This window comes from Pelecanus crispus, chromosome 1 (assembly GCF_030463565.1).
Source record: "Pelecanus crispus isolate bPelCri1 chromosome 1, bPelCri1.pri, whole genome shotgun sequence".
In the NCBI taxonomy this organism is placed as follows: Eukaryota; Metazoa; Chordata; class Aves; order Pelecaniformes; family Pelecanidae; genus Pelecanus; species Pelecanus crispus.
In genome coordinates this window covers 105729982-105802070 of record NC_134643.1, presented here as the reverse complement: position 1 = coordinate 105802070, position 72089 = coordinate 105729982, and positions in this window count along the sequence as shown.

Here is a 72089-nt window from a genome sequence, read left to right as displayed (position 1 = left end):
TTTTTAATTGGTTTTCTGCTAAAAGTACTTTGGGTGGTGGTTAGTTACATGTGTTACTACATTATATTCACTGGCCTCCTTGGAGAACATCAGACTAATTAGAAACCCCGAGCTCTCACTTGTAATTTATAATCTGGCAACAGAATAAAAGAAATTAAAAAGGTACTAAGAGCAGACCTCTGTGACACAAGCCAAGGCAGTACTTCTTTACAGAAAGGTCAATATCATTGAGAGGCTGAGATATTATAGGTCTACCTAACTTGACACTCAAGCATCAGTAACAGTAATGAGTTTCTTAGTCTGCACTCGAGAGAGTCTAAAATTAACCTCATATCATCTTCAAACTTGACCTCAATCACAGCAATTAATTAACAGGCACTGAAAGAACTTTAACAAAGGAAATGAGTGAAAGGACTCTGAAGGGAACAAGAGACACTTTTATTTTACATTTCAGCGCATTCTTTCTTTTTCCCAGTACTGTTTGGAAATGATATTTTCAGTGAAATCCTGCAAGACTACATTATTAAGACTGAATCTTTGACTTAATATAGACTTAAGACCTGGACATTAGTGTGTAACCATGTAACTCAATTATGTGCTTTTTGAAGTCAATTTTCTTTTTTGCAGAAAAAGATTATGTCTGTATTTGTAGAGTCTAGGAGGTATCTGCTGAAACACAAAAATTTGAAGGCAATCAACAGTGGCATCAGCTTTGTTGTTACACTTCGCCAAACTACGCCCATTTAACAACAAAATCTTTCCTGAATAAGCATTCTATGATTCTATGGATAAAACTGTTGCTTATCTACAAGGCTCATTCACTATCTGGTGTCTTTCATGAGAGACTGCCAGGCAACTTGCTTGTTAATTCTGATTGTGATGGCAGTATTTCTGATTGTCACCCTGCCATGAACACAGCCGAGACCTGCAAATTCATCACATGAGGACCAGAGACTAGTCAGTGCAAAAAAACCCTAGGTTTTGCTTGGTACTTCTTCTTGGCCAAGGTACAGACCTCACAAAACAGAAGGGAATTTTTTGACAAAATTGACAAAAATTCCACTTTCTAACAAAAAAAATGTGGTTTGCTGTTGGAATACATTTTGACAGGTTTCCTCATACATCCATTAAGCATGAGGAAACTCAGATCTGTTCTCAAGATGTATTAAATGAGCATTGTCACCAGAGGGGAGGAAATGAGAACTTTTTTTTTCATCTTGCTTGACCCATGTCAAATTCAACACAGGGTTGTGAAAGTCCGCTTTTCTGTAATCATGCTCCAGTTCAGTTATACCAACTGTACAAGCTCGCTTCCCAAATCAAAGCTCGGATGGGTTGCTTCTTGAGAACAGTCAAACTTTTTGTCCATTTGAAGAGCTGCCGCTCAGTGGGAATCAGTAGACAGTCTTACCAGAACTTCACAAAACATGATTTTCTCAAAAACACTTTTCACAGTTTAATTCTTGTTGTTTACTTGGCCAAATTTCAAAGCATGGTGACATTGCCAGTGAGTTTGGAACAATTACTAAATATAAAGACTTAATTTTTCAGTATACGGATTGAGAGCACAATTCTGAAAGTGTTTTGTATTCAACTAAATTTTCCTCACTTCGGATGTTGAAATAGTTGGAAATGTGCATTATTTAAAGTTCAACTTATAGTCAAATATGGTTAAGATCAACATCTTGTGTATACTGTTTTCTCCAAGATGGATCATCTATAAATAATGATTATTTTCACTAGTTTACTCATTTCAAACACTCTGCCTGCTGCAAGAATTAATATAATTAAAAGTATACTATGCGTAAGTAACAGTGTATTTATGGCAGATTCTTGGACTATCTGGACAAACTAGAAAAGGGTGTTAGTTCCCATTAACGTCACAATTTTGTACCAAATTGATTTATTTTAAAAAATGCAATCTTTTGTTCATATTCAGGGGTGGTTTTTCCCTGTTTTTGTTAGCTATGCTTTTAAATTCATGGCTTTTGGCAATACTGGTAATTATTTGAGAAATTGATTAAAACATAGATAAGAAATAGAAATGCTGTACAATACAGTTGAAAGGTACCACACATATATTTATTTGAGTGATTAAAGAAAATATGCCCTCAGAAAAAAAGGACTCCGGAAATTTTTTTGAGGAAACATACTTTATCTCACAAATTTAAAATTCAGTGAACCAATCTACTTGCATTGGAAGTCCTGTATTAATGAAATTGATGCTGTGCTTCATGAAGAATGTCCTCTACCTCTGTAAATATCTAGGACATATATTGAGCTTGAGGGAATGAAAACAAAGCAATTTAGATTCTTCGGTGCTAAGTCATATGCATGCCTTAATGGTGCTTTCTAGACCATGACAGCCTCAAAGTAATGCAATAAAAAAAAGAAAATATTTCATTCTCCTGCTGGGGTTAACATTTCACGAGTTATCTAGAATTCCTTATCAAAAAGAAAGAACCTTGATTACCAGAGGTAGATAATGCAGTATTTTTCAGCCAGTGTGAATGTTACAGAGTGGCCAGGTATGATGAATCAACACATTTGTATAAAAAAAACTATTAAAAAAAACCCAGAGTGGAAGTGCTTCAGGTCCTGGTAAATGGAAAACTCCTGACATTTTTATATTGCATATTCAGTGTTAAAATTAATCAAAACCATATTTTCTGTTCCAAGTAAAATTACATTTTATATATATCGCTATTCTTCTGGTTCATTCTTTTCTCTGTGATACAGCAGTGGCTTTAAGCTACCTTCTTTCCATTGAGCCTTAGACATGACAGGGATCTTATTCATATAACATTGTAACTGTGTTCCTTCATGCCCTCCCATTAAAAAAGTCTTATTGATGCCATTCATGTTATACAGGTGATCTCACAGACAAGTCTCTTATTCTCGTGCTGTTTCTGTTTGTGTGGTTCTGCGAGGGTGGCTGAGACGAGACAGATATTTATTCCTGGGCTAATTGGCTGCTGACAAATTACAGCTTCCTATTAACAGAGAAACTGATAATAGCAGTTTACAGAAGTCGCAAAGCAAATCTAGAAGCCATTTTATTGACACTTCCCAGATTAAAGGCACACTTGTTGCAAACGTGACCCTGGCAGTAGTTCTAGGAAACACGGTAGCTCATACATCAGGGAAATCTCCCTTGGTGTCACTCACATGGCAGTGCTTTTGTTCTCATTTAGGTGAAAAATACCTATGCTACAGAAAATGGTAGTGGTAAGAGCTAGATGCCATTTGCCTGTTTTTTTGTGTTCGTAATTCCAAAAACTGTTCTACTGACTATGGCGTACTACATATGTATTCTGGCAGGGATTTTCTGGAAAATAATAAAACCCCCAACTAATTCTTTCATTAGAGATAAAGTTGACAGCTCTGTAATTAAATCCTTGGCCTTTGTAGGAGGGTTTGAGGCAGTCCAGGTTCAAGGTTTCCCAGTTTCATGGCTCCCTCAGGTGCATGTGCTGGGCAGAAACATCCTCACCTCACACTAACTGTTAAACACACAATTCTAGACAGTTGCTGTGTTTCTCTTGACTCTGACCCCTGTACTCCAATGCATGTATTGTTTTGGCAATGAAGTTAATTTATAACGCAGGACAAAGAAGTCTTTGCTGGGAAGCAATCTTTGAGTTTTGGGGGAAAACAGAATTCCAGCAGAATTTTGTTCATCCACAGCTGTTTGATAAATTGGTTTTAGATAGTGGCAATAGAGCACTTGACCCATCTAGTCTCTTTGGTGATTGCTCCATCAGCAGACAGCAGCACTCTGTGCTCAGATTACCAGACAGGTTTCCCCACAAAATTTGAATAAATAAACAGCTGAGAAACTAAAATACTGTCTTCTGAGTTTCCTATGGTGTGCAGGGACATCAGTGATAATTAAATATGTTTCATTTTACTATGAAACTAATTCTTTACAGGAATTAATAAGTTATGATATTTAAAATATAAAGCCTAGCTTGAAATGAATGTACTTGTGGAATGCATTTCTTTTTGTGATCTCACTAATGAATACTGCCATTTAAAATATTTTTTTATATATAGCTATAGATATGTAAAATAGCTGAGCAGATAGGTTGCACTGTAAAACTAAGCACAAAGAGTGCTAAGTCATTGCTAAATTTGCTCTTTAGTATGGAACTTGAGCAGAGAGTGGACTGAAATGTTACAATGCAATACTTCATTTTTCCTGTAAATTTTGGTACTATGCCTAAATGAAACCTCCCTATCCCAAGCCCTTAGCAGCATGGGAGATTGTAATCTGTCTCAGAGGATAAATAGAGCACCACTGGGAATTAACTTCAGAGGCACTAAGCAGGAATGAAACAAGGCCAAACGACTGATTGAATAATCTGCCTAAATTCTGGGTAAGAGAAAGAGAACCAAAAAAAAAAAGTTGGTCAGGCAGATTTAGAGACTGTTTCTTTAAAACATTAAAATGTGACAGTCATAAAATAAACTGGTGGAAGAATTAGCTGTTTAAATTACACCCTGCTTGGAAAAACAATGCTATAAATATTTTTTCATAGGTTTGTGGTAGAGCTATTGCTTGTGCAGAATTAATTGTTATGTCTTTGTTTAGATTTTCCACTTCTTTTAATGATCTGCATTAGTGTTTTGTGTGGTTGACTACCTCAGAAAATTAGGAGTCCATTAGCGTATAGATCAAGTTATGTAGATTTGAATTGTTGGACGGGCAAGGGAAATTCACATCAGGGAACAGAATTTATTTTCAGATTACAGCTGAATGAAGTGTAGGAAGACAGGTTAAAAGCAAAGTTTCTTTTCCTTTTCCAGGCAATTCAAATTTCGTGGTGACTGTGGTGAAGAGTATGGTTGTTTTTAGACACTTTACTGACTGTTGCACTCAGTGTCATCTTAATTCATGAAGCCTCTAGAGTATTTTCATAACAGCAGATATATTTTTCATGTTAATATTTTAATCTGAGCAAAACTTTGTTAAATAATAGGAAGAAAATATTTTTCTGTTTAGGTGAATATAAAGTTGGACAGATGTTCATCTATCTTGATCATGTCCAAGAACAATGTCACATTTCTGATGAGTTAAGCAGTATGTATTTTCAAGATTTGAGGTGAAATGATAGTAGAGGGTCCTATATGACTGATTCTGGCTTCCCTTTATTTTGCTAGCCACACATCTTGTTTTTAAGTGAAAGTACTTGCAAAGAATGGAACAAAAATGCAGCCAAGGTCAAAGTACTTCCAATCCTTAGAAAATCCTCCATTTTTTCCAATGGGCTTTGGAGACTAGCTTATTGCACATCAAATAAACCTTTTAAGCCTCACTATAATCTAAAGAAGAGTTACTGCTGTCTAATCTAAGTCTTGCTCTGTTGTTGTGTTTAGAATATGTCTTGTAATTCACTGGAGAATGTCTCCAATATACAGAACATGTCTACCTAACAAGATACACTGTCATTGCCACAGAGGACACATATTTCACTGCAGCAGGACAAAAATGAATACGGGAATTATCGCAATAGCTTTCTAAGTGTATCTCACTAAAAGAAATAGAAGTGTTGTGATGATACACTGGCAGTCAAGTACTCATCACTATTGATGGCTTTAATACTTGGAGGAGTTACATGGCCATCAAGGAATAAGTGACTCCGCTGCTAAGTTTTTCTATGTGATACATGTGGATTTAGCTTAAGATCTAGTTGTGCAGTTTGACAAAATGGAAGCTTCTTAATTGAGGCTTCAGATCCTGAAAGCCTCCGATCAGTTGTTGATGAACTCTAAGTCAGTCTCAGTTCATTAGCAGTTCTGTTTGATGTGAGACTTTTCAAAATGGCTACATTTATACATTTTTATGGCTGTAATTGCTTCCATCTGATCAGCTCAACACCTAAATCCTACTTAAGCCCAATGAGGAATCTGATGCTGCATGCTACTTTGCAGGGATCCTTGACAAGTCCTAATGGGCGTGATAACTTCCGAATGAGTTGAATGTGTACAGGCACTACTGTGCGGTTGTGGTTGTTCTGTATGAAAATGCCACAGCAGGAGGAAATAGGAGGTTTGCTATGCTTTATTCTCAAACACAAACTAGAGAAAGAGTCTTGGGAACAGGGACCAGATTCCCAGACTTCCCTTTGTCACACATCTTCAGTTCTTTCCAGCAATATGTCATAGCTTCACTGAGAGGAGCGTAAGTGGCTCTTTCAACTTTGTGCATTGCCTGATGGTAAATATTCTTATAGGAGGCTTAGAGATGTTGATTTAAGCTCCTTCAGGCTGAGAAAGGCATTGGGTCTCAGTCTTCTTGTGCCTGGGCAAATGCTTTTCATTGTGAGGTACTATTTCTGTGGTGATTACTTTCTTTTTTCAGGTTGCGATCAAAAATGGCTTAATTTGGGCTTTGGTTACTGAGTGTGCAGTTGTACCTTTCATGAAGCCCTGTCTCTGTATTTAAGCTGTAGATGAGGGTAGGATTTCAGGAGTACCCCTGTGCTTACCTAGTGTCTCCTTAGCTGTCTAGGAGTTGGAAAGGAATGCCTTTTTGAGTTGCATAGTCCCTTCATATCCTGCTGTCGTGGTTTAACCCCAGCTGGCAACTAAGCACCACACAGCCGCTCTCTCACTCCCCCCCTGGTAGGATGGGAGAGAGAATCAGAAGAGTAACAGTGAGAAAACTCGTGGGTCGAGATAAAGACGTTTTAATAGGTAAAGCAAAAGCTGTGCATGTGAGCAAGGCAAAACAAGGAATTCATTCACTATTTCCCATTGTCAGGCAGGTTTTCAGCCATCTCCAGGAAAGCAGGGCGCCATTACACGTAAAGGTGACTTAGGAAGACAAAACGCCATCACTTCGAATGTCCCCCCCTTCCTTTTTCTTCCCCCAGCTTTATATGCTGAGCATGACATCATATGGTGTGGAATATCCGTTTGGTCAGCTGGGGTCAGCTGTTCCAGCTGTGCCCTCTCCCAGATTCTTGTGCACCCCCAGCCTACTCACTGGTGGGGTGGGTGAGAAGTAGAAAAGGCCTTGACTGTGTAAGCACTACTCAGTAAAAATGAAAACATCCCTGTATTATCAACACTGTTTCCAGCACAAATCCAAAACATAGCCCGATACTAGCTACTATGAAGAAAATTAACTCTCTCCCAGCCAAAACCAGCATACCTACATAGAGAATATCTGCTGCTAACAAACTTTAGGCTGTTCTGTACCTAAACACCAGATGTTAGGGCACCAACATTGTAGGTACCAGAAGTTCTTTATTGGGACAGGTTGTACCTCCATCATTAACTATGGGAACAGAAATAATGTGATCCTGAGGTCTTTGAAGTACTTTCCGAGAGCTTAGCTTTTTATATATCTGATAAGTGTTTTTATTTTTAGCAGAGGGCAAAAAATTGTTGACATTCAAGTACCTCACACAACCTGAGTAGGAAGATGGTTCCTCCATAGTTATTAGTGTTAAATGATCAGGTTTTGCATTCTTGATACTGTCATTAGGCCACACAGCAAATGCATGTTGGTATGAATAGGGAAGTCAACATCTATTTTAAAATGTGGTTTCTGTGCCTGCAGAAAGAGATCTTGAGCAAACAGTGGCACTGATAAAATGGCATCAAATTGTATCATATGGGAGGAATTTGTTTTTTATAACTCCAGTGGCTAAGAAACTTCATCTTAAAATATAAATGCATCAATAATGCTTTAAATTTTAAATCACAAGGAATATTGATGTGTCATTGTTTTTAGTGACCATTTTGTACATGAGATATAAACTCAGGTATAGCTGAATCCCATAATATCCTCATTATTGACTGAATGGTAATTAATTTAAATATTACCCTTTCAATCTCTATGTAATCAATGTAATCTACATAGTGTATTTGGTGTCAATCCTCTGGCTGACAAAGCGTGCAGTGGTGTTGAAACAGAAAGAAGGTATGGCTGTGCTTGCTGGAACTCCAGTCTTCACTGAGGCAGTATTTCTTGTTGAGGCAGATGTGCTCTCTGAAGGTATTGTGTTGAGTTGACCTTGGCTGGCTGCTGGAGGCCACCCCCCACCATGGTCTCGCTCCCCACCTGCTACAGGATGGGCTGAGAAACTAAGATGGAAAAGCTCGTGGGTGGAAATAAGGACAGGGAGATCACTGAGCAAGTACCATCAAAAACAGGCAAACCAGAATTAACTTGAGGAAAATTGGTTTAATTTGTTGCCAATTAAAATAGATTTGGATGGCGACAAACAATGACAAAAACTAAAAAACCTTCCCCCCATTCTCCCTGTTTCCCAGGCTCAACTTCACTCCTTCCTTCCCGACTCCCCTACCTCCTCCCTATGGCCCCAGGTGGTGCAGGGGGATGGGGATGGTGGGTTATGGTCAATCCATAACACTTCATCTCTGCCTCTCCTTCCTCCTCACAGTTTTCCCTGCTCCAGTGTGGGTCCTCCCCATGGGCTGCAGTCCTTCACGAATGGCTCCAGTGTGGGTCCTTCCTGTGGGCTGCAGTCCTTTGGGATAAACCTGCTCCAGTGTGGGTCCTCTGTGGGCTGCAGGGGGATCCCTGGTCGGACACACTGAGCACCTCCTTCCCTCCTCCTGCTCTCCCCTTGGTGTCTTCAGGGCTGTTGCTCACACATTTTCCCCTCACCCCTCACTGCTGGGCAGCATTTTGCCCTTTCTTACACAGGTTTTCCCCGAGGAGCCGCCAGCTGGGCTGCGGGGCTCAGCCGTGCCTGGCGGCAGGTCAGCTGGAGACAGCTGGAACTGGTTGTGTCTGGCACGGGGCAGCCCCAGCTGCTCCTCACAGAGGCCGCCCTGCAGCCCCCCTGCCAGCGCCTGGGCACCCACACCCTGTACAGTTATATATTTTTTAAATCTCACCAGAAGTAGCTAGGATAGATATCCTTTTAAAGTCACTTTTGTGAGAATCCTTGTGAATCATTCCTGATCTTCATTCCTGTTCCCAGCACCCAGGGCAGGTAGCACAGGTGCAGCTGCGTGCAATGCTGAACACTGTGGCTTACCTCATGGTTCATGTTTTTGTACTATAACCTTAGGATGGAGTACAATTTGAGGTTTGAATTTTAAAGGTATTGCTGAGCCGCTTGGGAGAAAGTCACTAGATATGATGTGACCTGTTCCTGAAGAGGTTTCTAAGACTGATATGCAAGAAATATTTTAGTTTCCTGGAGCTATTAAGAGGGAAAACTTGGTGTCTGATGACAAGCACTGAAAGATTGCCATGGCACAAGCTCAAGTAGGAGGTAAATGCAAATTGTGACTAAAATTTATTCATCTGCTTACCATTTTTTCTCAGTTCTTCACTACACTATTATTATTATTATTGTTGTTGTTGTCTTTATTATTATTATTTATTATCTCAAGAGAGTGAATGGCTTGCTGCTGCCTTCTGATGTGTGGCTGTCTTGTGACACTGGTAGCAGTCTGAGGATAACTCTTTTGCTGTAGATGAGCATACATGGGTATACGTGTATGATGATTCGCCATGTAGATATTCAGCTCTTTGCAGCTAGAAGTCTGGAGAAGGAATGTGGTGTTGCTAATGTAGAGAAATACCTGGAAAAGGTAGAAAGGTCTTAAAATATCAAGTTTGTCCTACAGTTATTGCAGTTCATTTTGAAAATAGTTCATTTAGAAAAGATGTGATGATACTTTAGAAACTGCCACAGATTAAAAAATGCAGAAAAATACACAACAATACTGGGCATATTGTAGAAATAATGTGTGAAGCGGATGGGAGGGAATGTAATTTATATGCAGATCACTTGCGGATCACATGTAATAACTTGCATGTGGGATTAGTATTAGTGTCTGTAGGATCCTGACCTTGCTGAACAGAAAGGGAAGGACAAAGATGAGAAAGAGGGTGATTTAAATGAAGAGGGGTGAGAACATGGCACACGAAAAGTGAGACGGGAGAGGATATGAAAACAAATGACACACTAACTGTGTAGGGGACCACGGCAGACAGTGACCTTAAATGGTGAAAGACGGAGGAGGCAGAACATACCTGGAAGGGGGCAGACAGATAATCTTATGACAATACTCTCCTCCACAATTCTTAAAAGTGACCAAATTGTTCTAAGCCTCTGGATACCTGAGGTATTCTAGGCAGCAAAAACTTTATTTCCATAGAATAAATTATGTTCTGCCTTTTGTGACAGGTGTATAAAAAAGATAACAGACTACTTCTGCTACAAGTTATTCAATTAGCAGAAATGGTAGAGAACTGCTCTGGGATCTGAAATTGCCAATTCAGCTAATGAACCGTGTAGGTGTTCAGGTTGGTTCCATGTGACTTGTGTAGGAGAGGGCGTCTTTTTAGCTGTTGCATTTTTTAATTAGAAAATTTCACTAATGAGCACGTTAAAAGGGCATTTAAGTCAAGAATCAAGTTAAGAAATGCCAGCATCAGAGTGTGCCACTGGCATATTTGATGGGGTAGGTCACAGAGTCAGTTTCCACTTTAGCTGGTAGTTGACTCATTAACAGATTTTTCTTGAAGAAAAGTGAGTTTTCACTTGTTTTTTTTTTTTTTTTTTAAAGTGTCATGTGGTCTTTTAGAATGAAGACTATCAAAACTTCAATAAAAATACTACCGTTTTCTGGTTTTGTGACTGCCTCAGTCCTGATGACCTTTCTTACTGCCCTTCTGTTTTCTGCAGAACCTGCAGATCTCCATGGCTTCCCATCACACTGCTGCTCCTTGCCAGGCTCTCCCTTCTCCTTACCACTGCCCATATAATCCTGCCTCCACTTGAATTATAAAAATGAAGATGAAACTCTAATGAGAACTGAACAGGATAAAGAACCGAAAGACTCAACACTGAAATTTTAGGGTAGACAGCGAATAGTTTCATGATCTGGATCGAACTTCTCTGTCTAAATGGAGCATGCTATAACCCAAGGGATCAGTTTGTAGAAGACCTGGAGAAGCTGAGCAAAGACTTTTCTGAGTCCTGTTTCCATGCCTGTCTTATTTCGTGGGATATTTTGTACATTTGCATCAGTTAACTCCGTCAGTTTGTTCTGGCATAAAAGAACCCTCACCCCTGGCATGCAGGGCTCCTCCTTTTACATTCATTTCTCATTTCAGTCACGTCATGATGGAGCCAGCCTGCTGCCTCTTGGTTCCTGCTGCTCTCCACAAAGTAGACTTTATTTTATTTGATGTGTTATCTATATTGCAGAACGTCAAAAACTGAATCACAGTTTTATCTTGGTCTACTTAGTAGTGGCTAACCTACTATACAACTATTTTTTACAGCATTTTTCAAGCGTCTTTTCCAGCACAGACTTCAACTTGGCTACAATGCTCCTGAAGATATATATATAATTTCTTCTTACTATTGATCTGTCCTATAGCCAAAAATGGTTTGGGGTGAGTTGTTTCTTTTTCTGAAACAGAACGGATGAATTCAAATGCAATCAAAATCTTGTCTTCCCATGAGTCAGAGGATATTTTGCACATCAGTATTAAGGCTGGTTTTTACTTTATACCTTATTTCAATGACCTGATCCAAACTTAAGTGTAATAAATTTTATCACAAAATCTGGATCCAGTTCTAGTAATAGTATATTGTCTGCTTTTTAAAGATTATCACCCTGGGCTCCGTTTGTTTGTTTGTTTGTTTTTATTGAGCCATGTATTCTAATGCCCTAGGCAGAAAATAGGTAAGCACATTTGCAAAGGATTTAAAATGCAGGATGTATAAAACAGTATTATCACTGATCCATGCAAAAACAAAGAATGGTTTCCAAATTATACACAAATTATATTTCTTTGATTGTAATCAGAAGAGTCTGTCATTTATGAGGATTCTTTCAGGGAGCATTAGGAAGGCAATAAATACCATCCAAGCATCAGAAAACATCCTTAGCTATCTTTTAGTCATTGCATTTAAGCATTGTATTGGCAGTATTTGTATTGCATGTGACAGACAGCTTCAATGGGCAAAAAGAATGTAATCCACTTTTTCATTATTCAGACCAATAATACAGTGCTGTTCTTTAGAGACACCCTCATAAAACTTTAGTTTCTGACACAAATGGTATTAGAGGGGTGAGCTAGACTTCTAAACTATGGCAATCTGGTGATAAGAATATACAATGTGGCTCAAAAAGAATAATATCTCTAGCACAATGAGAGGGAAGTATATATTTTACAAAAGCAAAAGCCAGCAAGAAAATGAGAAGTGGGCTTTTCATTATCTCCTCAGTTGGAATTGTTGTTATTAGGCACGTCTAAAGGCATGGATCTCCAAAAAAGTGTGAGTACTGTACCCTCTACTCCCATGTGCAATGTTGCATGTATCCCCATTTGATAGAGGATTTAGGAGACACTTTGTGTCTCCGGCCTTGAAAGTGTGCCTTACCTCCTTTTAATTTTCTGCAGGCCCACAGGTAAGCAAGAATAATTGCAGTGAGATCCTGTGACTCTTTTTCTTTACAAAGCCCAGGGAATGTTATACGCATGGTAACTGATGCATTTCTGGCCTCTCCAGGAGCCCCATTCATTCTGATGCCTGTTTCTGCTTCGGTGCATCTCCAGTTTCCTCTGGACCCAGTTCTCTGGGGTGCTCCTGCTCTGCAGGCTCTGGCTTTTCCTGCCCTATCATCTGAGGATTTGAATGATCTGGTAAAGCAGAGAAATAATCCAAAATGTTTGTTTTGCAGAGTACTTAGGTGAGGGTGTTAGTTAAGCTCTGCCTTGAAGAGTTCTCTTCTCTTGGATCACATCCTACCTTCTTCTCAGAGCAAGAACTGGGAGAGGGATAGTGCATCCTTCCTAGTTACAGCTGCATTCTGCCCAGACCTAAAGCCTCTGAGGGCCAATGTGGGATGATATTGAGGCAGCTTTCAAAATGCTACACATACTTATGGTGCAGAAGCTTCAGCAGCATGGCGTGGGAAGGCTGCCTGTGAGAACCCTATCTTGCCTCAGGAGGTCCTCTGGAGCACGACCACCCTCAGAGTATCTCAGGTGACAGCTCTGCTGATGCACGTGGGAGTGTGCATGTGAGCACTTCTCCCTTTCCTTGCAATCTCCCCCAAACAGTTTCAGTACATTGTAATTGTCATATGTGTCACACATTTTACACTTACAATCTGACACCTAGGACTTTTGTGGCAGATCTTTTGTTAGAAGTTTCATCTTCTAGCCAAGCTGTTTCCCTCTGCCTACAAAGCGGGTACAAAAAGCAGTTTTGACTTCTGTTTCCACATGTAGACATTTATATAAGCAGCTGAATGTTGAAGGGTCACAATCACCTTGCAGCTTGCTTTGGCTCCATGTATAGTCCTTCAGTGCTTCTCACTTTGGAAGCAATAGATTTCCTTGTCATGTTAAGGGTCACCTTCAGAGGTCAGTCACTTTGATGAAAAAGAAGGTAACAATCAGAGCTACGTGTAGTGTTTGATTCACCATTCAAAGCAGTTCAAGCCCAATTTCATACTTAATATATTGCACAATTTCACCTTCCCATACAATATTTTTTACGTGACTTTTTTGTTTTTTTTTACTGTTACTAAGGTGGCAGCAAATAGGTCCCTTCTGTTTTTATCTATACAGTTTAATTCCTAGACTTGCAAAGGTTTCAGTCTTTGAATGGTGCCATAGTCTGGAATCGAGTTGTAATGTTTAATGGCACACGTGTGTCATTCTTTGCAGGGTCACAGCCGAGGCCCGATTTCATCACAGCCTGATTGCAGGTAATTTCTTCCAGTTCCATTATTGTCTCTTTACGAGGATGTACCCAGGAATTTATGCAGAAGCCATTTTAAATCATTTGTTCTAGGGAAGCTGTATTTGAAGTAGTTAGAGGATTAGCCACACAGGGATATATTTTTCTAGTTTATGAGTTTAACATGTTGGATACTTAATGTTATATCCTGTTTTATACAGGAATTTTCATCTGGAAGAAGGAAAGGAATCCTAGTACAGTGCTGGGTGCTGCACCCCATGAAGGTATCAGATGCACAGGTAAGGATAATATCCCTTGCATCTGGGAAATGCAGTGTGTCTTTTTCACTGTAATTTGATTGTATCTAAGTGGATAGCAATGCCAGTGGATTTACTGTTGCTCTCATTTTTTTGCTTGGAAAGATTTGTGGAAAAGGCAGTTTTGGCTCAGTGTGACAACAGACATGTGGACCAGCTGTCCTGTACATAAGCACCCACTGATTTGGCTTTGAAAGAAAAATCTTGGGCAAAGAAAGAGGTGAGGCAATGCCAGTTATGGCACCATGCATGCAAGTTGTGGAGAGGTGTGGAAGTTGTGGAAAGGAAGTGTTGCTTGAGAGCACTGAGTCAGTCTGTGAGTACATGACTGGAATGGTAGCTGGAGTTAGTTGGTAGTCCTACAAAGAGATCATTTTAATTTTACACTTGTGGACTGCCTCTGTGCTGTTTGCCTAATGTGTGCTCCCCCCCCCCCAAAAAAAAAAAAGTACCATCCAGCCAGCAGCCACATGCTGGAACCCAAAATAAAGCCACAATAGGCTGCTGCACGTGTTCTGTGTGTTCCTTCCCTGTGTCTGATGTCAAGCCTTCCAGAGGAAGGGAGGTTCAGAAAAACTTTTCATCAGGCAAGGCCTGGACTGAAAACCAGAAAAAGAACAAGTAAGAGCCAAATGCAACAGCAAACAGATGGCTGTAGCCGGAGCCTGTTACCTGGCATCTGAAACTCCATATCCCCTGAGCAGGATAAATCTGTGCAACACACTCGGAAAGCAGGCAGGTCCACTCGGTACGCTAGCTCTTTGCATGCTGCGTTACAAGCGGAGGGAATTTAGCAGAGTGAAGCTTCCACTCCCCAAATATATTCTGCCATCTTCCTCTTAGTGGAGATAATAAGGAGGTTGTGCAAGTTTAAGTGTCATGTCTCTAAAAGTTTTGTACAGGATAAAAGCAATAGACTAGATTTTCTTGTATCAGTATAGATTGCGTCAGTGTAGAGGATCTGTTTTTTCTACCTTTTTTTGCCTAGAGTATTTTCCTTTCAGCTGCAGAATTAAATGTTAAACATTTTGTAGTACAAAAGCTGTAGTTTGACTTACCTCGTGGCTATTTACATTTTCACTAGGGGACAAATGATCAAAAGTCAAGTAAATGCTCTTGTAAGATACTTTTTCTGCTACACATGAAATACTGTAGGTCAATCTTGTGGCAAAACATAGTGAAAATTAACTAATGGTTAATCAACTAAAAAGTTTAATTAACCTATTAATTAATTAACATTCAGCACTTAATTTTCATAAAGGATTTTTGTTTGCCATATCCATATTATGATGAAGCTATTTAATGATACACTGAGGAGTACTACTTCCTTAGAATAAGTGATTAATAAGGCAGTCATACTACTATGGATTTATAAGCCATACTTCATACTGGAACTATATTTATTTCTGCATATATTGCACACAGCTAACTCACAATTTCCCCTTTTCCCCACCCTAAAGGTAGAACAATATCTCACAAAGATACTGTATTTTCAAAACAAAGAAACCTGTTGTATGATTGGCATTTTCTGGAAAAATTAAAAATAAATGGTTCAAATATAGGAGTTAGTTTTTGTCCTACCTTTATAGGTAAGATCTCTTTGGATGTTCATAAATAAGATGCAAATAGAGCTACAGAAAGATATCAAATGCAATCTAAGGTAAATAACTGTACCATATTATTTTGTGTTTAAAAATGAGACTTTTATTTATAACGAGAGGAACAAAACAGCAGATCCTGTAATTTTCAAAGACGTTCTTTGTTCCCAAAAGCTATCTTCCACTCTCTGAATAATCTGCATCTTTTTCCTCTCTCCATGAATTCTCAAAATCTATTCAGACCTTTCAGAGAAAAAAGCAACTTAGATATTTGAATAGGAAACACACAAACACAATGATTTAACACTGTGTCCACATAGTTTTCTGTAAAACTGTCGTCCTAGGGATGCAGTTCAGCTCTGGTTTACATTCTGATTTTTAGATAGGAAATTCATTTATTGAAATGAAAATAAAACATTTCAGTCATACCAAATTGAAAATATAATCATGTATCTCAATCTGTGAAGTGTTACTGGGGCTCTAATCAGAAAGTATTATGTAATAAGCTTAAGTGCATTTCTGCTGATATTTTCCTCATCAGTGCCTCTGATTTAATTTCTGTATTTGATTAAGAAGGGCAATGATGTAGGGACTGGTATCGTTTAGGAAAAAAATAAAAGATTAATATTCTTATGAGGAAAAATACCTTACTTTTAAAACTTGTATTTGCCCTTGCTATTTAAAAGGTTATTCCACATTCTGTCCTATCACTCTGCCTTGTCCTAAATGTACATAATTTCAGATCTGTGTGATTGCATTAAAGAAATAGGAGACACGTACACTTGTTTTGATTTAAGTAGTTGTTGGCCCAGTTCCTACATTGCACTTCTGTGTACAGCTAAAGATGTGCTTGTCTGAGGGAGAACTTCCAACATTAGGCAGATAATTAGGGGCTTGGTTTTCATTGCCTGTCAAAATCAATTGAATGCTTAATTGACCTAATAATCTAAATTTTGTGAATTGAGAATTACAATTTTAGTGAGAAGTCTATGAAAAGTATATTTTTCATACATGTGCGCTTTCCATTACATTACTTACAAACACAGGACTCCCTAGATAGCCGAGAAACCCAGGTAAGATAGCGATTCTAGAAGATACAAGGTGATTATAAATACTACCTGCCAGTAGAAATTCAACTATCATCCAACTCCTGTCTCCTCTTGGGTCCAGACAAGCGGTGCATCTGCCCCACACTCTCCCGTGGTTCACAGCAGGAGCAATGTTAGGCAGAGGGTGGTGCGAGACTGATGGGTATGTATTTGCACAGTGCTGAACTTGACTCCTCACCTTCCTAGATGCGAGGTCCCTGGCAAAAGCAGGGCACTGACTTGGAGAGGCATTCCTGATTTTCGGGCTGTGGTGCAAAGATGCTTAGTCTAGCCATGCGTTGGGCCAGCTTGGCCTGGCAGAGCTGTAGCATTAGGTCTGTGAGATGACGTGATCGTGCTCTTTCCTGAGCTGTGGGCAGCATGATGGGTCACACAGCAGCTGGAAACTCTGTTGGGCCAGAGTTCACTCTGTATTTCAAAGGTGGATAATTTGCAGATGGAGTAATGCAGCTGTGGCTAATTGAGAATTTTAATTGTAGTTGTCATTGCAAACTTTAACAAAGATTGAGACTTTTGACTCATTAAGAAAGGAAAGAAACTTACCACTTGAAACGGTGACCAAGCAAAGAAAATAGCCCTGGAGCTCTTGCGGTAGAGAGGCCTAGAAAGCACTTTGCGCAGAAAAGCTTTATGAACTTTTCTTGCTACTCAGTATAATTTTCAAATACCTGATTTCATCTCAGTCACTGCACTCCCATCTATTTAGTTGACTGCTCTTCACAGGAAATAATGTCTTTTTTCTCCCCCAAATTGCTATTACCTTATTGCTAAGAGATAGCCTGGTATTTCTAATAGCTTCTGATTCTAAGAAATACTGCAAAAAATACATGCATACATACAAACAAACTTTTAAGTTCCGTGTATATAATCTTCTTTCTTGTAAACATAGTTAATTACCTGACCATTGCACCAAGTGGATTACAGACCTGATCAAATATCCACATGCTTTAGTACAAATATCTCCATTGGACTAAGTGGATGAAAAGAATGAAATCCAGAGGGCAGTATGCTAGTACCAGCAGCTCTTAATTATGACATGGGCTGCAAAACCTGTCCTGAAACAAGAACTACTTCTCTGTCTTACACTACCAGCATTCTTTTCAAGAGAATCCAAGAGTTTCAAAGCAATACATCATCCTGTATTAAAGAGGAAAAGATGGTCAAACTAATAACACGTAAAGAGTGATCCCTGATGTGCAAGTTGCTGTGTGTGATATGGTCAAGTGGTGTGCTTTGTGTTGGTTATAGAGTTGTTCATAGTCAGGACCGCAGGTGATTTTTGAAAAACACATATGCGTGTTAAGGAAGAGAGTTCACTAAAAATAAAAAAATCCAAACTGGCTGTTGGTGGCTACTTGGGACCAGAAAATCAGACTCCTTCATGGCACGTGGCGACAACTGAGCTTGAGGCACTGTGGGTTCATCAGTAGCGCATAGCAGTTGCTGAACAAGAATATGCTGGCACTCAAGTATTGTCATTATATCGTGTTGCTGGCAGGCATCTCAAGAAACATTCCCAGCTCAATGTCATTTGTAAGTTTAATAAACTTACTTCCTACTCTATCATCTGGGCCACTGCTGAGAATATTGAATAGCACTAGAGCCAGAAGGATCCCTCTGACACCTTTCTTTGTACATCCTCCTGTGTACATCACATTGCGAAGCACAACTGCTGCTAACAGAGGCCCTTCAACGTTCCTTCTGCTATTTGTGTACCTGTGCAAAATCATCACATCAGTGGCTGACTACTTTTCATTATAAATCTGACTAATTTTTTGTTTCTACTTTCCAAAACCCTTTAGAGATTACAGCCATTTGCATTTAACTGTATTTAAAACTTAAACTGGACGCTAGATGAAAGGAAAACCATGGTTTCAGGTTGTGCCTTTGTTCAATGCATGTTACAGTTGTAAGCACACCTTGAGGGTTCAGAGACAATTCTGATGCTGGGTTGGGTTTAAAGCCTTTATGGTCTTGAGAAAATATATTTGAAGGAATGAAGACATGTAAGTGCATATATGTGTGTGTACTTTTCTTTAGCGAGGTAAGGTGAACCTCAGCTTAAACCTTTTTGCTGTTTTCATTAAGCATCTATGACTTCATCTGTCCAAATAAGGAAAAAATGGCTATACTGGAGGAGGGCCCAATTGTTGTTCAAAGTCCTCTCTAATTTGGAACTGTAATGAGGAAGAAATAGAAGCATCACTGTAAATAAAGTCTGTGACAGTTGTCAGCAGGCTGGAATCTCAGTTGGTGTAATTCAGAATACAGCTCTAGATTGAATTTCTGTCAGTTTACATTGTCAGAGACCTCCCTCAAATACTGAAAAAGACCTGAGAGTACCTGTTTTCTCACCAGGGGAAAATTGTGTTGATTTTATACTTTTGTAAGAGTATACAGATTTCTATTTAAGTCAGAGTTTTACCGTGAATATATCTGGCTATGTCAATCTAAGGTATACATAATAGGTTTAGTATTTGCCAGCATCCATAATGGCAGTATGATTTCATTGCACAGTAAAATAACTGAAATCTCTCAGATACACTAGTTTTCATGGTTATTAAATGGTGACTTTTTAACAGCAACTGTAATTTCAAAATTCACAGCTTTATGAAAAATAAGTCCTAAATATATATTATGTACAGTAAGTTAAATAATTTTACAATACTATGGTGAATATATACAGAGAATAAAGACTACAACAGGAGATGTGCTAAGCAAATATTTAAAAGCACATTATGATGAATAATAATGAATACATTGAGGTATTGAATGTTTCCAAAACTCATGTTACTAGACTTAAGTGAACTCTTTCAAAATCTTCATCTAAAGAATAAGTCTGTATCCTTTTCATTGATTTAATAGTTCATGGAATCTCCTAGCATTTTTATAAGTAAGCCATCATCTCAGTTTTTCTTTCCAGTTTCTTCTCATCAGTATAATTTCACAGCCTGCATGATCTTTAGAAGTAAATTATTATTCTCAGTCCTTGAGCCAATGCACTATGTTTTTTCCTCCTACCTTTATTTTTTTGCCATGCTTATAGATTTATGGCATCTGAATGTGTGCTGCCAGTTTTCACACATTTCTGTAAGACACATACATGCCTGTTTTCCTAAGGGTCTGCTGCATCTAACTTTATTTTTAACTTTGTAATTTTAATCTTCTATTTGTACTTAAATTCTCAAGTTGGGATTGGTACTATGGCAGTAATATTTCTGGCTCCCTTAGAAGCAGTAAAAAAAAAGAAAAGTTCAGAGCTTATTTAGGGATGTGTTTCCAGTGAACGTGTACAGGCTTAAGAACTGGGACAATGCCTGAGCTGCTTTGTGTTACCAGAAACCAGCTGGTTCCTTCAGCTCCAGTGCTTCTTCCTTGACTTCAGACACCTACACTGTCCCTTTCTTGTAGCTGCTTTTCCTTCCCAGGGCTGCAGTGAAGCTTCCAAAGTGCATAGACATTGCCATCTTCAAGTTGTCAGCTTCATTTTTTTCGAGGCATAAATGGCAACAGTTAAAGCTAGAAGCTAAGAGGGAGCGCACAAACTGGTGTACAAGACATGCAAGGTTATCAGACAATTACCAAAAAACAATTCAGAAACATCTGTCTGTTGTATGATAAAAGCAACATTTCTTAGAGCCATCTGTCTGCTTTCGGATTAGCTTTAGATTGTGGAAATAACCTGCCTTTGATTAAGGTGATGGGGTTATTTTTCCTTATTACGCCTGTGACTAAAATTATAGATGGATTTAATATGACAGATAGTGATTCTGAAAGGGAAATATGTTTGTCTTAGACTAGAAGTAATGGAAGAGATTAGGGAGCATTTCAGTGGTGAATCTCTTCTAGGGTTTTTGGGGGTTTTTTTCTTTGTTATTTTGGAACATTTTTACTGCCAGACTTGGGGAATAGTCAAAGCAAATACTATTTCATCAAAATTTGTTTGCTTAGTAGAAATTCAAAATTATCTAGCAGATATTTATTTCCTGCAGGATTTTTTTGGTTTTGTTTCTGGTTCTTTGTCCATGTTCTAGTACTGGTGAATAGGCTTTTTTTTTTGAGAAACTACTTTGTCCTTTTACCATTCTTGCACGTTAGACAAGTGTCTCATTTTATTTCCTCCACTGTTCATTGGAGTTGAAGCTATGCTGGTCTGTCAAGAGGATGAGGAGAAGACATTTTTAAACAGAAGCAGCCAACAAGAATGAAAAGTGACAACAAGTTTGAGACTGTTGTCTCCCTGATGCAATGGGAGCAGCAGGTATGTTTTGTTTCAATTGTGAGAAGAGTCACTGCTGCTAACTGTCCTTGAGAGAAGCCCATAATGTACAAAAATGCTCTCAGCCCCATCGAGGAGGGCTTCTCTCGTACCTACAGTCGACCAAAACAAAGCAGTAGTTGGTTCCTTTGAGAGTTTTCCCTGGCCTTTTGAAATTATGCTACTTCAGTAATCGTTTTTGGTTTGCCCCATTGTTCTTAAATGGAGGGGAAGAGAAGAGGTCACAGATAAGGTCAGGATTTTCCTTTATGAGAATTTGGTATGAGTGTATTGTTCTGAGTAAACAAAGGAGTGTTGTAAGAAGTAATACTTTGATTTTCTGATTCCTTTCTTAAATTTCTTTTTCTTACCATCCAAATGGCCAAAATCTGCTATGGCTATATTACTTTGTTTCAGGGTTCTGGATGACAGGTGAAGTTACTGATGAGAATATTATTTCTAATGAACTGAACTGCACCAAACACATCCATTTAATACAAACCTCGTCTGCTGTCTTTTTAAGCCAAAATTTTGCTATGCAGCTACCTGATAAAGTACACTTAGAAGAATCTTCTATTGTTTTACTGTAAAACAAACAACTACGGAGGTGAGAATTCCATGTCAGCGTCACATAGCTGGTGAATATATATATTTTTACAAGCCTTCTAGCAAATAGAGGTTTTTTCCTGTTATGGTGAAGCTTTTAGTACTGTAGTAAGTTCAAGTCAGTTTAGTAATTAAATGTTGCCGTACTTCTTCTTTTTTTTTTTTTTTTTTGAGTACTGTCTGCAAGACAGAAGAGATTGATTTGGCCTCAACTCAAGAACTGTGAAGATATAACTAGGAATTTTATAGGATTTCCTTGCAAATGCCAGTTGTTAAATGTTCTATTGAATAATTTGAAGCTGAAATTCGTTCTTTGAAAATAATTTTTCCAGCAATGTTTGTAACAGGTTATTCTCAGAATTTTCTGCACGGTTTTATTGTAGCTGATATTAACAGGACATGGTAAAAGAAGATTTAGGTTGATTTCTGTTTCTGATCCATATCCCATGTGCACATGAAGATTATGCTCCTAACACAGTGTTTCAAAGAATAGGTTCTATCACATCTCTATTATTTATGTAGTTTCTTTGGAGTGATAGCTATTCCTCCTTCACTTCCTGACAACATTTGTCATTCTTTCACTGCTCGACAGTGTGAAATTCTTAAACAGCAACCTAATGTCTACAAAGTCCCATGTCGACAGAAACCAAAAAGGGACACTCTTCCACCTAAATGAAAGGATGGTGGGTAAATATATGTGCAGCTCTGAGTGGGGAAAGAAAGTATTGTGTTTCTGACTACATTTTTTTTATTCTGTGTGGCCCTTTTATTGTAGTTCAGTTCTTAGCCAAACAGCGTGTCACTGAGCCAGACTCTGATCTCTAAGTAGGTGCCTTCCAGCACTGTTTATACTTTTCAGTGTCACAGTTCATTACTCTAACAGACACACCACATCATTTTGCATACCCCTACATACTATTTCCAAGTAAACATCTCCCACTTCCAGGCCCATCTGCACTTTATTCTAGCCAAGAACAGTGCTTTTGCATGTTGAATTTTTCTGGCTGGACATGTTGACCAGAATGTAGCTCCCTTGCCTACCTTGCATCTGCAGTCAAAACCCTGTGGTTGATATCCTTCCATGCATTTAACACAGATGGACTGACTCTTCACAGATTATATATTAAACTGTTGCAAACAGTAAGTGAACTACTAACCTTTGTATTTACTGTAATTTTCTACTTAAAATAGGCTACTTTCATAAGTATCAGTGATAAATGAATTGAAAGGTGTACTTTTAAAGGATCCTCCTGTTTTACTTCTCTAAATTTTCCTAGTTTTTTCCTGCAGGCAACTTTTTAGGAGACTTTTCCTATTGCTACTATATTGTGTTTGTAATGAGGTAATATGAAGTATGGTGTACAGTGCAGTGGATGGAATGCCCACTCTATCAAGCTCTAAATGGAGAATTAATAAGATATACTTTCTGTTCTCAAAAGCTTAATATGTATTAATAAACCAAAGGGTGAAAAGAAAAAGCTGAAGGGTTCTTATTGTTTGCTTTTTAATTAACTTGCTGAAGATCATAAAAAGCCCTGTAGTTGGCTGAAAATAATAATCTTGTTTCCCGCTTTAGAATCAGTACATAACCATAACATTTTTAACCTCTGACCCAACATAGTTTTTAGTTTATAATAATACTGATAATTATCAAAGGAAAAAAAAAAAGTTCTTAAAGCTAGAGTAAGATTTGTGTGGGATGATAATAGCTAGATTCAGGAAATGAAACTACTTCACTGAAGGTGTTTTGAGAGTCAGTATCATTGCCATTGGGTATTTAAGAAGGTTAGCTTTGTTTCCTTAATAGGTTTGGAGAATTAATGTAGGACTTTTTCCTTCTTCCTTTCATAACAAAGAAATAAGTTTGCAGTGAAAGTCTTTGAAGCCATCTGGCTTAATCAACTTTAAAGTCCTTCCATAAGGAAGCTTTACTTGGCCGTTCTTGTTTTAAAGGAATTAGATATGAAGAAAATAATATATGCCTTATTGGCTGGAGACTGTAGTAGATTCCCTAAGGCGACTGTCCAGTACAACATGTCAGAAGCTTTGAGCTGTCCAAGCTGTGAAGGGCTCTGAAGACTGCCTGCAGACTGGACTGCCTTTTTTACAAAAGTGCTCCAGAGTTTGTTCTGATGGCTTGAATGGTATCCCTAGAAAAAAAGAAGAAAAAATAAATTTAAAAAGCCCTATATATATGAGGATCAACTATTCCACCTCATTGTCCCTCAGAAGTGATTTATTACCTCATGTCAAGTTTCAGTCTTGAATGAGGAAAGAGCTGTACACATTCACTCTGTTGAGATGTTTGGACCATTCCCTGAAGAAATTTGTTTTTCTACTGTGACAGAAAAAAATCAGTGACTTTCTTTTTTGTGGAATAGTTATCTGCCAGTTACTGCTTGGAATCAGATCAGCAGAAGCTCAGATGAGTATCAGAACCAGAAACAAGGGTTAAGAGGGTGGAGGCAGTGATGGGATGAGAGAGGAAGCAGGGAGCAGCAGCAAAGTGATAAACTAGGGTTATAACCTCTCTGTGTCAGACTGGCCCACTAGAGTCTTAAGGTGGGCGGCAAAGGAGTTCTACCTGTCATTCAGACAAGAAATTGTTAATTATCAAATTATGTATAGAAAATAGCAACTTGATGTTTTCATTTCCACAGTACTTTAGCTAAAGTTGTGCTAGAAGCAAGCCACTTTCGCAGGGAAAGAAATAAGGATAAATTAATTCTATCTACATTACACCCAGAAGGAGCTGAGTTGTAAAAGCTCAGGTGTTCCCCTTGGGAATGGGTTCTTCACAGTGAATGCATCCTGAGCCACAGAGTATGGAGGAAGACAGAATCCCTCTGGAAATATGTATTAGGAAAATATCTAATACCAGCAAATGAGCTGGATACATGGAGAGAGACGTTTTGGATTTAATAATAATGTAAAACTGGTAATTTGAGTCATCCATTCTGGATGTTGTTAGTAGCCACAATAGCAGTTTGCCTGAATCTGGCATTAAGGTAGGGATGGTTTTGAGGTAAATATTAGTAGCAAGTTGTTCCTCACCCACTGATGGAGTTGATCATTTGGTGAAAAAAAAAAACTCACCAGAAACAAACAAAAACCAACCCCTAATTCACCAACTGCAGAGCTGACCTCATGCTTTTCTTGATAGCCAGTTAAGATGTCTCCTTTTGCAAAATGTGACAGCTTCAACAGAGAAAACAAAGCTTTTAATAAACAGAGTTTCTTAATAACACTAAGCCAGTATGTTAAAGAACCAGTTGAGGTGCTGCTACATTGTATATCAAAGGTTAGAGGCATAGTCAATGTCAAGTCTTCTCGTGAGAGCCAGAGGATCTGAAGAGACAAGAATTCTCCCTGGCTCCTTTTTTGCATGGAAATATGACAAGTCTTGGAAATCTGGACAAAGAAAGTCATCTTCTCTGTGGGGCAGACCACCCAACTGTTGCCAGCACATAATTTCCCAAGCCCCTCTTAGGGGTGAGACAAACAGGATCCTTCACCAGGAGAGTGGAGCAGGCACCTTGGGTCCCCTAAGGGGTGTGCACTGGAGAGCAGCAGTCTTAAGAAGGAGGCGGCGCTGTCTGTTTCTGGATAAACAGATCTGTGCTTATCCTCTCAGTCCCTGGGAACTGAATCTTTACAGTGACTCTTCTGAAGGCATAGGAATCCTCTGTACAAACTTCAGTTTTGATTTCGTTCTAAGCTTATCTGGAGGAGGCATCCGAGATGCATTTAGTCAGAGGCATGATTCTGCATTCGTCATCTAACTAGGAATGTGAAGAAGAAAATTAGTGTAATGGGTATAGCACTGTATTCACTGGGTGCTTAGAGTGTCCTCTGAGTATTCCCTGGACCCAACTGCTACGTGGCCCGGCCCTGCAGGAAGACTCTATCATCTTGAATACAGCTGTTTTAAATGGCAATTGCTATTGAGGGGTGGGGTGATGTTCCGAGGACAGACTCTGCCTTTGAGTTATCTGTGAGACTGGTGTGTTTCCATGGGCTAGCAAACACAGAGGACACTGGGTAAAACCTTGAATGGTTCTGAAGATAACCAGTTTTTGTATTCCACTGTTATTTTTTTTTTTAAATATTTATTTTAGTTTTTATGCCTGGTATCCCATTGCAAGGTTTTTTTTCTTCTTTGTGGGGGGACTTTTTTTTTTCCTTGGTTGGAATTCAAATCTACAAAATGCTTGATTTCTTCTGGTGTGTCAGTGAAGCTTCTGCTCCTCAATTCCACATGCAGAAACTTACTTCTAAAAACAACTCTGTGGCTCTGTATGTACACTCAAGTCAGGCTTTCTTTTTCCCCAAACCCCTGCCAAATGTGGGAGCAGATGATCACAATCACAACTTTTATGCCAAAGGAGAGGAATGAAGAAAAAGGGATGTATCAAGGCTTTGTGGGAGAAGAAGAAGAAATAATGTGGAAGGAATTTCTGAAGAAATCTGATCCTTTATCCCATTGCTGCTGCCGCCTTATTATGTCTTTCTCCTTCTTTTTTTTTGGGGGGGTGGGAGGGGGGGAGGAGGAGGAGTGAGGGGAGAAAGATCACTTTGATTTTCTTGAATTTGTTTCTGAATTTTTAAGAGCAGCTTAGGTTTTATGCCCTCCTTCCACTTGCAGGGAAGTGGCTATGATGAATCTCTGGAAACAAATAGAGCCAGTATTACATGTGCATTGCAGAGTGAGCCCATATTGCTCATTATTTGGAATTAGTGATATGTCCTCTGGTTTGGTCCATTCTGCCAGGGGACACCTCTCCTATTTTTTTCCTACTTCCTGTTCTGTCATAGTGCTTAATAACTGTCAAGGGCAAGAAGTGGAGTTTCAAGTGCCTGTTTAATATAGTCCGTAGTCTGCTTCAGTCTCTGGGTTCTAAGTAAGTTGAAATAACTATTATTTACCCACTAAAAGGATTACAAATCCTTATGCACAAAATGTGCTGTCATTACAACTTTGTTTTCTCGAAGAAAATGTTCCCTTGTAATGCTCAGCCAAGTAGAATGGTTTCTTGCTGACCTGTTTCTACGTGTTTTAGTAAATTTGTGCTCTAGTATCCTGCTTGTCCTAATTTCTCCTAAAATAAATTTTGTGCTTTCTTCACTGTGGCCCTTCTGGGTGGGAAGTTCATATTGATGTACACAGAAGCAATTAATTGTCCTTGATTTAAAATATTCCTAAAATTTCTTGTTATTATAATTCTGATGAGCAGCTCAATAAAATCAGCTTTTCTCTTGTGACTAGTATTCTGTTGTTTAATACTGGGCAGACAAAAGTGGATATCTTCCTTAGCTTGTGCTCCAGCACTGGCTGCTTTGGACTGTAGTGGGAAGAGCCTATGGAAGTGTTACACATGATCCTAGCAACCAGGAGACTTTGAGACAGGACTTCTCTTAGTGTTGGATTTAAGATGTACTATGAAGTCATACGATGAAAGCTCACTGTGATTTGCGCAGGGCAAGGCTGTAAGCCTCAATGTCAGGGGCTACAGAACTGTAATCTTTAGAATCGCTGCTATTTCTGCTTGTTTATTAGTGTATACACACTAATATATTTTGCTGGATATGAGCTTTTTTTCGCTATCTTTTTCCTCATCTTATCCTCATCCTTATCAACTTTAAGCAGAAAATTTTAGAAACTGCTGAATGGAAAAGCAGTGTTATAGTCCTAAGTGTTGTAGTTTGTTTCCTTAGCTGAATGAGAGGTGGTGTAGCAAGCTATGAGCAGGGTCAAATGGATGGTGAAAAACAGAATTGCTGAGATTTTTAGAATTTGACATAAACTTCTTGTCAGGGCACTAGGATTGGAAAAACAAAAAATTAAGTCCATCTTTTGTGGTAAATACCTGAAATGTGATCATGAAGAGGCAAGAACATGTGTCATCTTTAAACTGGGAAGATAATTGGTATGAAGCAGCTGTTGCTGTGAGGTGCAACTGGTAGATATGTATACCTTTTATTTTAATGAATATTACACAGTGCATTATCAGTTGCTTGATGACACCCTTCTGTACACAATGTGCACTAATGTTTGCAACTGGGTGGCAGTTTGGAAATTGGACTAATACTAATTCTTAAAAAAAATGTTGATATGAGCCTTCGGCTTTATACCACCAGGCAGAGATGGGATGGATTTCTGTGCAGAGCAGGTGCCTGGTATATCTTCTCACTTCAGTTTCACAAGCTGTTTCAGGGTGTGCTGTTCATTTGTGAGACACAGATGTTTTCTCAGAGGGGCAGAAGTCTCCACATTTGCACGTTAGGGAGTGATGCTCATAGCCAAAATAGTTGTGAGTAGGTTGACATGGCATGTGTGATCCAGATCAGAGCCCTGCTGAGTCTGCTAATGTGGGTATTTTCTATCCAAAATGTCATTGCAATCATGGATATATATGGCATTCAGATACAAGAGACACATAGCGGACTCACTATAGGCATTTGCAAAGAAACTTCACAGCTACCTGGTATGCACTACTCATGTTCTGATAGAAAAAACCTGCAGTTTGCTACAGGCCATGTTTCTCCCAGTGCTTCAACTGACAAGCTGATGGCTGCATTCAGCAGGTCGCTGATCATTTGGTTACATGAGGGGGAAGTGGCAGTGAAGAACTGAATGGAAAACCAGTGTTTTATTGAAACTACTTTTGGAGAGAAGAGGAAAGAATTTAGATGGCTTTAAAAAATTCAGGTGAAAACAAACAGGGGTTTCTGAGTGAAAATGATGTAAAATAATGCAATCAGTAAGTTATTCATTCCGTTGCCTTTTGTAATATGGTCTGCTGGCAAAAAATTATTTGAAAGTGTTGTCAACTGATAGCTCAAGACTGATCAGGCTGAGAGAGCCTAATATCCTTTGAATTTTCTGAGTTCCTCTGCAGCTGCCTCAAATGTGAAGGTCCCGTGGAAATATTATTTTGAATATGAAACTGATGACAGCTTTTGGTTATATTTATGATTGCATGTTATACAAGCACATAAAAAGTGTGTCAGGGTGCCATAGGGGCCAGTGGCTCCCTGGGGCTGCACTGGCTCTGGGCTGGCCCCGAGCTCCCACAGCCAAACCTCCAGCAGGAAGGATGCACTTGGGGCCCATACACAGAGTCCCCTGAAAGATTAACCTCAACCAACCATCTCTACAGCAAATCCTACAAAAGCAGTGTTACACAGCTGCACTGTCTTAGGATTTGCCTCTCTCAGATGGTGAGAGACAACCTTCACCCTTCACCTTCAGAGAGGTCATGATTCCCTTGCTTATTCTTCACTATATCTTTGTGTTGCACTTGCTAGACTTGGTGGGACAGTCACATGTAGATGTGCTGGCTCCTTGACATGGTTGATTTCAAGGGGCAGAATTCCCTGAAATGGTGGGTTGAACATTTTTTTCTTTGACAGAGAAGCTCAGAGGTATGAAGCAACTTGCTCAAGATCACATGGCAGGTAGAGGGGAGGAGGGATCCCAGCCTTCAGTCTTCTTCCTGCCTTGTCTAATGGGCAGCCTGTCCCACAGGCATAGCTGCCTCTTGCTAAGAGGACAGTAAAAGGGTCATTCTCCTATTTAGCAGTGATGAAATAAACTCCATTTTCCATTTAGAAAATGATCAGGTATCTCCAAAGTAGATGAGATTTGTACTTACTTGATTCTTGTTGCTTGATTGGATACAGTGATGTGTTTGTGCAAATGGACACAGTGCTGTGAGTAACATAACTGTTCATATGAAGAAACTTCCTCCCCAAAAGCTGCTGTGGGACCTTTTAAGAACCTAGGATATGCTCATTAAAGTAAGGTACCGTTAGTACCTCTTGAAGTCACCAAAACTGTGAATTTATTTTCCAATGAGAAATACAACAGATATTTCGATAGACAGTCCCTAGAAATGGTGTCACAAAAGGAGAGAATCAGAATAAAATAGTTAAGATGCGATTAATTGTTACTTTTCCTGTCCTCCATTTCCCTTTGATCTAAGGGAGTTTCTTCCTTTTTTCCTTAGGGAGGGAAGGAGATGTGGGAAAGACATTTACTGGGCTGAGACCATATTTCTGCTGTTAGTTGCTCTGCAACTTCATCCAGAAGAGCTTATTCTTGTTTTTCACCTGCTCAGGGCTGACTGCCTCGGGAAGTGCTTTAGATAGGAACCATGATCCCTAGCTGAATTACAGCTCCTGCTAAGTTTGCCCACAGATCAGCTGTGGCTCTCCAGAGCCTTAAAATACTTGTATGCTTTGTTCAGGACTTTGGGCTCACTTTTTAAAGACATCTTTTATAATAGAAAGAAAGGTATTATAAGAAGCTAATACATGCTTAAGGCCAAGGTAGAAATCCTTTTCAGTAGTCAGAAGTTAGTATTACACTTAAATTTGCCTACTTGTGTGGAAAATCTTTGATGACAAGATTTCTGTATTTTAACACATTTGATGACCATTCAGCAAAATAAGATAGAATTGTAAGAGATGTCTCCATGACTTGGATAATTGCATGACAATCCATAAAAGAGAGTTTATTGGAAAATAAAATGTCAAAAATGTAATTCGTAATATCAAAGTAAAATTACTTTTCACAGTAGTGGCTATCTATGAAATGTTTCCATCTGCGTTTTGTGAGTATATTTTTCCTGTATGAGAGACCACAGAAATATATATATATTCTTTTTAATCAAAAAGAATATTACTTTAATCTCTTTCCATATTGGGGTGCTAAGCTTTACTCTCATGGAGGCAGACACCTGCTTAAACTACATTTAATCTAGTGTCTCCTTAAGTTTACAGCAGCATAACCAGAAGCATAATTTTGTCCCCTACCAGCAACAAAAGGCTTTAGAGCTCTTGAAATGTTTTTGTTCTAAAATGATGTTTAGACTGCTGGAGCTCTAATAAATTGTCTCTTTTTTTACATCTTTCCTTCCACGTTGTATTCAGACTCTGAAAAATGCTAATGTTAGAATTAATATAGTCTAACATAAATTACTTCTGCAAAATTGCATTTGTGTAAATTTACAAAAGAGCGATCTGTAAAGCACCTGCTAGCTCAGGCTAGAGTCTACATGCTGATAAAAAGGCATAAATGTTGAGTGGATAAAAAATAGTTTGCCACTGATAAAGCAAAAATGAAAGTGTCCTTACTGGTGTAATAATTTTTGTTCAATAATCAATCCCCCTAATCTTTGCAAGCAATGCACTGAAATCTAAAAATACTAATGATTAACCATACATTTCATTACACTTGATCCATGTGTCTGTGTGCTGATATCTTAGTTGATGAAAGCTTGTATCTTATCAAAAGTTGAGTTGCTTGGCTTTTAGAATTATAAACATTACCCTTCATTCTGCAGGAAGTAGTTTAATAAGTTGTTCAGGATTGTTCAGCCAGAATTCTGTTTCCTTGGTGCAACACTTTACTGGCACATCCAAATAAATGCAGCAGCACTTCTCTCCTCATGTTGTGAAACTTCAAAATTATTTCACTTCAACCCCAGTTAATATGAAATGGAATCACAGCTGAATCTCTTCAAACTTTTGGAAAATACTTTTCTAAAACAACTGCTTCAAAACAATTGCAGTCCTTGACAAGTGCCAAAAAAAAGAAAAGGCATGTGAGCGGAGGCAGTGTTGGAATTTATCCTACTCCTAACCATTTCAGACATCCAACAGAATAATTTAATCTCTTTGCATAAATAGTATATTATAAAATTACATTGGGGTATATATAACAAAGTAGTACACTAAGCATTTTAATATAATTGAGATACATTTGATCAGAGTAAAAAATTATTTTTATATCTTGAAGAGAAATGTGTATTTTATTTTCTCCAAATGGAAAAGAATTTTTTGAACCCCATTCCTTACTTCTTCAGGGAAGTCCTCCACATTGAAAAGCAGAATTTGAAATCAAGATATTTCAGAGTTGGACAGGTAGGAACTTTACTATATGGTGCAGTTTGGGGGTCTGTGGATGAACACTAATTCTGTCATGGAGGTAATCTGTGAAATGTAGGGTGGGAGGAGAAAATGGTTGATGCCAAGCATTTTGTGCACAAAGCTTTCCAAGAGTTTGAGTTTCTGAGTAGCAGCAGCAGAATAAGTAGCAGATGCAGCATAAGCAACTAAATGGTGCAGATTTCTTATTCAATATAGGTTGCTGCTGGGGTAGAGTGATTGGTCTGCTTTTTGTTTTAAATGGGTGTGTAGAAGAGTCTTATTTAGAGCTCACTGAAATCAAACAAATCATGATCCATATGCTTTGCGTTGTGGGTGAGATGTAATGTTTAACTGTGTTGCAGGTTCCTTAACATTTTGCTCAAGAGATCATATAAACTCCTTGAAAACAAACACTTTCAAAAGGTAGATGCAATGCTAAAAATCTACAAGGAACTCTTGGGCTACTTACAGAAACTGAGACTGGCTTTGCAGAATTTGTAAAATTCACAAGTGGAGTTGCTAAGAAAAGATGGATTAGATTTTGGAAGCTCTTGCTGATCTCTAGCAGCTCCTTTTAATTTTCCTAGGGATTGTAAGTGCGAACGGTTTTTAACCAGCCAGATCCGCAGTGTTGGATTTCTCACGCTGTACACTGTGGGGACAGGATCGAGTCTGTCCCAAATAGCACTGTGCACCCAGCACCTTCTGCTAGATCTTGTGCTGCTAACAACATCAAAACTCTCTTTCTGTAAGGTCTGGGTTCATGCTCTTTGAAGGGATGATGTTATGGAGACAAGGCAGAAAAAGCCCTTCTTGTACATGCTACTAGTGGGAGGAAGTCTTTCTAGTCTACCTCCATCTCCCTACTTATTCCTAAAAATAAGTCTGTGTGTGGTCTCTGTTGTACCCTTGCCACACACCCCCTGGCCAGATCATTGATGAAAGCCATCTTTTTTTTAGGCAGAATATCAGCAATATCCTCTCCCTAAGTCTGATTATTTTTCTGACAATAGCAGGTTTTACTCATAAGCAACTGAAGTGCGTCACATTTATGTTTAAGTCCTCAGAAGCATTCTTCTTCTCTCTCATTTTTTGTTTTAAGACCTGTAGACTGTCATGTGAATTAAGATGTACCCATGTGTAGTTTCTGCATCTATAGAGCTGAGGAAGTAAAGGGAAAGTGATAATGATTTCTTCTTTGGCTCTTTGTTGGTATTTTTTTTTTTTCCTTTGAACATCAGCATTTGGCTATTATAAACAGAAAGAAGACGGTACCTTGCTTCACATAGAGCACTGAAAAACTGGTAGGTGGGAGTGGCTTTTTTAACTTTTGACTGAACTTAACTCCTACCAGTGACCACAAAGGGAAAGGCTCTATATCTGGTAACCAGCTACTCTTGCCAAGTAAGCACAAACGTGTTTAATTCATTTCTTTTAAGATGCATTTCTCATGTCTCTTCTAGGGCAAGGATTATAATTAAAAAAACAAAGCAAACAAACAAAAAAGACTCCATATGGTCACAACCCCAATCTGGAACTCAGAAAAATAAATTCCTGCCTAAGTATTGTTTACATCAGTATTACCTCAGCCATTGCAATGTAATTTATTTACATCAGTATTACAATGTGATACTGATCTATCAAAGAGTACTCTGTGACTATTAAATAGATTTTTTTTTAAACCACGTGCCTGTAAATTACTTTAGGTTAATGTCTACAACTGATCATAGGTCACTAGTTATGTCCTCAGATAATATCTCCTAACTGACTGCTACTCAAGCCGCCTCATCTTTTTGACCTCTCTGTGCCTGTGTGCATGCATGTGTATGGTGGGGGCGGGGGATGTATTCATAAGTTTTACAACATACTCTAAAAGGTGACCAGCTCTGACTCTGTCAGGCCAAGGGAGGAAAACCATTTATCCACCTGTTTCTTTTAAAGTGTGGATTGTTCTTTTATATGTGATAATACCTAACATCCATTGTAACTGCTGCATTCATATTGATGGTGCATTTGGCTTTCTGCAGTGTGGAAAAGGGGATTTTTTCAGCTTCTGAAGATAAAAATCACCTGTGTTTTTCACATATTTCATCCCTTGTTAGCCTTGTATATAATTCAGCAAGCCCAAAGCAGTTTCTGAAAGAATGCTACATGCTATGACCAATTATGATCTTCCAATAAATAAGTCCTGCCTGCTTTTATACATTTAGTTTTTTCTTACGTCTTCTTTTTTTCTTTTGAAAAATGTGCTTTCTATCCAGCAACAGCATGCGGAAAAAAACCCCCGACTTCTTTTTGTAGAAATAATTCATTTGTGATCCATGAACACTCTTTTCCTTGCCTGGAAAATACAGATTTTGAGTTGGACTTGGGAGAAATGAGTAATTTGCTTTGCTTTATTAGCCCTGAATTTCTTTTCTTACTAGCTAGAGGAATATGTGCCCTAAATCTCAGCTTGTACATTACCCCATTTTGAAGGGCTTACTTCTGAGTAAAAATATGTCTTTCAATACCTTATTTGATCAATCTGCAAGTCTGTTTCGAAATATTTTAAAAAAGGGGGTTCCAATGCTTTTGTAATAATCGGGTAGATATTTATTTGAACTATAGTGTGTATCTGCATGCAAGAATCTACAGACGTAATAGAAATAGGCAAGAAATCAGTGGGTAAGCCAGTTCCTCCTTTACACAGGTACTCACTGTACAGTTTCCTCTATTTACATTGGGATTAGACATTGTGACAGAAACATCTGGATCCAGAAATATAACAGAAATGCTGTTACAAACACTGTGATGTTTACTTCAGCAACAAGATCACAGTTTGGTGTCATTTGGTAATGAAGGCTGACATGTTTTAGGGGATATGGAGGAACAATTGAGGTCCCATGGAACATTTGTGCCAGTATTATCATTCAGGCTAGCCACTATGGTCCTCACAGCTGCAGCTGACTTTGAGAAAGACTTTACTCTCCATTCGTGTTTCAGTAGTGGAGCAGAAAGGGCCATGACTGGACCAACTAATCAGTTCCATTTTTAATTCTCATTTTTTCAGTAATAAATATGCCTATCATCTTCATGTGGTGACAGCTGACGTTTCCTAGGTGTAGATGATCTTCTGAAATGCTGAGTAACTGAGTAATTGTAAATTATGAATCCTTGCATAGTGTGGAGTAAACAGCTATTTTACCTGACCACTATTCTGCAATATTTCTCTCCTTTGGCTGCTTCTGTGTGACCCCTTTAGCCGTAATGAGAGTTACATTTGTGTGCAGAAGAGAGAGAGGACAATGCAAACAGTCAAAGCATAATAGTCTTGTGAAGCTGCAGGGATTCACTCTTGACAATCCCAGTGGAAGCATTAGAGTAATCTCTTGGGTACCTGTGGAGGAAGGATTGCCTTAATGGCTTGCAAATGTGCTGTGAATATGTTAGTAAATCATATGTGAATTTCTCTTCTGATTCACTGCTCCATCCCTCTCTCGCTCCCCTTGATTACGAAGTAGCAGCAAGTCCTTTAGTGTGGAAAATTTAGTATTTCATTCCACTGAAACAGTTTGCCTGTTTGTCTTCTCAGCAAGCATAATGGCCCCGTTTGAAGGATGCTACAATATTGCTTATCTATATTTCTTGATTTATTAACCCTTACAACAACAACAACAAAAAGTCCCACTTAAAAACACTGTTAATGTCAAGACATAAAAATTAAGCACAAACAACTAGCACTTCTGGGCTTATTTGTCCATGATAGTCTAAAGATATTCTGTACAAGTGCTGCTATCCATGCAGGCAAGTAGTTCTGGATATGGTCTTTACTCATATGCTAGTCTAATGGCCTCCCTTGTCCTATCTCTTACAATGATATCAGATGCCTTTTGGTTTTGCTTCCTCAAATTATGTTGGTAGTATGACCACGGAGTGCAAAAATTATGAGAGAAATGGACAGAGCAGGTAGGTTGCTGTGTTTTGATAATGAGGATTTAGAGGAAAAGGAAGGAATAATAGGGTATGTACTCAAAAGGTGCTTGTGTACCTTTCTTTGTTCCTTTCTGGGAACAACATGTGTCTTTTAGGTATTTGCTTGCTGTTTTGACAAAGCTTAGCTACATACGGGTAGAGGAATGCTCAACAGAACTGCTAAATGTGCAACTGTCAGGTCTATGTGGCACTACCATGCCATCTCCATTTCTTTGGACAGCAATTTCAGGCTGCCCTAGAACCCTTGCATTTCTGAAATATTGAAAAGGACAGCTCTGTCCCAACCACTACCTCACTTGGGTGAAAGGGAAGGGCATCCACTTGCACTATGCTTACCCCCCTAAACTTGCTCATACTTGTGGAAGCGTTAAGGTAATATGTGCTGTTTAATGATCCCTCTAAGTGTAGCCAGTCTACAGATCACTAACAGCAGAAAGTAAATACATGTGGTGAGAACATAGGTGTCTAAGAATAAAGTAACTAAGAATTTGGAAAACTTTCTGTCTGTACTAGGTAAACATGCAATTCATTAAGGAAAAGTAAAGCAAGTGGGGTGAAGTGATTAGAAAAATTAACTGAGAATTATTTTCATTTGCTCCCAAATAGGAATTTCATTCTAGCTTTAAGAGAAATATTTTAGCTTGGTTTCTAAGGAGATTAGTCATGTATGAGTGTGCTGTCTGTCCATCTGTCTGCTAGTCCTTATATGTTGCCAATACAGAGAATCATAGAATCATTTAGATTGGAAAAGACCTTTAAGATCATCCAGTCCAACCATTAACCTAACATTACCAAGTCCACCACTAAACCAATTAACGGTAGAGTAATAGTTAATTTCGTCTTTCCTGGCTTGGTGGCTGGATTATTTTTTAATGAAAGTAAAACTAGGAATCACTAAGGTTGGAAAGGACCTCTAAGATCATCAGTCCAACTGTCAGCCCAACACCACCATGCCTAATAAACCATGTCCCAAAGCGACATGTCTACATGTCTTTTGAACACTTCCAGAGATGGGGACTCAACCACCTCTCTGGGCAGCCTGTTCCAATGCTTGACCACTCTTGCAGTAAAGAAATTTCTCCTAATATCTAATCTAAACCTCCCCTGATGTAACTTGAGCCCATTTCCCCTTGTCCTATCACTAGTTACTTGGGAGAAGAGACCAACACCCACCTCACTACACCCTCCTTTCAGGGAGTTGTAGAGAGCGATAAGGTCTCCCCTCAGCCTCCTCTTCTCTAGGCTAAACAATCCCAGTTCCCTCAGCCACTCCTCATAAGACTTGCACTCCAGACCCTTCACCAGCTTCATTGCCCTTCTCTGGACATGCTCCAGCACCTCAATGTCCTTCTTGTAGTGAGGGGCCCAAAACTGAACGCAGTATTTGAGGTGCAGCCTCACCAGTGCCGAGCACAGGGGCACAATCACCTCCCTGCTCCTGCTGGCCACACTGTTCCTGATACATGTTGAACCTGTTGACAGATTTCGACTTCAACAGAAAGCAGAGGTTTAGAGACTATGAAATTTCATAGATGTTAGTGGCTGGGTAGAGGCCACTTAGCGTTTGTACAGTTCAACATTTGCAGGGAACTTCCCCAACACAACATGAGACAGACTGAAATATAGCAGGTTTTGAGATATAGGAATTGAAAGACACCAGAGAGTGCTGTGTTGCAGGGGTCCTGGGAACCAACCAAGGGAAGAATTGTGTGGAAAGCAAGAAACATGCACACAAAAATCATAGTAAAAAAAGCCCAACTACTTTCTCTGTTCACAGAATGTGTTTGATGAACACCTGGTTGTAAGTAATCAGTTACACACTTTGTATGCTCTAAGAAAGCCAGACAAAAGCATTAGGAACCAAGAGCTACCATGGCCAAGCACATATGCCATGTGCTTGACACACCCATCTGTTTGTGTTAATGACTTTCTGGATGTGTGGCTTGAGTGCCATTGCCTTTTGAATTCTTTTCAGCTGACTTACTGATCTTGAGCAACTGTCATCAGCCTTCCCATATAGTTCTTCATTCCTGCAGTTGCACCAGTAGGCCCGAGGCTTACCAGAATGTCCAGGTGATTTACTCCTCCAGAGCTGCACCTTTATGCTAGGCAACCATGCTGAGGTTCTTGTAGCATTGTTTCAAAAAAAAAATAAAACAAGTTTAAGGAAACACCATGAGTTTTCTTCTTCTCAGATATTATCTGTGATCATCCTGGAAGCCAACCTCAGTGGCCTTTCTGTAACAAACACCAGCGTTACCCTTCTCCTGCCCCACCCCACCACCTTCTCCAGGATTCTTTTTGTCTGAAGAAAACAACCCCGTGCCTTTCAAAATATGTACGTTTTTTGAGCTCATGAATTAGCTAATTGTCTGCCTGCACAATATATGCTCACTATAGTTGTCTGATCTGGAAGAAACTGCTTATCTGGGTCTGTGGTTAAAATGTGGTTAAAAGCAATAGCAAAAAATCTGAAGTTCATTGTGTAATTTGGAGAGTGAATTTGGAGAAGTGAAAGGCTGGTAATGCGTAATGCATTCATTTCTGTAGCAAATATATATCCTATAAGAGTAAGCCAGAAAGGAAAGCAGAGCAACAAAAAGTGAAAAATTGTCACTTGATAAAACAATTTGTCACCTGTTGACAGTTATGCCTCTTGGCAGAAAAGTTCATTCTGAATGAGAAGCTGAGGGCTCAAAGCAGGACAGACAGAAGCCTTCAAGATTTGTCCTTGAAGGCTAGTGACGTACAGAGTGGTTTCTTTCTTGCTGTAATGGAGGTTAGTGTAGTTTAATATGACTGTTAGTCTATTATAAGATATCTTCAATTAAAAGAATTACCGAATGTAGGATGTTCATAATTAAACTATACTGTGACAATACGTGCAAAGTATAAGGCTCTGTAAATATTTTTACAAACACATGAAGAGAGAGCTTTAGGTACTGAGAACTAATGAAAATCAGAGTACCTGATATTGTAAGCCTAATTTTCATAAGGATGACTTCAGAACAAGAAGTTTATATCAATTGAAATGTTCATCATCTTAAAGGATCATAAGAAAAATGCAGAGCAGACCAGAGTTCGTGAAACCATTCAAGCTGGAGAGACTTTTACATCATGCACTCTAGAGTTAGGCATTTCTGTTGTCATATCCCAAGCAGTGGGTACTGTTGCATCCAACTCTTTTGTTTCCCTCGCATATTTTCAGTACAAGTCTTATACGTGTAATGTAGAATAGACAACAGCAGCGCAAATGTCTCATTGAGTGCGTATTTTTTTCATGCTCTCTATAGTGATGAAAGGTGAAGTTATAGCACCTCCCTCCTTCCCACTCCCATTCAAACAGATAAAATGTGTTGTACAAGGAACAAACCATATTTTTTTCTACACTATTAAGTGTAAAAAAGTACTTGGCTTAAGGACTGCCGAGTAAACTACCATTTGACACTTAATATGCTTTTCCTTCAGAAGAAATGAAACTTTGAAGAATGTGGCAACTTTGTGATAATCTTATTTAAAAGGCATTTTAAATCCAAGAGAAACAGGGTAACTCAGCATGGGAATTCCTACTGCTTTATTTCACCTGTTTGTTTAGTTACCAGATTACCACTGTATATCACTTTGACTGTCCTTGCCCAGCTAGTACTCGCTGTCCTCCTAGATTGGTTCACCTTGAGTGGCTGTGCATCCTCCCTCCTGTGTTTATAAGGACATGGTTTCTAACAGAGAATTGCTGGAATAGAAGAACAGTCTCTTGTCTACATACTTCAAAGCTGCTGGCTGCCAAAGTAGCTTAATGAGAAGTGCGTACAGCAGTAATCAAGCCTGATATTCTGGTTCTGTGGGGCATCTGACACTTCAGGCAAGAGATACTCATCTGAATTTACTTCCCGTTGTTCAGCTGTGCTTCCTGTTGTGGGTGCTTCTATGCTGAAAAAGACCACCCAATAAAAGTGTAATATTGTCTTTACTATCAGCATTAGACTCAGTTGTGTGTGCTTAGTTATGAAATTTAGTGAAGTTGTGTGATAATACCATATGCCTCCCACTCTTTCTGAGTGTTGACAGGTTTCTCACATATATTATGTCTGAATGTTGTAACTACACATAGATGGAGCAGATGGAGTTGCTCTGCTTTTAATCAGGGAGTATATTTGCTTAGGAATAACACGCATTTGTTGTTTCATAATTTTTTGGGGGAGGGAGGAAGGAAGTTAATTTGTTGTTTCATAATTTTTTTGGGGGGGGAAGGAAGTTTTGTATGTTATTTATAAGATCCTTTCTAAATGGATGAAAGCAGAGATTATCAAAGAATAACCATGCAGAGTATTTTAGTAAGAATATTTGGTAGGAAGAAGTAAGAAGGTGAAGGAGAAGACCCCACAGGGTTGTTCTGTGTTGTAAGTTTGACCTTCAGGTATAGAGGATACGGACAGGGAGAATGGGTCTACCTCTCTTGTGTAAGGCTGCTATATGTGCATGCTTTAGTCAGGCTGTGTGATTATAATCACAGCATTTCAGCTTGGTTCTTTATCTGATTTCTGGATAACTGGTTCACTAATTGATTTACAATAAGAAATATAATTAGTTCTGATAATGGCAATTTTTGTCTTGCTATGTGTCTTCTGGTCTTCTTATTAAGTAATAAGTGCATAAATAGAGATATTCTTGAATATAAACTCTGAGTGTTGCTTTCTAAGTATCAGTTAATACAGAGAAGACCAGTTATTTAAAGCATCTGATCTTCTGACCTTGTGAAATCTCACCACGTCACAGGGACTATAAGGTCAATTGTCAATGGCAACAGTATCCTCTTTAGCTTTTACTGGTTAAGATCTTCCTTTAGCTCTGTTTTACTATATGTTAGTCTCTTATTTCTCAAATATGCATTATTGCTCTTCTTTTGGATAGGCTTATGTAATTTTCATGCCGTCACTTGTACAGTTATTTTTGATGGAACATTCTGATGGTTATATTGTTAATAAAAGACTCGTATTTACTTCCCTATTTTGATGTCAAATTATATTTCATACAACACATTATATACTGTACCACAAGTCCTAAATAACTCAAGTTATTATGGAAAAGACACCAGAATATGAGAACATATAATGTAAATATACGTTGACTAAGTTAATTTGGGGGACAAAACTGAAAGTCATGTATTTTAAAAATCAGTACATATTTTGGGGAGTCCATTTCAATGCTAATTTCAAGAAGATAGGCTACGGTTTAACTGAAAAGACTGAGAATATGCCCCCAAATGACCAACACGAAGGGACAACTCACAGGAACCACTCACTCGTCACTATCTTGTGAGCACTCCCCTTCCTGACATGCTTCATGGGTGTTTTCTAAGATGAAAAGGATTTGTATTCCAAAGGAAGCCAGTATAATCTAATTCCAGTATCACAGATCCCTTGGGATTTGTAGGGCACAAAGGATCAGTTAAGTCATCACACTTCCAGAGCTGTCCACCTTTCCCTCAGTTTATAATAAAAAGAGTCTTCCAGTGCCAAAACTACACATTAAAGTTTCCAGCTTTCAGACAAGTGATTTAGAACTGGGAGAGTTGTTGAAAATGGATTAATTCCCTCCCTCACTTCTCATATTAAGCAGCCTTTGTAGAGGAGCAAGTCCAAATCCCATTCCCAAAAGGTATCTTCAGCCTGTCATCTACTGTATTGTCACCGGACTGCCAGGACATTTGCACTGACTTTGCTCTAACTAAATAGCAAAAGGTCCGATCAGTGAGAGAATTAGGCAAGTGACCTCTCCCAGGGTTCTTGTAAGAACAGGCAAGCACTGGGAGAGGAGACCTCCTCTCCCACGCTCTGCAGCCCTTCCAGGCAGACTGATGACAAAAACACTGATATTGACTAAAGGCAACTAATCTCTCTGCTGGAGCTAACAGCCAGGAATGTCTTAAACATACACAAAGGGAAGAGGAAAACCCCAGCCCAACCGCAACAATAGCCCTGGACACTCTCTCTTATTGCATCCTCCCTTCCAGTAGTGCCTTGGAAAAAGCTATTAATGGGCTGACAATAAGCAAATGCCATGCTTGCTGGATAATGTTACACCAAAACCGAAAGAATTAAAGTCCCATTTTATATCACTAAGCTGAAATTAAGCATCTTGAAATTTTGATAGGCAGGCTTTCTAGTACATCATCAATGTTATCCATCTGCATCAGGAATTGATGTAGACCCTGCTTAGAGGAGCTCCGTGTAAGAGTGACTCATTTCTTGTTCACAACCCAGCACTGAGGTCAAGAAGCCCTCTCTGTCCCATTACTGTGTTTTACCATGGATTTTAGTTTTCCTGTCATCATGACACCTGGCTTAAAAAAGTATCTGCTGTTCTCTCTTTTAGTATTTCACATCATCTTAGGAGCCTTATTCTCTCCTGTTTTACATTTTTTTAAAATCTTAAAACTTCTAGAACTGGAATGCCCATTTAGCTGTAATAATTTTCTTTTTTTTAATTGAAAGTCTGTGAGCACTGAAATGGTGAACTTAATGACACTTTCATGAAAATCTCTTATCTCTGCTGAAGTAAAAGGGACTGTGAATGTCCTCATAATTACTTTTGTGCATATCTTTTTAATAGCCTTGGGGACATACACAAACATTCAATTATTAGGAAAGAAGTTAATACAATGAAGAATATCATACTAATAATGAAGCTTATAAATACATAGAACTCATTAATTGATAATTACATTGAGAGATAAGCACAACTCAATTGATTTTGCTTTAAGCAAGGAGTTCATGCAGGTGTTTACTTAGGAAGAAACTGTGAGAAATCCTCCTATTTGATTCTGTGTCAATAACTTGCTTCTTGTCCTTGGTTCTAAACCAGTGATGATTTAGGAGAGTTTTTTTCTCCCCTTTTCTTCCCAAGTATGTCTTTTTCCTTTGTATGTTATTACAAAAAATAAATTGGCACATGTAGCAGGACAGCGCCTTAGAACTGGCCTGTATTGCCCGAGAGAAAGTCAAGGAAAAGCCAGATAGGCAGAAGGGCTCTCCATGGAGCAATGCCCCAGTGGCTCCTTTCATCATGACCTGCTCAGCCCAAAGGCTTCTGTTTCATGGCAGCCCTAGCACACACCAAGGAGTCACCTTGGCAGACCAAAAAGAAGGCTTTGGCTGACTTTTGTCAGCCTATGGGGGTGTCTGACCATGGGGTAAGTGATAACCCATCTGCCTTTGGGGCACCTGCCCCTGTGCCCTCAGATCCCTTCGCACCTGCCCCAAGTGCCTTGAAGACTACTTTGCACAAGTAGCTCACAAACACCTTTATGGTGTCTAGTCTCTGGCCCCATGCACAAAGTCCTTTGTCTCCCTAGAAACAAGTGTGTAAATGAATGCATAGGTGTATTGTCATATTGTATCAACTTGTACTTTCTTACCTGTTTTAGTAATAAAGCCAATGTTAGCTACACATTTAGAGTTAGTTGGCCATGAGCATGGGATACAGAAACCCAGTCAAGTGCTCTGCTCCACATAACATTGGAGTAATAGAGGTATGGAAAATACATTGTTAGATCTATTTCATTCAGCTGCAGAATAAGATCTCTTCCTTAATTTTGAACATTTCTAGGGGATAGGGGACAAGAAAGCTATTTTTTATCAAATGCAATTTATACTATGATCTCTAGCTTAGTAATTTAGGAAAGGAAGCTGTCAAGTTTAATTTGGTCTCAAATATAAACCTGTAAAAACACATTTTTGTAAGCTTTTTGTGACTCACCCACCAGACTTAGTTTGCATGCTTTTAGAGATACTGTTTTATTTGTGAGATGGCAAAGACCTTTTGGAAGAATTCTTGCTTGAAATGCAATATTTCAAATGCTTGATTTTCCTCAAGCTTCTTTGAAAATCATTTTTCTTTTTAAAAAGTGAATATTTCACAGTAGCATTTGCAAACCAAATAAAATATTGTTGATAGTACAGATGAGAAAATGTATCCTAAAAGGAGTAGATGTGTGGAAGAACTGCAAGACTTCAGAGGTGCTTTACCTGGTACACTCTATGTAGATGTGTGGAAGAACTGCAAGACTTCAGAGGTGCTTTACCTGTTACACTCTATTCTTCCCAAGCTGCCTCTTAAGCAAAACAGAAATCTGACATTACTAAGGAGAGAGATATCACAAAAATCTCACAAGTTCTGATTGTTATTTCTAAAATACAAGCTTGAAGATGACTGCCCTATTTTCATATTTTCACCCTATTTTATTTTCAGGTAAAAGGTATTAAAATCTTACAGAAGAAAGGTGAATAAAGAGTTAGGACTAGTCCAAACTGGGATGAAGTTGCTGCAAGATGGGAAAGAACTGTCATAAGGAAAAAAGTCTGTCAAGCTGGTTTGGTAAGTCCCAAGTTTATTCCATTTGTTTAGAAAAGAGAAAGGAATAAAGATTAGATGTAAGGAAGGACTTGAAGGAAGGAAGGAAGGAAGGAAGGAAGGAAGGAAGGAAGGAAGGAAGGAAAGAAAGAAAGAAAGAAAGAAGGAAGGAAAGAAAGAGAGAGAAAGAAACAAAGAAAGAAAGAAAGAAAGAAAGAAAGAAAGAAAGATAAATAAATAAAGAAAGAAAGAAAGAAAGAAAGAGAAAGAAAGAAAGAAAGAAAGAGAAAGAAAGAAAGAAAGAAAGAGAGAAAGAAAAGAAAGAAAGAAAAGAAAAGAAAAGAAAAGAAAAGAAAAGAAAAGAAAAGAAAAGAAAAGAAAAGAAAAGAAAAGAAAAGAAAAGAAAGAAAAAAGAAAGAGAGAAAGAAAGAAAGAAAGAGAAAAACAGGAAAGGATAAAAATAACGTATTTGTGGCATTACATCAAAACCGAAGTTAGGGGAGATTGTCAGTGCTGGAATGCTTTGTCAGCTGAAGTCAGGCTGTGTCTCAACAATACAGGGAATTTGGCCTTCAGGTCCTTGGTGCCAAGTGACAGGTACTGCAGCCACACAATGCAAAAGCATTGATCTGCAATGAGAACCCTCTGTCAGCTTGGTTTTGTTCTAAAAATGCATCAGGTGATGTCTGACTTCCCACTATGAGCAGTAACTGGGCTGATTCCCTGTCATGTGCAGTGGATATTTTGGTAGAAAGTCTGTCATGTTGCCTGCCATCACTGAGCTGGGTAAAAATTTTTACTGCTGGTATCTGTTATGTGCAAATCCAGTACAAATCGTGGGGAAATCACAGCTTTTAAGTGCTCAGCAGAATTACAGCCTAACATGTGTCTGTGTAATGTACTGTAGATGTGTAAATCAGTGTCATTAATTATGATGGAAAACTTAAAAAACCTACCAGTTTTTACGTTTTCAACAAAAAAAATGCACATACAAAGAAAATATTCTTTCTGAGAGAGCATCGTGTGATATGCAAAATAATAACAATAATAAAATCATTAGGCAAGCTACCAGCTGTGAGCTGTTTCAAGTATCAATTCAACATGTTAATTACATTAATATGTACACTGACTAACAATTGTGCCAGAAAAGTGCAGTAGAGCACTCTCTTTTTTTGTGGAAGATTAAAAAAAAAAAAAAGATAATATATGCTTTGAAATAGCAAATTATGTAATGGGAATAGCAGTTTGACTGTATACAGTTGTTTTTGAGAAACTGTGTATTAGGTAACAAGTCTATAAATATAATCTTGGTGGATGAATTAATTTATGACAAATTTTATTCAGTGTATGAATTAACCATTTTGGAAGAACAGAAGACTGGATTCTCAATTTCCTTATGTTTTCTCTAGCTCTGTCCTCAAACAAACAAACAAATAAAAATCCCTAAAATAATATGTCTGCACTTGCTGCTGGGATCAGTAGCCTTCAGAAATGGTTGCAAATGTATAATCGAAGTGTTACATCTTTGTGAAATGCATGTAATATACTACTTCAGGTGGGATTAAGGGCTCTCACATGGTAACATTTTGTACTTTGTATCTACCTGGACTGATTTTTGTGCTTTTGTACTTTCCTGCAAAGAATTGGTCAAACTGGAGGCAAATGCAGGTTTCAAGAGACAGTTTCTGGTGAAACCCATGCATTCCACATCCTGGAATGCAGGCACAGGTTTAGTGGTTAGGTGATCACTGTCAGAGCTGAATTTCAGACTCAAAGTTTTGTCAAGATTTCAAATAGAAATAGAATTGGATTGCAGCTGTAATAGAGCCTACTATTGTTTTAGGAATTTGCTCCCCTAAAAATGTTCATATTCGCTGTGAGGTTTCCTTCTAAGTATGGGGATATTCCCCTAAATGTTCTGCAAACTAGTACTAGCCAAGTATCTTTGTATTGCAATGACCATACTAAGTATACTTAAGTAGTATCAAAATAATTGTCTTCTGCTATGTCATCTCATCTCATCTCATCTCATCTCATCTCATCTCATCTCATCTCATCTCATCTCATCTCATCTCATCTCATCTCATCTCATCTTTTTTTCCTCCCTGTATATTGAACAGATGGCCTTGAGCTTTATGTAGGTGATTAATTAAACTGCAGGAGTATTTTTTGCATGCATAAATTCCTCTTAACAAGATTTTAAATTCTTTTAGCAACTAATCTGCTCCGGGGGGGCGCAGAATATTTTTAGTTTTTCCACTTTTCTTTTAAATACATGCAATATGTGTCTTAAAATAAATGTGTCTATATGTTGTGCCAGTTGTTCGAAAAGGCTTAGGTTTCAATTCTGCAGGCTAGTAAAACTTAACAAGGGTATCAATAAACTGAAAAAGTTAAATTCCACTGCTGAGAGTATAAGAGACTTCTGTAGATGCACTATAACAAATGGCAACATGTACGGGAGAAAGCAGGCGTTTCTTTGTCTGACAAGGTCTGTTTAGGGCACAGGAACCTGACCTCAACAGCTGCACTCAGAAATATCTGCAGCATGTGTACTTGCACTGAAAGAAGAGGTGCCCTTATGGGGAGCTGAAATCATGTGAACAAACCCTACACAGAAATGGCAGCAGACCTTCTGCTGTTACAGGGGTCACTGCATGTACCTTTGTTGTTTCTCACATAGGCCAAGGAGCGTTTTTGCAGGTTTCTCATTCTGCAGTCACTGCTGACCTCAGGTTCCTCATGTGGGTTTTAATTCTAAGGGGTAAATTTGCAATACCTTAAAATGGCGTTTTCATTTCTCTTCACCACGGTTGTTTTTTCATGGGCTTATTAGCAAGAGCCAGATGTGTATTATAAAGTGATTGAAGGTAATGTAATAAACAGTTGCTCCAAACTCTAATTACATTTGCTTCTCTTGTATTCATGCAGCTTTTATCAGTGAGCAGTCTACTGAACAAGTTTATTGGCAAGAACATTCATGGGATTGGCTAATGCAAGGCATTATTTTAAAAATTTTGTGAACACATTTCATAAACGCCTTCTTGACTAAAGACATTCCTTTTCTGTCATCACTCAACAAAATATTTGAATTTGAACATCTGATGTTATGAGTTAAAATGTTTGCCAGGATCACCAGGTTCAGTGGAGGTACTAATGATCTGCAGGTTCTGGGAAGGATTTCAGGTCTCCAGGAACCCCTGTATTGTGTCTTGTCAAAACAGGTTTGGTTTTGAATGTTGAATGTGTAAAACAAACTAATTATACATGATTTGCAAGAGTAGGCAAGGTTCATTTGTAGAAATAACTAAGCAAATGATTTCTGCTAATGAAAAGAATTTTAAAAACCTTTGGTTCCTACAGAGAAGAAGGAATGAAATTTCAAATTTGATAACATCTTGTTAACTCGGGTCTACTTACAACCGTTATTCTGCTGATGTACTCTGCTGGACAATCTGCTAGAAGTCTGCCATAACAATTAAAGGTGTCTGAAGTTATATAGTCAATGGTTGCTGTAGCAGTGCCTCATCTCAGTTACAGAGGTAGAATTCAATGTATGCTGTGGAAATCCAGTATGAAGGGTGCGTGTATGTGTGTGTGCCTGTGCGTTTGTGTGCGTGTATCTAGGTATGCTAAAAGACTTCTTGCTGTGTGTTCCTTCTGTGTTTTTTAACAATGTGGGAAGGAGACCTAAAGGGAAGCTTATCTTCCTAGGAAAGGAAGGTTAATACAAAAAGGGGATTGATTCTCCTCTCAGATAGGTAGCCAAGGGTAACCACATTTCTTGAAAAATCTGCTACTGCATTCTCTGGTTTTACTGTACATCTATTAATAGACATTCTGTGATACCTAACTATGAACATACACATACCTAAGAAGAATGAAATCTTGTGAGGTTAATCCATTGTAATCCCTTGGTTGACACTTTTGCCAGCTTCTTCTTAAAAGTTTTAGATTCCTTAGGCAATCTTGACATGACCTCTTTCCGTTTCCACTGATAACACTTAGAAAAAAACATAGATCTTTTCAGAAGGCAAAAATATTTGTAATTCATTATACTCCAAAATGTATGTATTTGAGTCTCTTTCTTCATATTCCAGATATAGTTTGGGGCTGTTACAATACCTAGGGGAGCTTTTTCTTTTGTGGAATGACAGTAGAAAGAGGGCTTGGTGGGGTGGGATTGTGGAAAGGCATGAGCTGATGGTGCACATTGAAGATGTATATTGATTAGATGCATATAGACCTTAAAAAATTAAACTCTGTGTCACGTGGATGACAAGTTTCCTACTAAATGAGGGGCCTTGTTTCTCATCCTGCCCTTCATAGGCTGGGAGGTTCATTGAAGAATTTTTCTCACTTTCTCCTTTTCTCTATTCCTGCCTCACTGCTGTTGCCCACTCACATGGGGAAGTATAATCCTCGCAGCGGGTGACCTGTCATGCTGATCTGCGAACAGTGTCTAGCTATACAAGTACGTTGTGGCAGAGCGATCTCTTGCTCTCTTGATTCCTTTGGCTGGGACATGAAACAGGGATCAGAGCTGAGCCCACTGATTAGTTCTTAATCATGTGAGAAGCCCCACTGAACTGAATTGCTACCACTCACTGTGACTCCATGTATCGTCACTTACGCGTCCTAAATTAAAAGGCTTATAAAAGGCTTGGCTTGATGTGTCTCAGTATGTGACTTAGCACTTTGAAAAAGCTGTAAACATTTTTTCCTTTCAAAGGGGAAAAATAATGCATGTGTTTGCTTTTTTCCTTCTGCTTATTAGCCTTTACTTTTGATGGCTTTTACTGTTGTTTCTGTATAATAGCTGATTAGGCCAATTTTCCACTGGAACATTAGCACTTCAGGTCCGTATCTTATCACAAGAGGTGGCATACTTGAGATGAATTGTGCACAGTGTAAGACGTCGGTGAAGCAGCAGTGAAGTAGTTAATGCCCCTTGGCCTCGATTACAGTGCAGCAGGCCCAAATCAACTCAGAACATTTGTAGTACAGAAATTGCTACAGCTCAAATCAGCCAGACTTCTGAGAAAAGGATCAGGGTGGCCTTTTTGCTAGATGGGTAGGTTAAGATGACCAACTTTGACTGGATGCGTGATTTAAGTGGAACACTCTTGTTTAATACAAGCCTTCTTTTCTCTTAATGGTATTGGCAGAGCAGCCCATTTGTCTCAATTTCCTTCAAGCAGCAGTTCTTAAGCCAAACCTTGAAAGCTGCAAATTCTACTGTACCTCAGCAAAATCATATACCTTGGGCTTATTCAGGTTTCCACACAAGGTGACTAATTTTCTGTCTTGTCTCTTCCTGATATTAGAGTAGAAGTACATTAGTAGCATTGATATTTTCCCACCTGGGAAACAGAAAAAAAAGCTTTCTGATTTGCTTTTAAGTACAATAACATATTGTGGTATGAGTATTTTCAATGTAACATGATGTGCAAATTCCATGTGCTATCAACATGATTCCCTTATCCAGCCTAAAGGACCAAATAGACAATACTTTTAACTGTATTAATATAGCATTTTTCACTGGTTAGGAATACAAAATGTAGTGAAACTCCTAACACTGTTCTGTTTTGATTTTGAGGAAATTTGAGCTGAATAATCAACACGCTTACAACAACTTTCAGATGAGATGATCAACATAGCACAACTTGCTGCTGTTTGTTTTCTTATTGGTAAATATTCTTTTTATAGCAGAAATAATACTCAAGTAATATTCTAATGTGAAATGTTTTACTTCCAATGAGATTTTCTATTATATCCATTATGGTGCATTATTTTGAGCCTGCATAAGCTTTGCTGATAAATGTCTCCCTTTCAGCATTGTGCTGCCAGCATAGATGTCAGAGGATGTTCTAATTCATCCCTCAAGAAAACTAATTCAAGTAAATTCTAGAACTATGAATTAAGTACTTGTTCTTACTATTTTTATATAGTCATTTCTAGAACTTAAATATGTACATATGTAGACAGAGAACTAGGCAGTATAGGTACATTGCAGGAGAACTTAAGGTTCTGCACAAGGGGGGTCAGGGACATGAGCAAGAGAGGGAGAGAGGGAGGCAGTGCAGTGTTTCTGGATCTCAGTAAGAAAGGCCTGAGAAAAAACAGCTTATTAAAACAGCTGTTTTAATAAGACAGAGTAAGAAGAGAAATACAGTACAAGTAAATACAAGTAAATCTTACGTCCCTTCAGACTTTGGGCACCGGATATTGGCACAGCATTGGAAGGACCCTGGACAGACCTGCGCAGACGCTGTCTGTGGGCAGAAGCTCCTCTTTTTTGGTCATTCGAGCTATTCAGTAATTTTCTTACAACAGAACAACTCTGTAAAGGATGTTTGCATGACAACTTCTTGCTGCACTTTTAGACAACAGCAAGGCCACGCAGGTGGCACGGCCACCAGCACCAAGGGGGAGCTGCCTGCTGGCCCCTCTGTTACAGTGAGCTGGCTGGGGTTATCCTGCAGCCGAGAGATTCCTGCCACACAACACAGCCTGGGCCTGGGTCTGCTCAGGTTAAAACTCTTCTGGAGCACTAACTCCTCAGTGTGTAACACTCTCCGGTCAGGATCAACACATTCCACCCCTTGATTCACCCGCAATTTGCCTTTCCCAAAGATACTGTAAGTTACAGATTATATGAGTAACATATGTGCAGACATGGTCTGTTGGAGATACTGACTCCTCAAATACGGAGCCTTCTGCGAGACTCCCAAGGCACTTGCCTTGCTGTGGCACAGGTGAGATTTGCCATTTGGAACTTGTATTTGGTTATAGCAGGTGAAAACATCCTGGATCTATTCACAGGCCACTGGGTCGTTTCAAAAGTCTTCTTATACATAGTTCTGCACATCAAGGAAAGTGCAATTTTCCATCAATACACAGGTCCCAGCATGATGGGACTCTCATTCTGGGGAAGATGCCTTTGAGATTCAAAGAATATTTCCTAACAGAGAAAGAGTGCATGAGCATATATACTGTGCAGAATCTACAGTTCTGTATATAATTTCCTACTTTTTCTGGTGAAGGCTTCTCTGAAATCAGACTCTCTTTTTTTGGTTTGTGGTTTTGTTTTGGTTTTGTTTTTTTTCCTGAGGGAATTAAACTGGGGCTAAAGCAACATGTATTGTCAGTATTTTCCTTCTCCCCCAGTCTCCAAAAGAAACACAAACCGAAACAATTCATGATCATCTTACAAGGTTGCAGAATTCCTGCACAAAAACTTACAATTCAGAAGCTGTGGCTGAGCTATGTAGCATTTCCTTAAAAGGGTGTGCAACCTGCAGACATTGAGGATTGTCTGATGGATGTCATGATAGACTGAATTTTGAGTACTTATTACCTCTCTGCAAATAAAATTACATCCTATACCCAGTGAGTTCCTTAGGCTTGAAATGAGTTGCGTGGTTGCTATGCTTCTCCTCATTAGACAGGGAAGGCTGAAGCATCAGGTAACGATGAAATATGTTTCTTTATATATATGCCTGCCTCTCTTGATATTCTTTGCCTAGTAACAGCAGGATCCATAGATGCTCTGAATTTCTGCTTCAGTACTGCTGTTCAGAGCTATGAAAAATTCCTAGGACAAACTCAGCCCTGGATATATCTGGACCAAGGTCCATTGCAGATTTTTGCCAGGGCTTGCTGATATTCTTTGCATTGATCTAATTATAAAGCTTTGATTAGCTTATTGATTTAGTGGAGCTGTGCCCATTTCTGCCAGAGCTGAATTTGGCTCTGTGGCTTCAGATGGAGACAACTGAACAGAGTTCTCCGAGGCTTGGGCAGAAGGTGATTCCCCTTTTGACATTGCCACAAAGGTCCCAGTTTGATTATGCAATGCATCAATACATAGACTGCACACAAAATGAACAGAGTCAAGCCAAGGTTTTGTAAACTTTACTAGATAATTAAGTCTGATGTAGCACTTTGCCAGCAGCTGGCAAAAACAACTGCCTCGGAGGAGAGATCAGCTGAGATATCAACTTTACTCTTAAAAAGTATGTGACTATAAACTGAACATGAAATATTTTAGGTCAGTTGTGTGTTTTTTCATGGAAAGGGTAGCTTTGTCTTGTGTTGCCTTTCCCATAGTATTATGGATTTTAAGTAGTTTATCAAGTCAAATGTCTAATGGTTTTTTTCTTTTTTTTTCATTTTTTTAAAATCTTGTTAAACTGTTAATTGTATTGAACATTTAACAACTCATCACTTGAGTTAAAACACTTTAATATAGATGGGTACCCACTGATGATATTAAAGCATGAAACATAGGTTGCTGCTATTTAAGGACACTATTTATTATCATTTTACAGACAAAATAATTCCAGGCAAACTAATTTAGGTCATCTAGTAAAGGGAAAAGTGGAGGCAAGGGAAGGACAGACAATCTGCTGTACAAGCCAAACTGTCTGGCTCTGGTGTGTTGAGAAAAAATTGACATTTTGTCAACCTATTCTTGCAAAAGATATTTCCAATTTTTGACCAGCTATCTTACATGCCCTGCATTTTGCAGCTGTAAAACTGCAGGCATATGGGTTAGACTTCTGACCTGTCTAAATGGAAGAGCAATGTCTCATACAGGATTGACTCCTAGACAGTGTTGATATGTAAGAAGACGAAATGCTCAGTTTATCATAATAAGCTAGCGTAGCTGAGGGGTTAATTTATATAAGCTTATGATGATGACCACTTTGGCCTATGCCAATGATAAACTTAAAAATTTCTCCTCTTCTACAGAACTCTGTCAATTCTTGAGTTTGGCTTAAAGGATCAAGGAGCTTTTACAGCATTACTGGCACTCTCCAAATGAAGATCTCCTCCTTCTCCCTCCACCTCCCCACATAGAAGTAGTACTGGGGAAACTAACACATGCCAAATTTGCCTACCTCATTCCCGAAGGGAACATCTGTATGAACAGTTAAGACACTCAAATGTAAATATAAGTATCTCTGTTGAAAATAGGAAAGAAGGAAACTCTTCAAACTTGGAATCATATTCCCAAATCTGACTTGGGTAGGGAGAAGGAAGATATACTAGTGGTTCAGAAATGTTTTTGTATGGTGAATTTTGTTTATAGATGTAAAAAAAACAATTTCTGTGTTTAGCACTTAAAAATAGAGCAGAATTATGCATTTAAATTTACTTTCCAAGAAATTGTTGTGGGCTTTTTAATGGAATTAGTTGCACACTGTTTGGTTGCAAAACTGTTTTTGAGGGATGTTGAATATAGTCTTTTATGGTGACTTTTTCCCATGGTCAGATGGACAAAAATAAAAATAGCTCTGAAATACACATTTATCTTGCATCCAGTACAAAATCACTAGCAGGAAGACTGAGTGAATGAATTGAACCTGAGTAGTAGTAGACATGTTGTCCAAAGCCTTAATTTCATGTGACTGTGGAATTTCAACAAATGATTTCATGAGTGCCCTTGAAGAGTTCCCCATGCTCATCTCTTTGGTTTTCTCAGGATTTGTGCTTTCACCCTTTTTTCTAGCCCATGTATAATTTAGATATTTTTTAACATAGTGAGAGAATGGAAATGCTTTTTGAAGATATTAGTGATGATCCTTATTTTTTATTTGCAGTACAAGTTTCTCTGGCAGTCTGGAGGAAATTGAGAATACCCTGTGACTTTAAAGGAGCAGGGAGCAATTGGAGTCAAGGATCGCTGCTCTTTATTGCTGTTGGCAGGCCTGTTACGTGTCTTCCAATGCTTCAGTTTGGCTGTGGTCCAGGATCCACTGTTCTTCATCACAGGGAGACTTTCCATTACCTTTTACCAGTATTTGATGAGGCTTTTTTAGACTTAAGAATAACTGTGCCTCCTTCTGATGACTATTACTAGTGTGACAATCCATAGCCACAGAAATTCAGCTTTGAAAAGGTGACACTACACAAATGAGCTTGCTTGAAATTTCAGATGTTCCTGGAAGAAAATAATATGGTCTCTCTATGCCATCTATTACATCTTCCAGTGAATGTTGTGGTAAAATTTTACTTCAAAAACCAGATATTTCACAGCTAACATGAATTGAATGAAATTTTTATGGCTACCAACAGAGACCACCAGGCTCTGTTATTGTGTAATCTGTAAATGAAGGAACCCTATCAAGGGCATAATTATCTGTCTTCTTTAATTAAACAGCAGTACTGTGCACAAACACAACCACTAAAAAATAACCCTATAGAGAACCAGTACAGTTTGATTAGTGTTCTGATGGCTTCACGTGAAACGGTTTTCCAATCTCATTAACATACTGAAAGAGAATAATAGTTATTCTCTTGAAGTTAGGAAGTTGCGTAGTTTTTCTTGAATAGATTAGGTTGTGCATACTATACATACAGCGGTAATGCATAGCAGAGTTAATGAAGCTTTTAGCATGATCTGTCATGCCAGAAAAGATCCTGAAAATAATTAGAAAGTGACTATGAATATTTAGATAGGGTACATATTAGATATGCCACACTTTCTTGTAGAAGATGCAAGTTTGCATTTAAAAATATTCAATGACCTCTAGCAACTGTTATGCTTAAGTCAGAAATATGGACTCCATGAAGTCTGTTATGCTCCGAATGTCATCCTATTTTAGCAAAAGGTGTGAGCTTCTGTGATACACTGCTTATCAGGTGCATACAGTATTCATTAAAAAAAAAAAAAACACCCCAAGAAAACACAAATTTTATATTGTCATTGTCATAAAAGAGCTGTCAGCATATTTTTCCAAATGGATTTGGTAGGTGCACATCTATCAACTTAAGCATTTTTTTATCATGTATGTAAATTAAGTACTGTGGAAAAAAGAGACAAAAGCACATTTTACATGGGTAGTATGTGCATCAGCTAATGGGGATGTGGAGGTTAAACTGAAAAATGAAAAAATAATAAGAAGGGAAATGAAAGTTGGTGCAGGAATAACAAATTTTAATAATGTGTGTTTAGAATGTTGGTTCCGTTAATGATGACAAATTGCAAGGGGTGTTTTCATTATCTGCAAGTTCAGATCACATTATCTCAATCTGATGGGAAAAAAAGCAAATTGGTGAATATCGTTACATCTTTTCATTGTTTTGCCTCTAACCACAGAGAGAAATTGTAGTTAACTTGCTACATGCATCTCAGGATTATTTACTTGAAGTTGCTTAGGGATACATGAAGATTTCAAAAAACTATTTAATGTGGGTACTTGGAAGTAAAGAATTAATTAGACCATTTCCTATTTAGAAGGTAGACATTAAAAATACATTGTAGGATTAAGCTTTTACATACAGTGAAACAGAGCTTAAATTCACTGAAAGAAATGCTAACTTTCTGGAATTAAATGAAATGCAAACTATGGTGAAATTCTTTAGGACTGTGAAACTCAGCACTACGGGGTCAATATTTTATTAGTTTTAAATTATTTTAAGATAATTCATTTTTTTTTCTACTGTAAAACAGCATGAAAACACTAATCATGCAGGAGGCATTCCATTCTCAAAATGTAATGCTCATAGAATTATTATATGCATACTGAAGAACTTTCTAATGGTGTGGTGAGATGATCACTTGTGATTGCATTAACACTGTTTTTTTTGTTACCTATCCCTTGTCTAGCTTACAGTAAATGATCTCTGGCCTTCTGCAGTGCAAGGAAAAAGGTTACTTAAAGCAATGTCAAAGGCCCTACACAGCTGGACAAAACATGTTAAGGTCATTTTGAAGATCATCACTATGGTCATAAGCATGTGTCTGCCCCATGCACACCTGTCACAACAAATTAGCCTCTCAGTTTTGCAGTGGTAGTGTACAAATTACACAAAAGGTAACTGAGGAGAAACCAGGGTGGTTTTGTGCTTGTGGTCAGAATTCTGCTCCAACTGTGTTTCAGTACAAGTGTTTTTTCTACCTTTAGCATATCTCAGTGTTAGGTCCCTTTTGTTAAACAGATACAAAGACACTGCCCTAAAGCACAACAGGACGGTCAGCCCAACAGCTCTTCCTTATTCAAAAATCTGATTTTTGTTTGATTTGGAGTAAGTGGGTAAAAAACCTGAGAAGAGGGCAATGCCTGAATGCTAAATCATAACTATAAATAAAAAAATACTGATATGTTAATATCCACACCTTTTATACTCCTCTTGCTGTTCCAAGGAGGGTTTATTCAATGCAAACAGATAATTCCTGATCAATGGATAAACATGTGGCACTAAACAAAATTAATTAAGAAGAAGCAAAGGTCATTTTGTGTAGCATCCTGCAGGTGCAGTGGAAATAAATACACAGGAAATTAAATTTGTGAAGTGAGTTTCATATATTATTCATCTACACCTGCAATTTTTAGTTTTTCATGAAAGCAAAAGAACACCTCAGTAGCCCAGTAAATGCAGTATTGCCTATACTAGGAACAGTCCATAAGCTTTGTACTGAAGTCACAGATCCTCCAAAGTGGAGTTTGTCAAGCTTACTTTGTCTGAACTTGTCTTGAACTGTCTGGAGTTTTATTTTGATTTGTTAAGGTGTCATAGCAATTTTCCCAGCAGTCAGGAGGCTATGCCTAATTTGTTTTACTCTTCACAGAATCACAGACTCATAAAGTTTGGAAGTGGTGTCTGGAGGTCTAGTCCAACCCCCTGCTCAAGCAGAGTCAGCTACAGCAGATTGCTTAGTGCCCAGTCAAGTTTTGAATATCTCCAAGGATGGAAATTCCACAACCTCTCTGGGCAACCTGCTCCAATGTTTCACCACCTGTACAGTAAGAAGAACTTTTGTCCTACGTCTGAATGGAATTTCTTGTATTTCATTTTGTTCCCATTGCCTCTTGTCTATTCACGGGATACCTCTGAGAAGAGTCTGGCTCTGACTCTTTAGTCCTCTCAGTAGACATTTATGTACATTGATAAGATCTCCCTCTCAGCCTTCTCTTCTGTAGGTTGGAGAGTCCCAGCTCTCTCAGCCTCTCCTTGTATGACAGATGCTTCAGTCCCTTCACATTCTTTTTGGGCCTGGACTCTCTCTAGTATGTCTGTATCTCTTGTACTGGGGAGCTGAGGGCTGGACCCAGCACTCTAGATGTGAGCTCTTCAGTGCTGAGCAGAGGGGAAGGTTCACCTCCCTTGACCTGCTGGCAACGCTCTTTCTAGTGCAGCCTGGGGGGCTGGTGGCCTTCTCTGCTGCAAGGGTGAGCTGCTGGCTCATGGTCAGCTTGGTGTCCACCAGGACCCCCCAGGTCCTTCTCTGCAGAGCTGCTTTCTAGTTGGTCAGCCCACAGCATGTACTGGTTCCTGGTGTTTTTGCTCCCAAGCTACAGGACTCTGCATTTCCTTTTGCTTATCTTAGTGTGGTATAGACATGATTTTTACATAGATAGTAGCAATAAGTAGTTACTCTGTGTAGACTGAAATATTTATGGTTGTATTATAATGATGCAGTGTGGAGGAATACAGTCCTGGTATTATAGCCAACTCCTTTCAAGTGGGGATATAGGATGCAGTATGGAGGAGAACAGACACGGGATGCTAGGAAAAGGGGAACAGGCTGACACTGTAGTTAGCAATGGTCAGTTAAAGAAATACAGATATGGAACTGAGTACAATCAGTTTTAGGACAACAAAAAAACTAAAGACCACCAAGTAAAACATGCCTTATATAGTACATTTGGATGTAATGCCACCTTGCATACTAATGAAGAAAGATCAAGGTGTAAAAATGCGTTAACAAATATCCAAAAATGACCCCTAACACATCCTAGAGTGAGGAGGAAGAAGAGACCATTGACATCATACTTATCCCAGAGAAGGGGACTCAGGATGCTGAGGATTGTCTGTACACCTCCTGCCCCGCTCATCAAAGTGATCAATTATAATATCCAGAGGTGCAAAGAAGGACACCAGAAAAAAAGCATAGATATTAGGCATGTGCATATAACAATTTTAACTTTTTTAGACTTTTTTCCATATTCTCTCCTTTTCTGTTTCTGTAATAATTAGATGTGAATTAATAATAAATTGTTGATTAAACTATTAACATTTCAGGCATAATAACAGCAAATTCTTGGCTTCACATATAAGGTATGTTTTTAACCCACAGCAAGATTTTGAGTGTACCACCTCTCTATGATCCTTCTTTTTATATAAATGCCTCTGTTGACCCAAAGCACTGTTCAGAAACCTGAAGGATGGTTCAAGCTTAGTTCCCCTTTTGTTTCTACTTGAAAGAGAAAAAGCTGTGTTACTGCTTTCACGCATCTCCTTCTAACTCTAACTCAATATTCTCCCAGTTCTAGAAGTGCACTTGATGCCACTAGTTTCTGTGAGTGGGAAGATGCATATCCTCTGAAGAAATTCCCTCTGCTACTCCATCTGTAAGATTAATTCTGCCTTGGCACGTAGGAACTCAAATAGTTCTTTCTCTGCTTATTCAGGCTTGGTGGAGATTACATGCTGTTTGTATGATGTTTCTAAATTCCGTCCCAGAGCAAAACTGTCTTACTGCACACTTAAATATTTTCTCTCCCCCTCTGGCAAAGGGTTGATTCTTAGGTGGTTCCTTTTCAAGGAACACCTTTAGATGAGAAGTCAGATGAGAAATCACTTAATATACTAAATACATTAATTCATTCAAGACTCCATAAATATTGTCCCAATGTAACCACTCGTTTAAGTGCAGTAAGGGCCCAGGTAGCTTAGCCACTGGTAAACAGTATCAGTTTAATGTGTGTACTTTCACTGTTGCTTAACACCAAAATAATTACCTTAGTAACTGCCACACATACGCTTCAGAAGGGAAGAATTAGTGAAAAGAACAAGCTTCATTTAAAGTCAGGTGCCTTTAACTTTGCCACTGAAAATAATCACAGAAATTGTCTTTGCAACAAAAGCCTGTGGACTGGCAAAGGGAGAAGTCGGTGATGTTAGGCACAGACATTTTGAACACTTGTGCAGGACCAGTCCAGCCTGAGAGCTGTACCTAATTTCTAGGCCTAAATAAAATCTTCAGTCACTAGTTAATTACTGTGTTCAATGTTTCTGTAACAGTATGGTCTCTCCAGAAGTATGCCCTGGGCAGAATAAACTAACCTTTGCTTTGTTTTCATGAAAATGCACAAATGTGGCTTGATTGTACTTAGGTTTTAAGAGAGGAGGGCTGTATATGTCACAAGGTTCTCAGTGCACTTTGGGAAAAGGGCTTTGAAGAGCTTTATGAAATGTGTACTCCTTATACAATAATACTGCATTATATATCTTATAAAAATGTTTAAAAAAACTGAAAATATCAAAAGTTAAATGAAATAAAGCAGAAAAATAAACTAAGAAAAAGACAAAGACTAATAATACAAAAGAATAAACATAAAGTTTAAAGCTGTTGTAAACTAATCCCCTGTATTTAAATGAAAATTGTAAGTGGTGTAATTTCTACTACATTTTTTCTTTTTTCCTCTGTTAAATTCTGATCTCAGCTAAATTCTGTCTTTGAGCCATCCGGAATAAGGTTGTCCCTGTTGTTTTGTATGCAAGAGTTGATTATGACAGACTTTGTGATTGAACAGCAGATATCACAGCAGATTTGGAAATATCATCCTGCACAATATAACTGATGAAAATAAAAATATCTAATGCCATCCTTGTACTCATATCCCAGTCAAGTCTTTTCCCCTGATGTTCTGCTTACTACAGAACATTTCACTGCAGTCTGCTTTTTCAGAAACAAAGGCGCAGAAGTGACATCCCTAAAGAAAAATGCTGTGAGAATTAAAAAATCCTTAGTGCTGCTTCTATCCAGATGAAGGGAAAAAAATCGCAGTGGCCTGAATGTTTAAGAATATGAAAGTATAAGGAAATTTGCAGAGAGAAGCAAGAAGGATACTGCCGTCTTTGAAGGTATATGAGGCACAAATATCCATTACTTACAATGTTCATCATAGTAGAATAAATTATGACAGAAAAACTGGATAGGGGAACCATGAAAATTAAAATATGTCAAGTCAAACTGAACAGTAAACATATGCTATATGCTGGAGATAATAAAGAATATGATTCTTCTGTTGTCCTTTAAAACATGGGAAATAAAAGAAAGAAAATACACCAGTATAATAAAAAGGTTAAAGACTCGGTTTTTTTAGGGGTAACACATGGTAAACAGAGCAATTGAATTATATCAGAGGGTATCCATTCCATGCAGTGAGATATATTATGCAAAGGCTTTTGACCTTTAAGAAAATATGTTGATGATTTTCCTCTGCATACAGAAAAATGTCAGCATAGGTGTAAATAAATGTCATTAACTCTGTTTCTGTATTCAGAGTATATCCACAAGGACCAAGATGTGCTGGTATTCAGACACCTGAATGGAGAGCATTCGAACCACTCATTAACCCTCATAGTTCACTTGACTGCTCAGGCTGTCTCAGAGATGTCAGCCTCTCACACCACCAAGGAAATGGGTTCTTGTCAGGTCTATACAAAATGAGGATGCATACGGTCTTACTACTAAAACTGCACGCATCACATGTATTCATATCATGTTTTTAAGAACTGCTTTCCCAGGGACCTGAAAAAGTCCAGTTTCAATTTTCTGTTTTATCAATTGAAACATACACATATGAAAATTAGAAAATGTAGAAACAGCACTGTTTGCTTTTATATAGGAATACGTGACTATATCCTTCGCTCGTTAGAGGATGCATTTTCAGGCCAACCCCTCTTGTTTGAATGTTTCATGTTTCAGAGTATGACCCTATTCTAAGCAATACGTTACAGTCCAGTTAATAGAAGACAATACCCCTCCATAAACTGAATACCTAGGACATTTCCATGATCCACATTTCTATCAGTTCTCTAGTTGCTTTCACCAAAGGGAGAAGGGAAATTTAGTGTGCCTGAGATGCTGGGGAGAGAAGGTGATGGTAATTCTTAAGGAAGCTGAGCCGCAGTCTGTCCTGTTGTTCCAAATATGTCTCTTTTGGTCCAAGCAGGGCAGTCCAAAAATACCTTATTTCAAGAATCTGCTAATGCTCCTATATATTTTCACCATTTTAAATTCTGAAAATATGATCCATTTCATTATTCAGTGATACACTATAGTCAAGTAACATAAGAATAATACCTCCCTCCCAAAACAACATTGGTATGCAACTTCTCAACATTTTAAACATGTTGTTCCTTAGTTTTACAGGAGTGTTTCTGAGAGTAAATGCTATTGCTTTAATAATAACAATGAGCAGAAGTAAATGCCTGTGGGCAACTTAGGTTTCATCAGTATTTTCATACAATTTAATGATGATTGATTGCATAAATTGTTGGGAATTGCAGGCACTCAGCATATTTAAAAATTAGGTCACTTGTATAGATGTAGAAGCCAAATTTAAACATCCGAGCTGAAGAAAAAATCATGAGAGTGTTTAATTACATCTTGCATACTAGCCTGTCCTGGAAAGCTAGATGCTCAAAGGGTGATCCTGTAGATGCCTACCTCTTGTTCAGATCTTTGATTTCAGTAGCAATACAGAGATCAGTAAGCAATGTCATAAGAGTAAGTGTCGGCAGGACTGAATCCATCATAGAAATCCCCTAAAGTACATCAGATTGTACTGGGGCTCATAATTCTGCTCCTTTCTGATACATCTCAGTACCTTTCAGCATGCTGCCCTGACATTCTACACTGTTACATTATGAAGCTGCTTAAATACTCCATGAGTTTGTTGGTAGAACTATGTTGAGATTTTTTTTTCTTTAATAGCTCATTGACACATTTTGTGCTGTACTGTTGTGAAATTAATAAAGGACTCAATGATGGAAGACTTTATAATAGCTCCTTAGTAGCCATTTATAAATTGTTATGTCTTTCAGTGTATGATTCAATATGAATTTAGGTTTTAAATGTGCTATGAAAAAATGTTTGCCTATGCAGACCTAATTTTCAGACATCAATAACCAAACCATTCACTCTACATCAAGAGCACCTTCTGCTGTGAGCATAATCATTCTGGAAAGAATGTATTTTACCTTTGTTCTCCACTTACATCACAAAGCCTATGCAGTTTTGGAGCAGACAAAAACAATAGAAATATGCTGTGCAGGAATAGTTTTCTTTCAGGGCTCTAAGGGAGTAAAAATCACTAGGCAGTGTGATGTAGCAATAACAGATGTTGCTTGGAGGATATGGAGGTGGAAGTGGAAAGAATGAGAAGTTGATTAGATCCTGCAGGACAATCTGTCACATGTACACATGTGCTTATAAATGCGTGTGTGTTTGCGCATATGTACACACATATGCATCTGTGGGTGAAATGTATTAGTATATGTGCAAAAACACTCAAAAATGCATCAATAATTTGCTGATCTTTCTGAAACTTCTGCATTTTAATGAATGCTGTTATAAATATGCTTAATTCTAAAGTATACAGTGCTTAGTATGACTTTTAAAAAAGGATCAGTGATGTATCACTATCTTTTTCTTCAAGGGGCATAAGACTTTGGTCTTATGTAATTTGGTTGTCCTGAAGCCAATTATTTATTTTGGCTTAAAAATCTAGTTTAGAAATATTGCTAATTGACATTGCTTAGTGACATTGACAACGGCTCTGCCAACTTGTACAGTAAAACCTAGTTTTGAAAATAACTTAGGCTGGATTTTTTGAGGTTTAAATTAGTGGTTGATAATAAGTCCTTAATGGTTTTTAAAGTTTGGATTTGGATAAACATCAGAACGTCAAGCTTAGCTGAATTGTTTGGTGTACAACCAAGCTGCAAGTTGCATGCTTGGAGAAAACTTTAGAGAATTCTCTTAAAGAATGTTGTGTGACTATCCATGCAGAGCAGATTGGATCAGTAAAGTTCAGTGCTGTGTTGCTCAGTATTTTGATTCAGAGAATTTTGAGTACACAGTAGAAAAATTTTAAGAAGGGACTAACCTTCAGGATTTATGAGAATATTACATTTTATCCTTCCTTTCAGTCTTCAGAGCTCCAAGGTGATGCTGCAGAACACAGCAGACCAAACTGCATCTTAGAAATAATCCCAAAGTGTTCAGTGGAGCTGAACCTCCACACAGGACTGCTGGTGAGGAACATGTTCTACCATTCTCTGCCTAGTTACAGGACTACACTGTACTCATACAGGAGAGGTTCTGGCTGTGATAGCTTATATTTTTGAGCTGGTTCAGATTTTGTTTTATAAGATACCTGTCTGTTGAAAAAAAAGTTCATCAAAATCAAAACCTTTCTCAAGAAAAGGTCAGCTTTAACAAATGCTCTCCCTTTAGGAAGAAGTATCAAAAAGTAGAGAAGCTGCTCTTGTCTCACTATAGCAGCCCTAAAGTAAATATAAAATAACTACCTGCTCAGAATATCATTTTGAAATTCAAGTGAATGTGTAATAAAATACAAACATTTCAGAATTAGCTGAGTGTTTTCCTATTAGACACAGACTTCTGTTTTATTTTTACTTTTCAGAAGTGCAACATTTTTACTCTCTGTTGTACCACCTTTCCCTTTTTAAATTTCCAAAATATCTTTGTAATTTTTCAGTTATAATACGATTGGAAAGATCCAAGTTTGGTAAAGTACCAGGCACAGAAAATAGAACACCTACCTAGGGATGTGGCTTACTGGAGATGTATCAGCTTACCTAATTCCCTTTTTGATACTGAGTAAAATCTCTTCTATACCAGGTCATAAACAGTAATCACTGTTGTTCAGTATTGCATTTAATTACTGTTCAATAGAGCATGTGTAACCTCTGTGATGGATTTGTGTTCTTTTCCTGTCATCTACTATCTAGAACAGGAGAAGATATCTTTGTTTTTAGGAATAGTTCTGCTTTTTCTTAATTTCATTTCAAAGTATTTGGTATAGAAAGCAGGGTTATGGAAAAGAATCCTGAGTTAGGAGTGTAAAATAAGGAAGCTTGTTTCTCCAGTGTAAGGTAAAATTATTTTAGTCTTAGACCCAATTGGAAGAAACTAACAACTATCACACAGATGAATTTAACAATTTGAAGGCCGTTCCCTTGCACCAAAGGAGAATAGTATGGCAACTTGAATCATAATCTTGAGCTTTAAGTAGCTTTTCAAGTCTCTTGAACCAGGAGCACAAGGATCTTTGAAGATGAAGCATAAAGCCTGGAGCTTGATTCAAAGCAGAGGTGATGGCTGAGAAGATGTCTGCTACTGTACTCTCCTGTGGCAGAAAGTGCAGAAAGCTTTATCTCAAGGAATGTATCATGGCTGTAGACTAAGGAAAAAATGATGAAAGCTTGAATAATGAAAAGTAAAAGAGGAGGCTCATAGTACATAGCTCATTGTATCAAGATCACACTTCAAGAAATTATTTCACAGAAACTGATAAGAGAGGGGAAATCACTCTGAGAGAAGACTCTCAAAGAGTTTGATGGATATCAACTACAAGCTCAAACTACTGTTTTGAACAATCTTTCTGTTTTCATTATCTGATATACTTTATAATTTATGAAGAGGAACAGAAAAGATAACAATGAAGGATCTGGGGTTTGATTTGGGGGTTGGAACTTTTTAATAAAAATAACATTGACAAAAAATCTCTAAAGGAACCATTCAGGTATCATCTGGTGTGCAGCCAAACCAACATTGCTGGTTCTTGGAGACCTTAAGATGTGATTCTCTTTAATGCATTTAATACTATTCTACAGCTGTCTAAGTGTGAAAGGGCTATAAGGATTGGAAGGACCTGACAAGTGCAAACAGGAAGGTGTAACAGTGAAATTTGCTGATTAGAGAAAACTTTTTCACACTGAGAACAATGTGATATTATGTACTTTCAAACTGTCAAAATGCAAGTTCTTGCAGCTGTGTGCCAGATGCAATTTTGTAAGAACACGCTCAAATGGAATGAAGTCTTCTTGTCAGTCAGTCATGCTTGTACAACTAGATAAACACTCTTGGTATCTTGATTTTTATTTATTTTGCACTAGAAAGGAAAAAGGACGTTTAAGAAATTTTCATCTTTATTGTATGAGGGCTTTTTCCTCAAAACCTTTTGCTTTGCCACTGTACGCCTGCTTACTCTGGCATAAATTTGTGAACATAAATGGTTTGGAAAACCAGCACAATATTAGATTAATAATGAAAACTTAAAACCAGAGATTTAGTAGAAGAACTTTTCCGTTAAATACTAACTACTTAGTAGGTTTGACTTGGTAAATACCATTTAATTACAAATTAAATGCATGTTCTCACACATTAGTTGATAATTATGTTTAATGTAGTAGACCCAAAAGTAATTACCTTCAACAAGAAGAAAGGTTGTAGAAGACAAAAATAATCATGTATTTACATGTAACAGGGTACATTCTGTGTTAATCTTCCTCCACTACCTACTACTTAACTTGTAAATAAATGATCAATGATTTCCATGCAAGAAAGGACTAACTCAATATCTTTCCCCTATAAATGAAGCATTATGGATTTGTTTGGTTATAAAATCACTAAACAGAAAAATTAAGAAGGCAAATGATGCATACAGCCAAATTAAAATGAACTGTGGGAAAATCATTAAAAATTAATGTGCCTTAAATTTCATTCTAAGTTATTTACCACTCACGGTAGTTTTATTGGTAATTCAGGAAAACAAACAGATGAACCAGGAAGAATACAGGCTTTATTTTACCTTAAATAACATGGTGATATAAAAGAAGCAGCATTCTAACATGCTCTGTTATTGGGAGCTAGTATCAATGCATGACACAATATCAAGATACTATGACAAATCCTTAGAATGCATGACAGGGCAATTGCATGTGAATTACAATGTGGAGATGCAGTGTCATGTTGATTGACTTGTTTTGTTTTTATTTGCTGTACCTTAGAATTTTATTAGCAAACGTAAGATTGAAGAAGATTTTTCTATTGAAAGCAGCTGTATGGATGTTTTCTACAATCATACTCAGAAGCACTGCTTGCTTTGATGAAAAGTTTCAACATGTCAGTGGATAAATCCTTTGCATTAAAGACACAATACTAACAAATGAAATCTTGACACTTGGAAAACATTAGTCTTCTTTCGAAACTTGGAGGGCAAGGGCTGTTGCTTCCCAGATAACGCAGCTCAGCCAAGTTGCAGGAATGGGCAGAGTAGAAGCAGTGCAGAGACAGAATAATTATCAGTGTGGCATAACAAGAGTGGAAACAAGTGCTAGTATCCATAACTGGAATTAAGGAGGAAGTGCCTATGACATCATACATCATCCATTACCTTGAAACAAGTTGTCAGCATTGTCATGGCATTCCTATTGCACTTATGTATTTTGGAAGTGGCAATAAGAAGGAAAATAGCATTTACCATTTAATCATGTCTAATATGAAGGTCTAAAGTGGTCTGGTGGGTTGACCCTGGCTGGATGTCAGGTGCCCACCAAATCTGCTCTACCACTCCCCTTCCTCAGCTGGACAGGGGACAGAAAATATAATGAAAAGTTTGTGGGTTGAGATAAAGATGGGGAGAGATCACTCACCAATGACTGTCACAGGCAAAACAGACTCAACTTGGGGAAAAAATTAATTTAATTTATTACCAATCAAATCAAAGTACAGTAATGAGAAATAAACCCAAATCTTAAAAAAAAAAACTTCCCCCCACCCCTCCCTTCTTCCCGGGCTTTACTTCACTCCCGATTTCTCAACCTCCTCCACGCTAAGCGGTGCACAGGGGTGGGGAACGGGGGTTGGAATCAGTTCATCACATGTTGTCTCTGCTGCTCCTTCCTCCTCAGTGGGAGGACTCCTCACACTCTGCCCCTGCTCCAGCGTGGAGTCCCTCCCATGGGAGACAATCCCCCCGAAACTTCTCCAACATGAGTTCCTTCTCATGGGCTACAGTTCTTCACAAACTGCTCCAGTGTGGGTTCCTTCCATGGGGTACATTCCTTCATAGAATCATGGAATCATAGAATCATTTAGGTTGGAAAAGACCTTTAAGATCATCAAGTCCAACCATTAGCCTAACACTACCAAGTCCACCACTAAACCAATTAACGGTAGAGTAATAGTTAATTTCGTCTTTCCTGGCTTGGTGGCTGGATTATTTTTTAATGAAAGTAAAACTAGGAATCACTGAGGTTGGAAAGGACCTCTAAGACCATCAGTCCAACCATCAACCCAACACCACCATGCCTAATAAACCATGTCCTGAAGTGCCACATCTACACGTCTTTTGAACACTTCCAGGGATGCAGACTCCACCACCTCTCTGGGCAGCCTGTTCCAATGCTTGACCACTCTTGCAGTAAAGAAATTTCTCCTAATATCCAACCTAAACCTTCCCTGTCACAGCTTGAGCCCATTTCCTCTTGTCCTATCACTTGTTACTTGGGAGAAGAGGTCAACACCCACCTCGCTACAACCTCCTTTCAGGGAGTTGTAGAGAGCGATAAGGTCTCCCCTCAGCCTCCTCTTCTCCAGGCTAAACAACCCCAGTTCCCTCAGCCACTCCTCATAAGGCCTGTGCTCCAGACCCTTCACCAGCTTTGTTGCCCTTCTCTGGACACGCTCCAGCACCTCAATGTCCTTCTTGTTGTGAGGAGCCCAAAACTGAACACAGTATTCCAGGTGCGGCCTCACCAGCACCGAATACAGGGGGACAACCACTTCCCTTCTCCTGCTGGCCACACTATTCCTGATACAAGCCAGGATGCTGTTGGCCTTCTTGGCCACCTGGGCACACTGCTGGCTCATGTTCAGCCACCTGTCGACCAACACTCCCAGGTCCTTTTCTTCCGGGCAGCTTTCTAGCCGCTCTTACCCAAGCCTGTAGCATTGCATGGGGCTGTTCAGGAGCAGACTAGTCCAGTGTAGGTCCCCCATGGGGTCACAAGTGCTGCCAGCAAACCTGCTCCGGCGTGGGCTCCTCTCTCTCCTTGGGGCCACAGGTCCTGCCAGGAGCCTGCACAAGCATGGGCTTCCCACAGGGTCACAACATCCTTCAGGCACATCCCCCTGCTCCAGTGTGGGTCCTCCCTGGGCTGCAGGGGGACAGCCTGCCTCACCATGGTCTTCACCATGGGCTGCAGGGGGATATCTGCTCTGGCGCCCGGAAGACCTCCTCCCCATCCTTCACTGGTCGTGGTGTCTGCAGAGTTGTTTCATATATTTTCACTCCTCCCTCCAGCTGCAATTACTATTGCACGGTAACTTTCCCACCTTCTTAAATATGTTATCCCAGAGACACTACCACCGTCACTGATGGGCTTGGCCTTGGCCAGTGACGGGTCCGTCTTGGAGCCGGCTGGCATTGGCTCTATGGGACATAGGGGAAGCTTCTAGCAGCTTCTCACAGAAGCTACCCCTGTAGCCCTCCCTGCTACCAAAACCTTGCCACACAAAGCCAACACAAGTGACCTGTTTACATGTGGCCTGAGAGAAGAAGGGTGGGATTCTGGGCAGCTTCCTCAGGATTGAGGAGAATTCTTTGGTCATTTCAATCCTGCAGAGAAACAGGAATTTACTGAAGATGCCAGGCCCCAGAGCTCATATTTTCACCTTTCTCCCTAACAGTGCTGTAGATTATACCCATCCCAGTCCACTCAGTCAACCATACTTTGCACCTAAATTTAAGATTAGGATCCTGAACTGGAATTGTTACTAAATAAGGGGAAGCCCTGAAACACAGGTTTTCAAAGGCACTCAACACCCCGTATTTCCCTTCCATACCCATGAAAAACTTTGCTCAATGAAGACAAGCAGAAGGAAAGTACCAAGCAGTTGTCTTCAGCTTCCTTGATTTCTTTCCTTTGGAAATTTTTCAAATCTTAAAATTCCAGAAATTTTCATCTTCTCAACAAATAAGTGGGGTAGATTTTCAGATTATGGATATTGTGAAAAAAAATAGCTAAGCAGTAAGCACACTTGCGTAAATATTACTTGAAATAAGGGTGATGGCTGTGTCAGAACCATTTACAAGAAATAACTGCTCTGTAAATCTAGCCTTGCTTTTGAGTAAGTGCTTTCTAGATACTTCTGTGATTTTCTTAGAATATGCTTTATTTATAATTTGATAATTTGGATTAAAATTATTTAGGCTACTGGATCATGACAGAAGTTTTACATCATCTACTCTGTTGATGCACCTTGTATGTTTAAGGACCTAACCTGTATGTTGTTGCTTCTGATGCTTGAACAGATGCCTTAAACATTTTCAGTAATTAAAAAGTGTGTATCTTATGCCAACTCCTGAAGAGATGATTGGATTTTCAAGTGCTGTATGAATACTAGCAGCAGTGCACACACTTTCAAGTATTTATTATAAAACTTAGAATTATAATGACCAGTGTCAGTTCTTTTTTGTTTTGAGCATATTTACAAATGAAGTTTTAAATGTATTCATTGAGCTTTGGCAAAAATATTACATTTTGGAAGCACTGCAGATCTATAAGCCTGAAGGGCCATGACAAAATGGCTGTGTCCTGATATACCTAGATTTAAAAACAATTCTAGTTTCAGAAATTTTATTCATGCAGTATCCTCTCATGTATTTATCTTATTTGCAGCCATAATATGTCAATGTTCCAAACTCTTTTTCTTAATTTCTCTACATACACTCAACCTTGATAATATTTTGTTTCTTCTTGGTAAAGTCTGGGTATTTAATAAGGTGCCAGGAGCCTGTTCTTTTAAGGAAAAGATTTTGGTTTTCATACATTAGACAGTGTTGGAAGCTGTCACTTCTTTCTAATACTCATGCCTGGCAGGAAAATCATCCTGCCTGGAGACATGGAAGGACCAGTACACTCAATATGTTAAGTAACTCTGGCCAGTCTGTTTGAGAGTGCTGATAACTTTTTGCTGTTCTGCCTCAGAGGGCATTACTTTTCCCATTCCTCAGAGAATTTACTTACTGCTGTGAAAGGATGTTGTGAAACAACGTACACTAAAACCCCACAAGGATTTGTAGCCTGTCTGGATTCTTTGCCTTTACTCCATACTCAAATAATCATCAGAAACAATCTTTCAGTCACAGCTGGCAAGGAAATTATGGTGCCCCCTTGACGCTACCCTGTTTGATTCACTAGTTCCCTACTGAGTATTTAATCTAAACCAAGAATGCAGACTTTACCTACAATGTTTACAATAGGAGTGATGGAGAAACTGATTTTTTGTGAATATCTTCCTTCCTTGGCATTATTGATGACTTCTTTAGTAAAACTCATGGAGACAAAGCAGAGATTTCTCAGCAAGTTGGTATTTGAAATTGGAATTTCCCTCCACAAGGAGAATAGAATCACTGTCAGCTTTTTTATTGTCTCACTAAACCGTCAGTGCCCACCTCTTTCATTTGATAGTTTCATAGAATTGTATAGTAATTTAGGTTAGAAAAATCCTCTGAAGGTCATCTGGTTCAAATCATAGAATCATAGAATCATAGAATCATCTAGGTTGGAAAAGACCTTTAAGATCATCCAGTCCAACCATTAACCTACACTACCAAGCCCACTCTAGACTAATCAAGGGTAGACCAGACTAAACCATATCCCGAAGTGCCACATCTACCCGTTTTTTAAACGCCTCCAGGGATGGTGACTCCACCACCTCTCTGGGCAGCCTGTTCCAATGCCTGACCACCCTTTCCGTAAAGAAATTCTTCCTAATCTCCAGTCTAAACCTCCCCTGGCGCAGCTTAAGCCCATTTCCTCTTGTCCTATCGCTAGCTACTTGGGAGAAGAGACCAACACCCACCTCACTACAACCTCCTTTCAGGTAGTTGTAGAGAGCGATAAGGTCTCCCCTCAGCCTCCTCTTTTCCAGGCTAAACAACCCCAGTTCCCTCAGCCGCTCCTCATAAGACTTGTTCTCCAGACCCTTCACCAGCTTCGTTGCCCGCCTCTGAACACGCTCCAGCACCTCAATGTCTTTCTTGTAGTGAGGGGCCCAAAACTGGACACAGTATTCCAGGTGCGGCCTCACCAGCGCCGAGTACAGGGGGACAATCACCTCCCTGCTCCTGCTGGCCACAGCATTCCTGATACAAGCCAGGATGCTGTTGGCCTTCTTGGCCACCTGGGCACACTGCTGGCTCATGTTCAGCCGGCTATCTACTAACACCCCCAGGTCCTTTTCGGCCAGGCAGCTTTCCAGCCACTCCTCCCCAAGCCTGTAGCGTTGCATGGGGTTGTTGTGACCCAAGTGCAGGACCCGGCACTTGGCCTTGTTGAACCTCATACAGTTGGCCACGGCCCATCGATCCAGTCTGTCCAGGTCCCTCTGCAGGGCCATCCTACCCTCGAGCAGATCGACACTCCCACCCAATTTGGTGTCGTCTGCAAACTTACTGAGGGTGCACTCGATCCCCTCATCCAGATAATTGATAAAGATATTGAACAAGACTGGCCCTAAAACAGAGCCCTGGGGAACACCGCTCGTGACCGGCCGCCAACTGGACTTAACACCATTTATCACTACTCTCTGGGCTCGGCCACCCAACCAGTTCTTTACCCAGCGACGAGTATGCCTGTCTAAGCCGTGAGCTGCCAGCTTCCCGAGGAGGATATTATGCGAGACGGTGTCAAAAGCTTTGCTAAAGTCGAGGTAGATGACATCCACAGCCTTTCCATCATCTACCAGGCGGGTCACCAGGTCATAGAAGGAGATCAGGTTGGTCAAGCAGGACCTGCCTTTTGTGAACCCATGCTGGCTGGGCCTGATCCCCTGGTTGACCTGTACTTGCCTGTGGAGTTCGCTCAAGATGAACCTCTCCATAATCTTCCCCGGCACCGAGGTCAGGCTGACAGGCCTGTAGTTCCCCGGGTCCTCCTTCCGGCCCTTCTTATAGATGGGCGTCACATTGGCAAGCCTCCAGTCATCAGGGACCTCCCCTGTTAACCAGGACTGTTGATAGATGATGGAAAGTGGCTTGGCAAGCTCCTCTGCCAGCTCCCTCAGTACTCTCGGGTGGATCCCATCCGGCCCCATAGACTTGTGAGCGTCCAGGTGGCATAGCAGGTCATTAACTGCTTCCTCCTGGACTATGAGGGCTCCATTCTGGTCCCTATCCCTATCCTCTTGCTCAAGGGCCTGAGTACCCTGGGGATGACCGGTCTGGCTGTTGAACACAGAGGCAAAGAAGGCGTTAAGTACTTCAGCCTTTTCCTTATCCTCGGTGACAATGTTCCCCCCCACATCCAGCAAAGAATGGAGATCCTCCTTGGCTCTCCTTTTATTGCTGATGTACTTATAAAAGCATTTTTTATTGTCTTTTACAGCACTGGCCAGATTGAGT